Source organism: Triticum urartu, chromosome 3A (assembly GCF_056163025.1).
Source record: "Triticum urartu cultivar PI428250 chromosome 3A, HENAU_Tu73, whole genome shotgun sequence".
Lineage (NCBI taxonomy): Eukaryota > Viridiplantae > Streptophyta > Magnoliopsida > Poales > Poaceae > Triticum > Triticum urartu.
The window spans coordinates 15,897,834-15,969,922 of NC_141875.1; the positions used below are offsets into that span (position 1 = coordinate 15,897,834).

The 72,089-nt window shown below is 46.1% G+C and overlaps 1 protein-coding gene, 1 long non-coding RNA gene and 4 pseudogenes across 6 annotated transcripts; 3 read left to right on the forward strand and 3 right to left on the reverse strand.

Annotated features, from left to right (window-relative positions):
- Positions 1-7,794: 7,794 nt before the first annotated feature.
- On the reverse strand, positions 7,795-18,024 carry LOC147977852 (uncharacterized). Of its 5 annotated transcripts, none has more exons than XR_015617974.1 (7): positions 17,846-18,024; positions 16,877-17,011; positions 8,608-8,824; positions 8,456-8,530; positions 8,260-8,362; positions 8,097-8,171; positions 7,795-7,862 (listed from the first exon to the last, which is right to left on the reverse strand). It is a non-coding gene; the product is annotated as an uncharacterized LOC147977852 (long non-coding RNA). The 5 variants fall into 5 exon arrangements; XR_015617972.1 differs by having other exon boundaries at positions 7,948-8,171; XR_015617973.1 differs by having other exon boundaries at positions 7,795-8,171; positions 8,608-8,756.
- Positions 9,082-16,075, forward strand: LOC147977853 (uncharacterized; annotated as a pseudogene).
- Positions 18,025-21,744: 3,720 nt separating the features above from the next.
- Positions 21,745-23,095, forward strand: LOC147977854 (beta-1,2-xylosyltransferease XAX1 pseudogene; annotated as a pseudogene).
- Positions 23,096-27,873: 4,778 nt separating this feature from the next.
- On the reverse strand, positions 27,874-39,619 carry LOC147977855 (putative E3 ubiquitin-protein ligase SINA-like 6). Its single transcript, XM_087516470.1, has 4 exons — positions 39,559-39,619; positions 35,953-35,963; positions 28,645-28,722; positions 27,874-28,545 (listed from the first exon to the last, which is right to left on the reverse strand). The coding sequence occupies exons 1-4, from the start codon at positions 39,617-39,619 to the stop codon at positions 27,874-27,876; spliced, it is 822 nt and encodes a 273-aa protein (XP_087372596.1).
- Positions 39,620-48,343: 8,724 nt separating this feature from the next.
- LOC147977856 (uncharacterized) lies at positions 48,344-62,607 on the reverse strand (annotated as a pseudogene).
- Positions 62,608-63,921: 1,314 nt separating this feature from the next.
- On the forward strand, positions 63,922-65,881 carry LOC147977857 (putative E3 ubiquitin-protein ligase SINA-like 6; annotated as a pseudogene).
- Positions 65,882-72,089: the final 6,208 nt, after the last annotated feature.

Sequence of the window (72,089 nt, forward strand, 5' to 3'; positions counted from 1 at the left end):
GGGGGCGGATACCAAAACCATCGCACTATATAAGATGCAATAATAAATGTAAGAAAATGATACAAGTATCTATCTAAACATACAAGTAAGAATATTTTTCCTTTCAGAAAGAAGATAAGAACAAGAGGCTCACCATGGTGGTGTCGGTGATGAGATCGGCGCGGGTGATCGATGGCGGTGAAGACGGGGACGGGGCGTGACGGACCGCTAAATCTAGACAAATCTCGAGGAAAATGGAGCTTGGAGGTCGAGCTTCGAGAGGAGAAAGGTTAAGTAGTGTGGCTCGGGCATTCCATCGAACACCTCATGTGCATAGGAGGTGAGCTAGAGCACCACAAAGCCCTCTCCCCCTCAGCCAGAAAAACAGAGCACTGTGCTCTGTTCTTGCGCGAGGGGGTATATATAGGCACCTCATTGGTCCCGGTTGGTGGCATGAACCGGGACTAAAGGGGAGCCTTTGGTCCCGGTTCAAGCCACCAACCGGGACCAATGGTGGTGGGCCAGGAGCGAGGCCCATTGGTCCCGGTTCGTCCCACAAACCGGGACCAAAAGGTCCAGACGAACCGGGACCAATGGCCCACGTGGCCCGGCCGGTCCCTTGGGCTCACGAACCGGGACCAATGCCCACATTGGTCCCGGTTCTACATTGAACCGGGACTAATGGGCTGAGCCGGCCTGGACCATAGGCCTGTTTTCTACTAGTGACCCAATCGAATATCTGATAAATATGTACTACAATCCGCAACTCTATAGTCTATACACCTGTTAAAGTGAAGAAAAGAAAAAGGAGTCAATTGCATGTCACTGAATACATAAACTACATGCCCTCGCAAAATAAAAACACGTACTCCCTTCGTTTCTAAATATAAGTCTTTATAGATATTTCATTATGGACTACATATGAAGCAAAATATGTAAATCTACACTTTAAAATGCGTCTATATACATTCATATGTGATCTATAATGAAATATCTACAAAGACGTATATTTTAAAAACGAAGGGACTACATCATGCAGTCAATGGCAGACAGCGTAGAGGTTGTTTGGATAGGTGGAATATACAGAATCCATTCTCTATAAACTAGGAAAACGGTTTAACAGAACAAAATCCTGTTTGGCCACCATAACAAATTCCTGGATATAGGATACTTGTTTCCCGTAAACCCAGAATTCCGGGTTTATGGAAAAACATCTACTACTCGTTTTTCTAAAAACGCGATTTGCATATTCTCAATACTCATCCAAAGAGGAGCCGTCGCGCCGCCATGGAGTTCATCCTCCATTATCCTAGTTGTGCGACGACCTTGCGGACCAGGAGGAGCACTCGCCGACGGCCCTGCCCGGAGTCGTTGAAGCCGAAGGAGAGGCGAGATAATGCCGGGGACGACGACCTCGCGGCCACCAGGGGAAGCGCCCACCTGCAGCCGCACGTCGACTCATCGAGGCTCAAGGTCAGGCGAGATGTAATCCGGCCACCATGGGAACCTCTCGCCGGGGTCGCGCTCTCAATCATAGTGGCCGGAGGGAAGGCGGGCAGAGGAGTCAGACATGCTTGGGAAGACTGTCATGCGTGATATACGACAGGTTTCCAAACAAAGAATTAGAAAGGCCCAATTTATTACTTTCCCAACACAAACACGATTTCCCATAAACCTGTTATTCGTAAAAATGGTATTAAAACGGGTTTTGCAAAAAATCTGGTAAAAACTAGTTCTGTATATTCCCATGGCTAACGCCCGGTATCCAAACAACCCCGTAGTGTTTCTCCAATGTGAAAGCGAACCAGCTTCATCCGCCTCGGCTCCTCGGCACCATTTCCCCATTATTATCTCACACGCGGCCCATACATATTTGTGTATATATATCGGGCATTGCAGCTATCTCCTGTACGGTAAATTTCAAGATTTCCCATGATTACCGCATATTTCCGTCCCCCTCGGTATGTGCGTGTGGTATGCGCTATAGGTAGGCTGCACCGGCTGTTGGTCCCGATACGTTATATGGATGATCGGTGACGACACCGATTTTAGATATGAGGAGTTAGAGCACTCCACATTATCGAGTTTGTAGTCATGAGTGGTGGCTTCAGGTGGATTGATGTATGTTCTTGTCAGACCTTTGTGGAATAATTAATAAAGATGTTTCCATGCATCGATTGATTCAGAGGCCGGGGGTTTAACCTCCTTTTCTAAAAAAATGCCAAAGAGGTGCACAATTAAACATATTGATTGTGAGTTCTAGGGGAAACCTGTGTTACTTTTCCTTGAGTTCCCACTCATTTTCTGTCTCAAGCAACCTGATATCAATGGTAGACATAATTACATGATGTGTTAAAATCGATTGAGATTGTCTTAAAAGTTTTGAAAACACTAACGCCCATATGTGTGGACATCTGGCAACTCGTCCATACGCATGGATTCTCGTCCAACCAATTCTGCATGAATCTTGGCGCATTCTAGCAGTTTTTGTGTGCCCGTAGGACTAAGCTAGTGTGTGGGCATTCATTCGGTCGCCCACATGTCCTTTTTCACCACACAGGGGGCTGGTGTGTGGGCGTTTATCACTTCGCCCACATGCCCGTCTCCTCGCCCACACCCAAAGCTGGCAGTTGCCATGTGTTTCTGCAGGGTACATGGCAACTGCCCTAGCTTTGCTTGTAAGCAGATGGCAACTCTCTTTTACCCGAGTTGCCATGTGTTTTTGCATGGTACATGGCAACTGCCCTAGCGTGCACGTAAGCAGATGGCAACTCTTTCTCTTTACATGGCAACTGCCCTTGCGTGCTTGTGAGCACATGACAACTCTCTCTTTTACCTGAATATGATCTTTTGCCATGCCTTTTTGTAGTGCTACATGGCAACTGCCTAGTGTTAGTGGGTGGCAACTCCTAAAGTTTTGAAATCATGGCAACTGCAGTAGACCAGACTATACATGGCAAGTGCAGTTGAGCAACCATGGCAACTGTAGTTGTCCGACATGGCAACCGAAGTTCAGCGACATGGCAACTACAGTTAAACGAACATGGATGAGGGTCTAGACCATGGCAACTGCGGGACGCGCGGTGACTGTCACGCGGGGCGTGCGGGACCACGAGGTACGAGGCCTGACGTATGAGGCGTGTGGGCGTTATCTATTTCGCCCACGCGCACGCGTGTGAGAAGGATCGGGAGGGAAAAAAGAGGTGTGTGGACATTACTTATTTTGCCCACACGTAGGTGTGTGGGCTGTTCATTTTATACACCACACAAAATGTGTGGGCAGATCTCCTAACGCCCACATGTGTGACACTTATCGGCGTCCAAAAGTTTTAAGAACTAGGAGTTGCTTTCTGATTCTGATTCGGAAGATCAGTAAGAAATATTGGTGATACAAGGATATCAGACATGCGGCCTGACGATAGACCATACCACACGTATTGATGAGAAACACAACATCAGATTTGAGACCAACGAGAACATTGCACAAGAAAAATGTACATAGAACTGAAAGAGAATACTCACTCTCTAGTTGGTGGCTTCTTTACACGCATGCTTTTACCCTCTCACTTTTTACCTTCTCACTCTCTAGTTTACAAGGGAAATTAATTAAGTGAGAGAAGAATTTTGGTGGGTCATCCACAGATGTACTTCCCCTCATCCTAAATATAAGCCTTTTAGAGATTAAAATGAGGACTACATACGAAGCAAAGTGAGTGAATCTACTCTTTAAAATAGGTCTATATACATCCTTGTATAGTCCGTATTGAAATCTCTAAAAAGGTCTTATATTTTGAAACGGAGGGAGTAGATATTGTTTCAAGAGTTCCGTTTCAGAAAAGATAATGGCTCGTATTATTAAAATTGATTACAACCAAGAGGTAAGCTAGAGCAAAAAGATGTAGACAATGCCATGCAAACACATGATGCTTCTGGTTGATCTAGTTTATTAATTAATTGACATCTATTAATAATCTTTGCTGATATGCTTCTATCTACTTTTATCCAACTCTTTTATATATCGCGCCTTCAAATTAAATACTCCAACCAGTTCACAATACAGAAAGAGGATTCGGGGTATTATTTACTGGCAGAGATGAAATCCCCCAAATCCAAGTTACAAAAATGAAATCTACCGCCGTGCTGGTCGAGAGTCTTACCTGCATCTATGCACGTCCCGTCAAGGGGATCATAGACTTTCAGTCTCGTTGTTGTTGTTGTTTGAGTACATAAGCAGTAAAACAACAACTTGCCATCATGCATCACGGTCAATGGCATGGGGATATATTTGTACAGAAACGCCATTGGGATAGTGTATGCTTTGCCCCAGATGCTCTTGCCAGAGTCGGTCAGGCTCCATATGTGGGCGTATCCATGAGCAATGCTCAACATCTCTGATTGAACCAGGCATAACGTGCCAGCGAGCTCGCCAATCTGGTCGGACCACCCCAGATGAAATCCCACTTTCGGGAGGCTTCTGATCACCTTGTTCCACTCCTCGTTCTCAAGGTCAAAGCAGATAACCATGTCTGTGTTTTCACTTGCTGGTTGTGTTGATGATGCTAGAGCATATAATACGCCATCAATCACCACCGGACGGCGATACTGCCTGACACGAAGCGGGGGTGACTGTGTCATCCTCCACCTCGCGCCATCTTCTAAAGTGAGGATTTCACAACTCTCAGGTCCGACACAAACCGCCTTTTGTGCACCTGACAGGTTGGCGGGACCGAAGACGAGGATAAAATACCCTGTCGTGGCTGGTCTGAGGCAGGGGAAGACCAGCACCTTCCCCGTGGCAAGGTCCATCAATTTAGCATCCGTGTACCTGAAGTTGATCGTGAAGACTAGGCCGTGGCGGCTCGGGAGAAGACGGGAAAACCGATCAGCTGTGTTGAGCTCCCTTAGGACGTTTCCACCCATGTCCACCAGCTGCACACGCTGGTCGTCGTCGCAGCTGATGAGTAGCGGCTGCGACCGGGACTTGTGCGGGGCGAGGAACTCCGGGCCGCAGATGAGGGAGTCCCACCGTCTGGACACGCACCGTAGCCGGCAAACGTTCTTGACGGACAACCTCGAGAGGATGTCGAAGTTGACATCGTTTGGTACGGCGTCTCCTTCATCCGGTGCAGGGGCCATGGCGGATGCAGAGCCAGAGGGGATCGAGGGAGGCGGCGGCGGCGTGTCCATGGCGGCGTGACCTGGTTGAGTTTTTGTTTTGAAGAAAACCAGGTTGAGTTAGCGTGGAGATATTCTCGGATCCACTTGACCTCACGGGCCGTCTGAACAGTAGCGGCCTGAACTATAGGCACGGCCCATCGTGCTAGTGAGAGGATGGATGGTGCTCGTGCCATCCTACCTACCCCAATCGTGCCAACATATGGCAAACATGAAATAACCCTAAAAACCTGCAAACTCGAAAATAAATGTGATTTTCTTGAGAAGAAGCAAGACACATTAATCACGGAAGCCAGCGCTAGGCGGTCTCCTCGATCGACAACGAGCTGAGTGGCACCATTAGTGAGGTGTCTCTTACTCCTTGCTCGATTGAATACTGAACAATAAGCCATCTCACCAGTCGACACTACTAATCCAGTATCAGCCAAACAGAGGCACGAGATGGAGTAGGTCACCATCACCAAGGTCACAAAAGCGGGTCAGTATTATCACGGCGGCACCAGCTCCACCGCTCCCAAGGTGATGGCTGTCGACGTAGATCCGCAGCGACGCGCGAAGGCGTCCCTTGGGCGGCGCGTCCAGCCTTGCCGCGTGGAAGATGATGAAATGGCCGGTGTAGTCGACGCCGATGTCGGAGTAGAGGTGTGATGGTCGACGGCGGCGGCGGGCGACGCAAACCGATCTTAGATCGGAAAACCAAAAATTAAACGCCGATTAAACTGACTGACGAGAGAGAAAAAAACCCGGATCAAGAGATCGGAATTCTCTAGGGCATCCGGTCAACACGACCGGCAGACGAACCCTAGGTACGGGCGGCGCGGCCCCGGCGGCGGTCATGGAGGCCGACCACCCCGGGGGCGGCGCGCAGGCGGAAGCATCAGGCGATGGCTAGGTTTTGTATCGTTTAGGCTAATACCATGTTAGAAAGGATAAAGGGGATTAGTGAAATTGATGTTTATTGCCTGAGCCTCGTGGACATATATATAGGAGTACAATGATCAACTTGGAGTACAAGACAAGATAGAACAAATCCTAGTCTATCTCGTATTTCCTAACTAAACATAATACTCAACAAGTTAGAAGGGATAAAGGGGAATTGGTGGAATCGTTGATTATTGCTTGAGCCTCGTGGCCATATGTATATGAGTACAATGATCAACATGGTCAAAAAAGTTATGGTGAGATGTTTTATATTCTTTCATCTCTTTCTGGTCATAACCAAGTATGGTGAGATGTATAACATTGCGTGCTTTCTATTTTCTCTTAATAATGGGGAGTTTAGAAGTTACCCTTGAAGATGTTTTTCGGAGTGGAAATCCTCGCCGTCGGCTCCGCTGGAGTAATCCATGGACCAAGAGGGCCTGTCACGAACCTCCAATACAAGACGTAATCTGACGGGCGCATATCATTCCACGAGTCCGGCTGGCGGGAGTTCATCAAGGGAAAGAGAGAACTAAGAGTGGGCACCCTTGTGGTAATCACTATAAGAAAGAGCAACCGCAACGACTGACTATCAGATGATGACTGTTGTTGACCATGTTTAAAACTAAGTCATGAATATATCAGCAGGAGAACTGTTAGTTGATTAATTAGCTTGTATGTTAAGATGAATGTGATACATTGATGTTTGTTTCTTAAGTCGAACAACTTTCAAGTGTTACTGAATTATTTGAGGGTTTGGTTTCAAAATGAATTCATTCTGCTTCAGTTATATTGAGAATCATCCGTACTCATCCCTTTTGCGGGTAGAATATCTGAACAACAACCGCTATGGTGGCATAGTTTGGGCACTAGGCAACTCGCCGATTCCAATGCTGCGTACACCACGAATGAGATGCTAAACTCCAAAAATCCTCATACTGCATGCTAAGTCTGGTTTCCTCGAAGCGGCCACCAATCTTTTCACAAATTAATAACTGCATGCTGAGTTATGGCCATTGGATGTCCAAACAAAAAGACTCTCCAGCTTTCGGTAATCTGCCGAGTCGCTATATCTCTACTCCTAATGGACGAGTTGGTAGCCTGGTACGGTTTATTTTCGTCCCACCTCCCACCTTCTCAGGTTTTTTTCGTCCTCCTCCCACCCCGTATGGTTTTTTCAACTCCCCCTGTCCCACACAAAAAAAAAACGGACCAGAAGGCCAGCCCCCTCGCACAATTAGGCTGCCCTCGAAGTTTTCCTACGACGACGTGAACCACCCCAGCCGCCATCGATCCCTTCGCCGCCGCCACCGATCCCTTTTGTCGTCGATCCCGGCCTGGCCGCAGCCGATCTCATGGAGGCCGGCGCAGATCATGCACATAGGTGACAGTGCCGTGTCTCGCCCTCGCCGCACAATCCCACTGACGCCTCCGCCGCCGCCGATCCGTGGGAGCCCGCCGCACAACCCCACACACACATCTGCCAGTGAGGGTGCCGCCGATCTCACGAAGGCTGTGCCAGATCAGGTCCGCCTAAATCAGGTTCCCCTAAACCCTAAACCCTTCGTCCATTCAACAAGGCCCGATTTAATTATACAGCACATACATACAATAAGACACTTGAAGGTTTCCGGAATTTTACAGATCCGCCGGCAGCACATACATACAATTTGATGGTTCCGCCGGCAGCACATACATACAAGTTGATGCTTCTCTGAATTATACAAACAGCTGATTTACACCTTTTCTTTATAAATGTTCCCAGCTCGACCAGGTTTCAGTTTTTCCTGTAAGCACGTACCAAAGGAAGCTTTACAAAAGGAAGCACGAAAATCAGCAGGTTCAAAGGAAGCACATGCATAAATATTTTACCAGACATATACTAATTATCATCCGGTTTTGTCCTCCTGTACGTTGACATTGAAATTGACCTCTAACCCCTCTTGTTGATCTACATCCCCAACGAAGTATGGGAAATTGTAATAGCAAGGCACCGGAACAGAGAAAGGCATCGGATGTACCTCTACCCCATCTTGTTGATCTACATCCCCAACGAAGTCCAGGTATATCTCTGCCCCGTCTTGTTGACCTTTATTCTGATGTAAACACAACATGAGAAATCATTTTACAGGCCATATTGAGGGTAATTCCGTCGATGAATCCATCCCAGAAATCGTTCCGCACCAAGTCACAACATTGACGAGTACGACCCAATGACTCCAGGTTTGGGGCTTTTGTAAATAACTTGCATTATCAAATGGTTTTTATTTCATCTTCTCATGTTGACCTACAGTTGTGATAGGTCACTCATCACAACAAAAAGTAAGTATGGTAACTTCAAATAGCAAGGCACTGGAACAGATAAAGGCATCGGATGTACCTCTACCCCGTCTTGTTGATCTACATCCCCAAGGAAGTCCAGGTATACCTGTACCCCGTCTTGTTGACCTTCGTTCTTGTATAAACAAGACATTTCATATAACTACCGTGTTACAGGCCATAATGAGGGTAAAAATGTCGACGAATCCATACCAGAAATCGTTCCCGCACCGAGTCACAACATTTACGAGTATTACCCAATGACTCCAGGTATGTACCTTTTGTAAATAACATGCATTATCAAATGGTTTTTTTTCATTATCAATATTAGTCCCTCTGAACCTGGGCAAATCTCCATAAACCTGGGAATGCAACTCATATGGAGAAAATGCAAGTCATAAACCTGGGAACACAAATCTGAGCATGGCTCCTGCAGTCATATGGAGAAAATGCATGGCTGAAGTGACAATTATCAAGCAGATTACTAACAGGAATAAGCATCAGGGGTGTAAACTGAATTCCAGTAATAAAGAGCATCAATTGTAGTTGAAAAGCAGTAGTAAAGTAAAATTAAAGCTTGTGGCTGGGGTCATATATAAACATAATGCATGTTATATCAAATTTCTCATAACACGTTCTTTTATGGGCATACATGATGTTATTTAGTACTATTTTGTTCAAGGTGTGACTAATATTTTCTTCTCCAATATCAGAAATGTTTGGGTAGCCATGCCTGACAAAAAAACTAAACCATGCCACACTCATATTAAGAGTATCAATAGTATACTTTTGGATGGTAGTTTTCCTAAAAGTGCTATAATGATCGCCCTATATGTTGTAACTTATTATATCCATGATATTTTTGGCAGTTGAGTGGTTATGTTTCTTTTTGTATTGATGAAAGTTTGACAAACGATGAACTGGAGTCATTGGGTATTAGGAAATGTGACTGTGATTCAGTAGATTTCCCTTCTGCCATAATAGTGATTCAGCTGCAACTTTTCTTCATATAATCCCAACGCACAAACACATGTAGGACAACAATAATGACAACAATCATGGAAAAACATACCATTACCAAAAACAAAGGGACAAAATGATATAAGCTGGTTTACATGGTAATATAAAAGGATATAGGGAGGAGCCATTGCAAAGAGCTCAATCAGAAGACAAGAAAATATATGTGATGTTCATTGACTCTAAAAGAAACCAAATAAAGATTCATCTTAAACAAAAACATCCGATGGACAATGTCGCAATGGGACACACCTTCCCTTCTTGTGCTTATGGGTGTTCATATTCTTCTGTGAGCCTAACCACTAGCTTTTGTTCTGTTCCTGTAGGTCCAAAATCTCGGCAAAACGATGACTGCCCAAATTCCCATGGTCATGATGGTTTAGATTTTGCACCAGCGTCTACCCCAACTGGTTCCCAGACAACATCTCTACTCCTGAATGATGCCAAGCGGTCTACCAGAAAGCATCATAAAGAATGCAGTAATAACTTGACAGAAGACCAAAGGGAGCGGAGAAACGCACGAAGGCGAGAAAATTATCGGAAGAAAAAGGAAGAGAATACGATCAAGCTTCAAAGTGAAAACTACAATGTTTCTCGACCCCCTCTTGGCGATATCACTAATGTTCATCAGCCTTCGCATGAGATACCAGGTACGGATCTAGAATTTATTCTTGGTTAATTGTAGCGTAAATTAGGTAATGGTAGCTATGGTGCAACGCGATAAAGAAAGCAACAATAACTTCACAGGCGATAAAAAGAAGCAGAACAACACGCGGAGGCGAGCAGCTTATCCGAAGAAAAAAATATGAGGATATGACCAACCTCCAAGCAGAATTTCAGTGTGTTTCCCGACCCCCTCTTGGTGATATAACAAGTGTTGATCAATCTTCCCATAGCATATCAGGTACATGTGCTTAATTTTTCAGTTCATAAATTAAGTAATCATTGGATAGAATGACTTCATTCTGCAGCTTCGTGCTTGCTGAACATGGATGATATGGTTATGTTCCAATTTTATTGTTCAACCAGCCAACCCAACTAGCTCCAGCTATACATCCTTGTCACATGCTGATGCAACGTTGCCTACTTCGAGTACTCCCATTGATGGGTTCATTGATGACAATGTACTAGCTGGATGGCAACGTGAGAAAGAAGAACAAAGGGAGCAGAGAAACGCACGGAGACGAGCATCTTATCAGAAGAAAAAGGAAGAGGGTATGATCAACCTCCAAAAAAATAATCAAGTGCAGCGTGAGCGACGAAAGGAACAACGAAACTGCAGGACCCCTGATGAGCAGGGGGATTCAAGTGCGAATAGAAAGGTAGACTATGCTAGGAGGAAAAACACCCTTTGTGCTGAATCGATCGCAATGCCACGTCCAGATCTAGCTAGCGCATTGTCCAACTCTCACACTTTCAACCCTCACGCACATTGTCCGACTCTCACACTTCCAACCATCACACAACAATTCGACATTGAACAGATAGATCATGCCACAACCGACAAGTCGGCCCCCACATACATTCGCAACACCGAAACCGATGGTAGTTATCCCATCAATGATCATCTTTCATTTTGTAGTCATTCATCGGTTATTTATAATGATTCGATAATGTTGTAGGTGCATACCTAAGCAGAACCCTAGGTGATGGTGACGTAGATGGCAACCTCGACAAAATCAATGAGCACCTACCAAATGCCGACCAGCAAACCAGTGATCCGGTAACAAAAGCGGATTATGGCTCCCCCGAGCAGAGTCATGGGTCCAGAGCTCAGCATAGGACGAGAGAGCGAGCTTGCAAGGGAAGTATGGCGGCGAATAAGCGTCAGGACAAAATTAGCAAGCGAAAATCATGTTTGTAGGTGCCACGTGGTGAGAGGAAGGCTCTGCTAGATCATCGTAATGCAAGCTTTGCATGTAGGGCGAATACCCGAACTGTCAAGACCATCTCCACATCGGAGATTAACTCAACGGGACAACCTACCATAGTTGAAGCAAACGGTGCCTCAACATCATCTAGCACGCCAGAGTACATGATCAGAAATGAAGGTAACACCCCCATCCTTACTCTCCGATCGTCCCTTGAGACTGAACCCTCATTTGTGTTGTTTGGCACCTGGGCAGACGACATGGACGCTTACCTCAATGGTCTCATGAATGATAATGCCAATCCTGACGACCTCTTTGACGATGAATATTACCTGTTTGCTGGTGAAGGTATGTACACCCGCTTGAGCGTGATCCACATTGTTTGGGGTATCACACTTATTAGAAACATTGTTTGCAGGCTCAGATGCTGATGACATGGAGCACGACGAATTGGAAGACTCAAGTCACAATAACTATGTCGACCATGATCCACTGGACTATGTGTACTCAAACCTCCCAGACAACACACACATCCTAAAGCATGCCGCGAACTGCGCCCACTGCAAGGCCAAGAAATTTGAGTCCGAGGTCCCAGGATTCTGCTGTCGCAGTGGGCAGATCCAGCTGAAGCAACCGGAACCCATCCCGGAGCTCATGAGGCTTTGGTCTAGCAGTGGTGCGGACTCTAGGCATTTTCGGGAGAACATACGGTTATTCAACAGCCACTTCTCCTTCACAAACCTCGGCGTCAGCCTCGATGAAAGTTACACAAACATGAAGTCTGGGGTGTACACGTTCCGGGCACACGGCACCATCTACCACAACGTTCATTCCTTCGGGCCAACATCCCGTCCAGAGCATCTACAGTTGTACTTCTATGACGACGACCCAGGCCTAACCCATCGCAAGGCTGCCACCAAGCAATTAGACCAGGATGTCGTCAGAAAGTTAGTGGACATACTCAGGGAAAACCCATACTCACAGCAGTTTAGGAGTTTGGGTGCGCACAGGGACAACCTCGACGACTACAGGATAGACCTCAACACTGACCAGAGACTAGACCAACGGAAGTATAATAAACCTCTGTGATCTGAGGTCGCTGCAATTTGGGTGGAGGGCACTGACCTAGCGAAGAGGTTCGATCGTAGGATTACACTTTGCGGGAATGACAACCAGAGGAACAGTATACATGTTACGGCTGACTCGTATGACCCGCTCTCTTACTCACTCTTCTACCCAAGGGGGGAGCTCGGTTGGCACCCGAAACTACCTAAACGTGATGTCCCTTGGCCGGTTGTGCAACAACCAAGAGGTAGACATGATGATGATGATGATGATGATGATGATGAGGATGGAGGTAAGCCTTATGCGTATTCTGTCGTTTTGATGAATTGTATAGTTCTCATATGAATCTTAACTTATGCGTTACTCATACATGTGCAGAGGGGAATAGCAGGTTATGCGTCTCCGTGAGAGACTACTACTGTTACATGCTGCAGACACGACCTGGGATATTCAATCCCATACTCTGTGGAGCACGATTGCTCCAGCAATGGGGGGTGGACATGTACATCAAGATTGAGAGTTGTAGGTTGAAATGGTACAGGAAGAACCAGACAAAGATCTGTGCCGACCTGTATAAAGGAGTTGTTGATGCAATTACATTCGGGGAGACACGGGCAAGTGCTGTTGGAGTAAGGATAGTGCTCCCTGGAACGTACCCAGGTGGCGACCGCGACATGAAGCGGAGGCATATGGATGCCATGGCAATTGTCCATACATACGGGAAGCCTGACATCTTCTTGACCATGACCTGCAACCCTAACTGGGAAGAGATAACGAATGAGTTGTTTCCTGGTCAGACAGCGCAAGACCGACCTGATCTTGTGGCCCGTGTGTTCCATGGCAAGCTTGAGGCTATGAAAGAGATGTTGTTCAAGAAGAATATCCTGGGTGTTGTTGTCGCACATGTATATGTAGTCGAGTTCCAGAAGAGGGGCCTCCCCCACGCACACTTTTTGTTGATCATGGATTCTGCCTATAAGCTTGTCGTTCCAGAGCAGTACGACCGACTCATTTCTGCCGAGCTCCCAGACAAGCAGAAGTATCCAGAACTCCACGCCTTGGTGGTTAAACATATGATGCACGGACCATGCGGTGCTCTCAACCCCAAAAATGTGTGCATGCAACAGAATGAGTGCAAGTGCAGATACCCGCGGCCGTTCAATGAAAACACGGCACAGGGGAAGGACTCATACCCAGTTTATCGTCGTCGAGATAATGGCCGACAAGCTAAGGTCCGGGGTAAAATGTTGGACAACAGATGGGTTGTGCCGTATAACCCTTACCTTCTGTGGATGTTCAATTGCCACATCAACGTTGAGGTTTGCTCCAGCATAAAGGCCGTCAAATACCTTTACAAGTACATATACAAGGGCCATGATAGGGCTTCTTTCAGCATCGACCAGCCCGACGCCGATGGTAACATTGATGAGATCAAAAGATATGTAGACGCGAGGTGGGTTACTCCTCCAGAGGCGATGTGGAGGATATTTGGCTTCCCCTTGTGTGCCAATGACCCGCCTGTCCTACAGTTGCCTCTTCATCTCCCGAATATGCATAGGGTGGCATTCAATGAGCAAGCTCACTTGACCGATGTATTAGCCTCTGAGAATGCTTCCAAATCCATGTTGACAGAGTATTTCAAAGCTAACCAGAAACACCCGTGGGCTAGGAATATATTGTACAAGGATTTTCCTGGAAGGTTCACATGGCAGAAGGGTAAGAAGTATTGGAAAGAGCGGGTGGAGCATTATCAGATAGGTCGAATTGTGTCTGCCAATCCTGCCGAGGGGGAGCGATACTATCTGCGTGTGCTGCTAAACCACGTTGCTGGCAAGACATCCTATGAGGACCTGCTCACCGTGGACGGTAGGCTATGCGGGAGCTTTAGAGAGGCTGCTGAAAGGTTGGGACTCATCGAGGCAGATAACACGCTCGACGACTGTCTTACCAAGGCAGAGCAGTGGGCGATGCCAGGTTCGCTCAGGAGGCTCTTCGCAACAATTTTGGTGCACTGTGAGCCAAGCGACGTGCGTGGTTTATGGGATAGGCACTTCGAGCCTATGTCTGATGACTATCGGCGATCACACACGTGCCCGATTGAGGTGGAACAGATGGTGTTGCTTGACATTAGGGGTATGTTGCAATCCATGGGCAAAGACATAGCTAATTTCGCTCTTCCATGCATTGACGATGCATTCGACCCAACCGAGGGTGAGGCCAGAGAAGTGATCGAGGAATCCAACATCGATTTTGACATCAACGACACTAAATTGGCATCGTCGCTAAACTTGGAGCAGAGGGTTGCATACGATGAGATACTAGCTGCTGTTGAACACGGTAATGGGGGTGTGTTCTTTGTTGATGGCCCGGGAGGTACAGGGAAGACCTTCCTGTACAGGGCACTACTTGCCAAGGTTCGAAGCGAGGGAAACATCGCTATCGCTACTGCGACGTCGGGCGTCGCCGCTTCTATCATGCCTGGAGGTAGGACTGCCCACTCAAGGTTCAAGATCCCATTGAGCTTCGACCATGGCGCCTCATGCACCTTCACAAAGCAGAGTGGGACCGCCAAGCTACTGAGGATGGCCTCATTGATACTATGGGACGAGGCCACCATGACTAAGCGACAGGCGGTCGAGGCACTGGACAACAGCATGCGCGACATCATGGGAAGACGGGACCGACCATTTGGAGGAAAGACTGTTGTGTTTGGCGGGGACTTCAGGCAGGTGCTTCCGGTAGTCAGGAGGGGGTCCCGGGGTCAGATAATTGATGCAACCCTCTGAAGTTCACATCTCTGGAAGGGTATGCGCCAGCTAAGGCTCGTCACCAACATGAGGGCTCATAATGACACCTGGTTTGCGGATTACTTGCTTAGGATAGGCAATGGCACCGAGGTAGTTGACGATCAAGGAAACATACGACTCCCTAAAGATATTTGTGTGCCGTCTACAGGCGAGGGTGACGACCTGGAGAAGCTGATTGACCATGTGTTTCCGAGACTAGATGACAACATGTTTGATCCGAATTACATGACTTCTCGCGCAATCCTCTCCACCACGAACGACAACATTGACAAGATAAACATACGCATGGTAGAGCATTTTCGGGGAGAAGAATTAATCTACCATAGCTTTGACAGTGCAGAGGACGACCCATATGGCTACTACGCTCCTGAGTTCCTGAATGGATTGACTCCCAACGGTCTGCCTCCGCATGCACTCAAACTGAAGCTCAACTGCCCTGTGATACTTCTGAGGAACATTGATCCAGCTAATGGTCTGTGTAACGGGACGAGGCTCCTCGTCCGAGGTTTTGAGAGGAATGCCATTGACGCAGAAATCGTGATTGGACAACACGCGGGTAGGAGGGTCTTCCTTCCTCGAATACCCCTATGCCCGTCTGACAACGACATGTTTCCATTCAAGTTCAAGAGGAAGCAATTTCCTATAAGGCTTATCTTTGCTATGACGATTAACAAGGCTCAAGGGCAGACTATTCCGATTGTTGGCGTGTACCTACCTAATCCGGTGTTCTCTCATGGTCAACTCTATGTCGCGTTGTCTCGAGCCACTGCGAAGATGAACATAAAGATCCTCATTGAGAAGCAGAAGGAGAAGGATAATGGCAATAATCAAAGCAGTAAATCAAAGAAGCGAAAAAGACCTGCCTTGTCCTTACAGACCTCAATGAAGAACATCGTCTATAAGGAAGTCCTTACAGGCTGAAGTCCGCACTTAAGAAACTGGTGGTTTTTTTTTACTGAAATCTTATCTTTGGTTGTTAGCAACTGAGCTTTATTATGTTTATACAAAAAGTCAAATATTAATAATATTTCCTCGGAGTTGTGACTTTGCAAATTACCATTTTTTCCTGTATATGACAAACCTGGTACGTGCATCCTATGTGTTTAAACGTGCACGACCACTATGTTTTCCTGCACAGATATTGCACACTGCACGTGTCACTCAGATGCTCTGAAACTAGACTCCATTGGAGTGCTCTACTTTAGAGAAATATTATGATGCGGCCCCAAAGCAGGCACACAAAATGTCCCCAAAACAACATTTGCGGTATAGTTGTTTCTTAGTTTCATTTATTTTGTGTCTGTTTGCTCCTTTTACCTTTTTTAGGTAGCTGGAGCTAGACTCCAATTAGGTGAACTCCTATCTAATGTTTCAGAAATGGAAATAGCAGCAGCATCGTCGTTGTTGAGGTTTTCTTTTTTTCTCCTTGTTTCTGGCATAGCCATGGTCAACTCGTGGTACAGACTATTACTTGTAGTTTAGATTATTTTTCCTTTTGGTAGATTTCTTATGTATATTATTCTTTTCCTGGTTTGTAATCAATCATCTACTACATCTAAGTAAAACGTCGTTGCGGACATTTAACACACTGCAGTATTCATTCTTTGCTTAACATTAGCAGACAATGTAAATAACCAAGCTCACAGCATTCTGAAGCGATCTATTAGCTACTTCAGCAGACAACAGACATAGAGAAGGAAGCAATATTTGATTTGCTCATACCAGTGGAGCAGCGAATTCTGCCCAAGGTTTCTCGCAGCACTTGTGGTCGGCGGCCAGGATGTGCACCCACAACCGCTCCTTGTTGTTGGCCTCTGCGTCCTCCTCCCTCGACGCGAGTCTATGCGGGGAGTTGATCTAGAAAATCCTGTTGTTAGTTATAACAAATAGGTGACAAGAAGTAAACAAGAACTATGTAGTGCAATATATGTGTCACACAGTATACTTTGAAATGTGTAATATGAGATTCTGATATAATGGTTGGCCTGTAACACACCTTGAACATGCACTGAAGACCCTATTTTAAAAAGGATTTAATATAATTTGTAGTGATTCTTTTGTCAGATTGATAATATATTGCTTCTTATGCTTGATGGTTAATTTCTTGGCATCCTTTTTATCCCCTTATTATTCTGATTGGTCAAAACTATAGGTGCAAAGCATGCATACATCTCATACAGTTCAGTACAAGAAGAAATGTAGGCTCTGAAGGCTCAAAGCAGGCATACTCATGAAAAGGAGTTCTTTATTATCTTGCATGTAATTTCACCAGAACGATTATTTTGGTTATACCTCACTGAGCAATGATAAAAGATACTGAACATTGCAATAGTGTATTTTCCTTCTCCCTTTTATTAGGTTATAATATGTTCATGGACATAATTATGAGGATTATAAGATGGTATTTTTTCCCCATAATTCCCCAATACTTTGCCCATCTTATTTTTGCATAAGATTCCATTATTTCAACATTGTGGTCTACTATATCAAGTTCTATTATTGCCTTTTAAGATATATATTTTGTTTTCCACTAGGATCCAGAGTTTGCCACGAGCAGTGCGACTGTCTAATATCTGGTTTCCTCCACTCAGTTTTATACACTGTTAATATATATACTCATGTGTGTGTTCTGCTGCAGAATGATACAATGAAACAACATAAATGAATACAGGCTTTTCTTGCTATATTCACCTGCGAGCGCTTGTTCCGGATATACACATATAAATCAGGTCTGCACCGCCCTTTCTCTGAGCAGAAATGCTTGTAGCGTCTCTCCTTGTTTTATTAGGAGTAAAAAAATTAGAATAAGAAGGTGTGAACTCTTCTTGGGCTTGATATTGTAAACCTCCCCTGCCATCCCTTCTCCCCCTCCCTCCTCCCCCCTCGTCCATCACAGATCCATAACAGATAACCAAGGAACATCAAGAAGTGAACGAGCATCAAGGATAGTCAACAAGTAAAGCAAGTGCATCTAGGTGTGAACATCTGTGTATATTTCTCTTATCTACAAATGTGTAATAATTATCTTATGTGGAACAACCAAATTCATCAAACACAATGATATCATGCCAGCACTCCAGCTAAATTAAAGTAGTATATACTCATCTACTATTTCACATCGAGATCCATTGTGTCTAGCAAAATTCTGCCATAAATCCATCAGTTAACCACACACGGTTTTTAAGGCAAGCAGTGACAAGCAGTTTTTAGAGCAACCAGTAGACAAGCAGTTTGTAAGGCAAGCAATTTTACTCCTAAACTGTCAGATGTAGTTTTTGTACTCCATCTATACTCACTTAATCCCGTTATCATGTTCATAGTCACTTGGATTCTGTTTAATCATGTAAATTCACTTACCTACTGTATAGCATTTAATCATGTTTATACTCTATCTTTGCTGTACTACCTCGATGATATATACTCTCTGTTTAAGTAATAAAAAATACAGCAGTCCTGCATGTTATATACTCCCATTCGACCATCCCCTAAAAACTGAATCACAATGATGTCATTGTTCTGCTACAACAGAACAATTATTCCAACAGAAAAACTAATCTAACAGAACTTGTAATCAGGACGTTACAATACATAGGAATCAATTTACCATCATTTGTTCGGATGATGCAAAACATTGTGGGTATAGAAATATGCTACGTGCCATGTTACAAACAGAACAAAGTTAACATGAAGAGCCTCACCAAGGAGCGTGCGTGCAAGTGCCGACGGCAGAGACGATGGCAGGGGCAAGCTGGAGCTGGCAATGCCACGACGACGCCTTGTGGGCGACTTCTTGGACATGGAACAGCAGCACGCCATCGTTGACTACCTGTGCGGCAGCGGCGGCGGCTCACAGGATCCAAAATCGTCTTCCACGCCCACGGCTGTTGTATCCACGGGCGGCATCTCCTCAAGGACGGCGCTGCTGCATCATTTGCCCGCGTCCTTGCTTCCTTGGCCGGCTCTGCTTGCTGCTCGTGGACGCTGGTGTGCTTCCCTGATGCCGCCAGAATGGAGCCACCGCAGAGGCGACGCCATCAGGACTGCAGCAGCCGCCTCCTGGACCGAACCCCCACTGTCGCATACCAATGGTTGGAGCAGCACGTCGCGGACGAGACCGGAGCTGATGAGGGCAGCTGGGTACAGGGAAGACGGTGGGTGGCCTAGATCCGACCTCGGGGTGGGGAAGGTGGAGGCGGAGGGTGGAATGCGACAGGGCCGGCTGCGTGAGATGTAGATCTGCTGGTGGCGCGTGTTTAGGGAGGAGGAGAGGAGGAGGCGGTCGGCACGGTGGGGAGAGGAAGGGGAGATCGATGGACGCCATCGCCGGGGAGAGGAGGGGGAGAGAGTGAGCGGCTGCGAGGGGGAGAGAGTGGGTGGGGAGATGGTTTTTTTTCTGAGCATCGGCTGGGGAGGGGTGGCCCGTTTAACTCAGCCGGACCGTGCCGTGGCGGGCCGGCCCATTTGGCTAGGTCTGTCTGTGAGGAGGAGAGACTGGGTAGGGAGAGATCTGGATAAGGTTGTAGGGTGAAAAAAAACTGCAAATAAAAATATCTGTGTTAGTCCCACTTTTGGTTTTATTATATACTATACAAGTTTATTTATATATGCAGTATAAAATACTATTATATTTTATATGTTCCACCTTTGTTCAACATAGATAAGGAGTGATGGACCTGGATGATGTTTCAAGAAATCAACTGACATATGCACTGACGTAATGATGGCAGATCGGACTGAAACACCATGAGATCTATATATGTTATGCATGCTAGTACAAAGGGTGCATTATTTTATATATTTTTTTTCAGAATGTAGGAGACACAAATATGGATATTAAGCGGAGATGCACAAAAAAAAATCCATTGCCAGGGGCTCCGAAGCGACATCACTGCAAGGGGCCAACAATTCATCGTATTTTTTACAACATAATGATATGGAAGCGGTGATATCTCATAAAAAAAGATGTCAATTTAAAGTTTATCACACAAGGTATTCTTTTCAATGTTATCATCGATCTTTCCTTCGTCATATTGCCTTCCATGTTCACTTAATTAGGCATTTTTATACTAATTGGCTCATTTTTGCAATCATGCCGACAGACTATGTTTGTCCTCGTAGAGTTATTATAGTCATCGAATCAATCATGTCTGCCCCCAAGAAAACCAAATTCGTGGACATTTGAAGATGCCTTGTTATCAAAATATTTACCTTTATATAACTTCATCAAAATATTTGAGAAGCCCGTGGCAACGCACGGGGATTCTACTAGTATCAGTAGTACTCCATGATGAATTAACTCTGACAAATGTGACAGGAGGAGAAGAAGCGTTGCAAAGATGCAGGATGTCACCATGGTGGGGATGGAGGTCTTCAACTGCCTCGCCTGCTATCTACCCCTCAGACCTCCGATATACCAGGTAGGTAACCCAACGCATCACATCCACCATACGTATGTACTCTCACCAGATCAAGAAGTGAATCGGGTCATGATTGGTCGATGGCCATGTCCACGGATCGATCTAATTAATTCCATCCACAAATTAAGTGAGGCCAACGCGACTTCTGATTGGTTGTTTCCCATGTCACACGGATCGATGCTCCTCTTAAGCACATCCTAGCCGTTCGATCACATCCGACGATGAAAGAGACATCTCCCGTCTCATTATTTTTGTTTCATCGACTCACCAATCATGACCGCTTTGAAACGCTTTGTGCGGGAGTCGGACCCGAAATGTTTCGGCAGGAAATTCCAATGGAGAACAATGGTCGGGTCGCGTGGGGCCCGTCACGGCTACCTTGGATTGCGTTTTTCCCGTTTTCGTTTTTTGAATTCTAGATCCGGGAGCGAATCCGGAATAATTTGCTTCGTTACATGACGTGTAGTGTTTCCTCGCGCCCATATCGCTTCTCTTCGCCAGTTTGCTTTGTAGGCCTCACTTTGCATGGCTTCCACTCCTTCTCGTTCCAATTGCGGGACGGTCCATTTAGCTTAAGAATACGAAAGGTGCTCCGGTTTTCGGGGGTTTTCCGGTCCGGGGCGGCGCCCGTGTTGTTGTTGGTATGTTAAACCATGGGTAGACGGACCATGGGCGGCCTGCGGGCGGGCGGTGTCGTGTGCACGGTAGAGGTGTGGAACTGGGGTAGTGTTGTGTTGTTGAGATGTACTCCCTCCTTGCCATTATATTAGGCGCCTAAGTTTTTTGCACGAAAATTAGCGCGTGCACGATCTCCTCTAAGTCTCTAACTACCTGGTTGACCAATCCTATTCTTTGTATTATATTAGTGTGAAATTAAGGAATAGAAGCTTTGGTTTTGGAGATCCCCTCGTCAAATATAAAAAAACAAAAATCAAACCGATCAACGAAAAAAGGAAAGAAAATAAAAGAAATTTTTTTTTGAGACGAGACGAGACGAAGCAGACGGACTGTCGCGCGACCCTAAAATAAAATAAAAAAAGAAAGAAAAAAAGATGGACTGTCGCGCGGGAGGGGCGTTTTGTTTGCGTGCATGATATGCATGATATATGGCGACGAGATGTATAGGCAGGAGACCAAGAGAAGAGAGAGAAAAAAAAACTCATTGTAGCATGCATGCATACGCGCGCGTGGGAAGGACTTCCCAGTGAGGCCGCGCCACAGTGCACGAAGCAGCATCGCGTCCCTGCGGTGGTCTTCTCCATCGCCGGGTACACGGACAACTTCTTCCACGACAACACGGACGTGCTGATCCCACTGTTCTTCACCACGGCGCACCTGAAAGGCGAGGTGCAGCTGCTGATCACCAACTACAAGCCATGGTGGGTGCAGAAGTACACGCCGCTGCTGCGCAAGTTCTCCAACTACGACGTGATCAACTTTGACGCCGACGCCGACGTGCACTGCTTCTCCCGTCCCCGCGGGTACCTCGATCGGCCTGTACCTCATCATCGCCCCTCACCCGACCCGCAACCCGCGCAACTACGTACACCATGCTGGACTACACGCGCTTCCTCCGAGCCGCGCACGGGGCGGAGCCCGGGATGCTGCCCCGGATGCTGATCATCTCGTGCGCCGGCACGCGCAAGCTGCACAACCAGGACGAGGTGGCCGCCGCCGCGTCGGAGCTCGGGTTCAACGTGACCGTGGCCGAGGCCGGCGACGACGTGCCGGCGTTCGCGGCCCTGGTGAACTCCGCCGACGTGCTTCTGGCCGTGCACGGCGCCGGGCTGACCAACCAGATCTTCCTGCCGACCAACGGGGTGGTGCTGCAGATCGTGCCGTGGGGGAACATGGACTGGATGGCGACCAACTTCTACGGGCAGCCGGCGCGGGACATGCAGCTCCGGTACGTGGAGTACTACGTCGACGAGGAGGAGACGAGCCTCAAGGACAAGTACCCGAGGGATCACGTGGTGTTCAAGGACCCCAAGGCCCTCCACAAGCAGGGGTGGCAGGCGCTCGCCGACACCATCATGAAGCAGGACGTCAAGGTGAACATCACCAGGTTCCAGCCCTTCTTGCTCCAGGCCATGGACGAGCTACAGGAGTAGCTAGCAGGATCGTCTCCCCAGCCAGCCCAGGTAAACTCACATCACAGCCACCAAGCACTGCACAACAAGCAAACACAACAAGGAGAAATGCAGACTAATGTGATTCTAGGACTAGTTGCTACTGCTGCTGCTGGTGGTGGTGGAAAGGGTGATGATTTGAATCTGATCAAAAGTGGAGGCTTCAAAGTAGACGGTTGTTTCTGTCATGTTGAGGATTCAAAGAACCTGCCCTAGTGGATCGTCTTGTTGTGCACTTGTCCTTGCCACTGTAAATGGGAGGATCATCTATGCTTTCTCCAACACCCGGGAAAAAGACACTGCTGTGTTGCTAATGTCCTTGTCTCTATGAAAGAGTAGGAGCATCCTGTTTGGGATGTGCGTAGTCAATTTTGAGAACCACTGTTGTGTCGAAGGTGGAGTTTCACTGAAATTTGGACAGTGAAAGGAAAGAACCAATTGCGAGTGTGGCGAGAATGATGATGGTTTGCTGGTAGGCCGGACAGCTATGCCTTCTGTTAGTCCTCTATGTTTATTTTCATGTGAGGCTTTACCTTATCTGTTGTTGTTCAACTTTGTGGCTGTATGAACAAGGTCTTCTTCCCAAAAGGCTTAATGGCTTGTTATATATATGGTTTCTATGCAGATATGTTCTGTTACATTACATGCTATTAAAAGGGATGAGAAAAGTGGCCACAATATTTCCTGTCACTACAAAAATACTCTAGAACTGAAAAGATTTCCAGATTTCATATCCAATAGCGCTTGCTTTTTCTTTGTTAGTACGTACAACCATCAAAACCATGTGCTATTTTTTAGAAGAAAATTGGTATATAACTGTCAGTATCTACTAATACTAAATTTGATGAAATGGCACTTTTGTGAATCTGCAGTTGTGCCTCAGCTGTGTTGCAATTTCTTATTTCCGCATTTGAAATCTTATCTATTTGCATTACATCACTGTTAGTTTTTTCTGCTGGTTATCTTTCTTGTTAGGTACAAATTGCACTCGCAGTTATAAATGTTTGCAAATGCACAATCATGATAATCTAGACTTGGCACCATGCAAAATTTTCTTTTCAGAAATTTCCTTTTCTCCGCAATGTGTTTTCGCAGAAAGTACCTTCAGAAAACCACTGAAACTAGGATGCACATAAGGGTTGTGTGATGATCCTTATAAGTTCTGTAGTGACATGTTCTTTTAGAGGTAGTTTATGTTTAAGAATAAGATGTCTTTGGTGGTTGCACTTTGTATGCTCAGGGAGAAATGTTCGGATAAATGTTCAACTGTTTTCTTTTTTTGTGGTAGTTTGTGTATTTTCTTTTTTTAGATCAAGAGAACATTGGATACAACCAAACAATGGGCTGACTAAACCCGTAGACACAATAACTAATCATGATCATAAAATCATATGATGATACTCTAAATAAACCTATACAAATACAACGACAATAAGCTGCATTTTTAAAAATACAGGAAAATTTAACAGCAGCGCTTTTCAAAAGAAACGTTACTGCTACTTAATATTATCAGTAGCGCTTTCCCCTACAAAACGCTATTGCTAATTAGGTATAGCAGTAGTGTTTGCTTTCAAGCGCTACTGCCACTAATTAGTTATAGCGCCTTACTGGTAGAGCTTGTACAAGCGCTACTGCTAGCTATAAAACAAGCGCTACTAGTAGGGTTATCCCTGATAGTGAACGGCTAATATCTGGATGGCCCGTTTCGCGCCCTGGATCGGCGCGCCCCGTTTCGGCCTTTCATTAGAAATGGTAAATTATTTCTATATAACACCTGAACTAACTCTATAACAAACATTTACTCCTCAATATATTGCTCAAATTTAAATAAACTTGTAAACTAAAAAACACCAACATCTCTCTCAACGAAGGATGCATGAGCTCAAGAGTTCTCTCACTGACCCATTTTTCGGTGTTTGGTAGCCTGCACGGAGCCTCCTCAGCATGCACGAGCTCAGCTCAAATAGCCTCTTAACATGCACCAAGAGAGAACACCCCAACATGCGTTCACTGGTCAGCACGCATGCATGAGCGAAGCGAGCGATAATGTGTTTAAAAAATGTACTGAATTTGTAAAAAATATATTTAATTTTCAGAAAATGTTGAGAATACCAAAATTTTTCAAACTTTCGAAAAATGTCCAAAATTTAAAATTTTGTTAATTATTTAAAAAAAATCCAATATTTCAATTTTTTAAATATTTTCAAAAAATGTTCAGAATTTTAAATTTTGTTAGATTGTTTTAAAATTTGGATTTTAGAAAAAAATGATTTTCAAAATAATATCAGATTTTCAATTTTTGTTTAGATGTTTAAAAAAACAGAAAGTCAATTTTTAATTTTTTTTAGTAAAAACTTTAGAATTTTTAAAAAATGTTTAAATATTCAAACATTTTTTTCCATGTTTCAAAAATTTGATCACATTTTTGAAATGTTTTGCTCACTTATATGAAAATACCGGTTGCTACAGTGTCGATCGACATGTCTAAACAGATGCAAGCTGCCAAACAGAGTCTCAGCTTACCATATCTTGGCACATACACCGCTACCAAATAACAACAAATGCATGTACTCAACATGTCTACACTGAGCATGTATGAATGGAGAACAGCCATGCTAGGCTAGGAATGCTACCAAACACAAGCATTTTGATTTAAAATATTCAGAAAATTATAAGTATAAGAAATATTCTTTGTCTCTTGCACACCTACAAAACTAACCGTGTAAACTTAAATAACATACAACAAATTTTCAATTCCCATGGTCTCCAGGTCCCTGGAATTCCCAAAAAGACCTGACATTTGAAAATATATCCAATTTTACCTTTACATCTACATATTGTAATATTAATTACTACATTGCTAATTTCTGCTCCTCTACATCTATCAAACATACATCACCTTTTCTCTCCAAAGCCAGCTATGTAGCTAATCAAAGCCTTTGTTTCACTATCATCATTATCAGTATCAGAACGAACACTATATGATCCTTTTCTGCGAGTGGCTCTAAAAGTAGAGCCCTCCAGCTTTGTTTCCCCACCCATAGAAGTCATCTCGGAATTGTTTTTAATTGCTACTAATAAGCAAACTAAGTGGTATTAACTTTGAGTTTTGGCGGCAAAGGATGGCAGTAGCTCCAACAAGGGACGAAGCTCAACCAGAGGGAATGTCACGATCTGGTTGGAGATCCTCGACTGTTCCGTCTGCTCTGAGCCCCTCAGAACAGCAATATTTAAGGTAAATATGCTACGTCCATGGATATGTTTACTTTTCCTCAGACTCCAGCCTCCGGTAAGCTTGGGATAATATCTGAATTTTGATGAATCTATAGTTGGGTATGGCGCTAGTTGTCAAGAAAGTGCTTCTTATTATAAACATAATTAGTAACGATAGAAAAAAATAAATAATTATGAAATATAATTGCAATTGAAATATGATTTTTGTGAAGATGCTTGTTACATTTATTAAAAAATTTAGTGAAACTGATTTTAAGGCTTTTGAGAAAACTGATGTCTGTTATTTCAAGAAACTAGTTTCCTCATTTCAGAAAACAATTGTGAATATAGACGTTTCTATCCACGTATTTCCCGCAATATATTTCTGTGTGTGACAGTATTATTTGGAAACTGATTTTTGGAAATGAGTGAGTTATTTTTTAAACAAGTTCAATCAGTTAATTTAAATAAGTTTTTTAACAAGTTAAATCATTTTGTGAAAGTGATTATTTTAAACATTTGAAAATTATAGTTTTCAAAAAAGTATATTTCAGTGTTTTATTCCTAAGAGAACTTTCGCCCCCATTGGTTGCATGTAAACGATTAGGGCTCCTTTGATTCAAAGGAATTCTATAGGATTTCTGGAGGATTGAAATCCTTAAGAATTTTTCCTATGTTGGTCTTTTGATTCATAGGATTGGATCCCATAGGAATTTTTCCTATGAAATCTTTTGTACTACATTTCATAGGAAATCTAACATCCACTCCAACCTCCTTTTACAATTCTTTGCTTTTCCTGTGCCATCAAACACTCCATGCTAATCCTGTAGGATTCATGTGTGCATGCCACTCTAACCCTATACTTTTCCTATTCCTACGATTTGAAAATCCTGCGAATCAAAGAGGGCCTAATGCGGAGGACTATTCCTTGGAGCATTCAGGTTCTCCAGGGCCCACGGTATCAGGAAGGCAAATAGTTGAAAAATATATCTTGTATAGCATGCATTGCCAGGATTCAAACCGAGTATATACACGTACACACACAACGGAAATCCCTGTGTTTAAATGTTGATACTTCTACTTCTCACGAAGCCATCAGTTTTCCGGGGGCAGGGTAGACCCTCGAAATATGCGCAAAAGGTTCGGACCAACTCGTCTAAGCGCCGCAAGCCATCCAATGCAGCACCTTAATCGCTCCACGGACGCGTCCACTTGTCCAAAATATGGCAAACGGGATGCAAACTAGGAGCAGGTATGCGGGAGTCACTCCACACCGAAAACCCACTGGAAAATCCTCTCCGTGCAAAATGGTTGCCACACATTTATGCCGATCAAGCTGCTACAAAGTAGATACGACTCCATGACACTGATGCCGGTGAAAGCGACGCGACCGGACGAGACGATAGGCAGCACCAGTTCAATGCAATGCCGGCGAGGCAACTGACAAGCCTACTCCAATGGAACTCAGTGAATACTCGATATTGCTGAGTTTCTTCCTTTCACCGAGTCCCTTTTCGCTGGCACTAGGCAAACGATGAAGTTTGCCAAGTTGCATTGTGTTGTATTGTACCCGTTCGTGTCAATCAATTAGCAGCTAGCTCTACCCTTTTAGTTTTCGTAGACTGTTTTCACCTCTAGTCCTGGTACTACAACTGTTATAAAAGTTCTAAATAGTGGATTATGTCATTTACGCTACTACTAGAATCTGGGATTTTGAGTTCTGTGGTGGTTTCAGTGAGATCAATCATCAATTCATCGGGAGCTTGGCAACGTAATGTGTCTGTCCAGTTTGCTTATAGTTGGACTCCGCACTGGCACTGTAAAGCATAAACTACTTAATCAAACGGCAGAAGCAACTTCAGTAAATAGTAGGAGATCATTAGTTGCGTACATAACTCAACACACATCCTGCAACCGAAACCTTGTGCATCCATCTTCCCGTAGACATTGAGATGATGCGTCAATCATCATCGTCGTCGTCATGGTTCCACTCTTGGTCATCGTCCTCCTCCTTCTCCTCCTCTTCCTTCAGCTCATCGTTGTCATAGTACACCATGCATATCTCGATGGCAACCTCAAGCACTTCATTAGTTTCTCCATCGGTAGGCACGATACACAAGCACTCCCTTGGTACCTCGTCTGGTTTGATTTCCAGCTTCGAGGCATGATAGTGTCCATCGAAGAGTGAAAATTGCACAGAAACACTAACCGTGGCTCGTGTAATCTCTGGCTGGACGCAAACGATGGAGACCGCAATGCCCTTAGGCTTGAGCGGTTCCATGTCGAGCAGGAAGAGGCGACCGTGTTTGCTGCGAAGAACTTGAGAGCCAGGCTTGAGCGGGAGGTAGGAAGGTATGAATAAGTCGATCGGTGTTGCTGGCAACTTGTGAAGGGTTGTGAGATGATCGAGAAGGACCACAGTTGGCGCGACGAAGCCGCAGCCCGCGACGGGGCACTCCCTCTCATGTGTGTCATGTCTGTAGCAGGCGATCTTCCTGTTGCATCCATGCTTGCAGGGAACGAGGGCGTTGTCGACAATCCGCTCCATGAAGTGGAGGCGCTGGGTGGTGGCACGGTCCGTTTCAGGGAGCTTGTCGTGGCAAGGCGAGCAGATAGGATTCCCCTTAGAACACTGAAATGCATGCAGAATTTTCTGATAAATTTGTTGGTTCATCTGATGGTGAATTCACGATGTGCACAGCAAACCAGCGAATGAAGTGGATTTAAATACATGGAAAATGGGAGGCCGCAGGGGTTTGCCGCAGACGGCGCAGTCAAATACATCCATCGCCATGGTCACGTCCTGCCGCTTGAGAGCATCTTCAGCCGTTGGCCCCCCTAGAACGCATAAAAATCGTCCCCTGGGGGCGAGCCGGCGATGCACTCGGCGCTGGGGGCGGTTTTGCGCCCAGTCGTCGCCCCCAGGCGCCGAAATTGGCCCACTTTGCAGCCCAATTTCGGCGAATAAACGGTCCATATGGGCGAGAATAGGCCCATATTCGGCGTGGTTTCGCCGTCTCGGCGTTCAATTATCAACACAATTATTTCTTATCACATATTTCATCACAGAAAAATCAAATACTTCAACAAAATACTACAACAACAAATAGTTCAATACAAATTATATTGTTCAACAAATAAAAACTCGTATTTCATCACGTGGCGTCCCCCTTGAGCCTCCATAGGTGCTCAATCAGATCTTTCTGCAGTTGATGATGCACCTGTGGGTCTCGGATCTCCTGACGCATACTGAGATAGTGTTGGGGAACATTGCAGAAAACAAAAAATTTCCTACTCGTTTCACCAAGATCCATCTAGGAGTTCATCTAGCAACGAGTAATCAGATGCATCTACATACCTTTGTAGATCGCGTGCGGAAGCGTTCAAAGAATGGTGATGATGTAGTCGAACACGACGTGATCCAAATCACCGATGACCAAGCGCCAAACGTACGGCACCTCCGCGTTCAACACACGTACGGAACGGGAGACGTCTCCTCCTTCTTGATCCAGCAAGGGGGAAGGAGAGGTTGATGAAGATACAACAGCACGACGGCGTGGTGGTGGATGCAGGGCGTCACAGTAGCAGGGCTTCGCCTATACTACGAGAGAGAGACGTAACGGGGGGAGAGGGAGGCGCCAAGGCTAAGGTATGAAGTCCTCCCCTCTCCTCAACTATATATAGGGGTGCCAAGGGGGGTGGCTGGCCCTAGGAGATGGGATCTCCTAGGGGGGCGGCGGCCAAGGGGTGGGGGGCTTGCCCCCCAAGCAAGGGGGCGCCCCCCTTAGGGTTCCCCCCCAACCCTAGGCGCATGGGCCCTTGGGGGGGGGGGGTGGCGCCCCAGCCCACTTTGGGCTGGGTTCCCTCCCACTTCAGCCCATGGGGCCCCCCGGGATAGGTGGCCCCACCCAGTGGACCCCCGGGACCCTCCCAGTGGTCCTGGTACAATACCGGTGACCCCGAAACTTGTCCCGATGGCCGAAACAGCACTTCCTATATATAATTCTTTACCTCCAGACCATTCCGGAACTCCTCGTGACGTCCGGGATCTCATCCGGGACTCCGAACAACATTCGGGTTACTGCATATACATATCTTCACAACCCTAGCGTCACCGAACCTTAAGTGTGTAGACCCTACGGGTTCGGGAGACATGCAGACATGACCGAGACGACTCTCCGGTCAATAACCAACAGCGGGATCTGGATACCCATGTTGGCTCCCACATGCTCCACGATGATCTCATCGGATGAACCACGATGTCGAGGATTCAATCAACCCCGTATGCAATTCCCTTTGTCAATCGATATGTTACTTGCCCGAGATTCGATCGTCGGTATCCCAATACCTCGTTCAATCTCGTTACCGGCAAGTCACTTTACTCGTTCTGTAATGCATGATCCCGTGACCAGACACTTGGTCACTTTGAGCTCATTATGATGATGCATTACCGAGTGGGCCCGGTGATACCTCTCCGTCATACGGAGTGACAAATCCCAGTCTTGATCCATGTCAACCCAACAGACACTTTCGGAGATACCCGTAGTCTACCTTTATAGTCACCCAGTTACGTTGTGACGTTTGGTATACCCAAAGCACTCCTACGGTATCCGGGAGTTACATGATCTCATGGTCTAAGGAAAAGATACTTGACATTGGAAAACTCTAGCAAACGAACTATACGATCTTGTGCTATGTTTAGGAACGGGTCTTGTCCATCACATCATTCTCCTAATGATGTGATCTCGTTATCAATGACATCCAATGTCCATAGTCAGGAAACCATGACTATCTGTTGATCAACGAGCTAGTCAACTAGAGGCTCACTAGGGACACACTGTGGTCTATGTATTCACACATGTATTACGATTTCTGGATAATACAATTAAAGCATGAATAATAGACAATTATCATGAACAAGGAAATATAATAATCATTTTATTATTGCCTCTAGGGCATATTTCCAACAGTCTCCCACTTGCACTAGAGTCAATAATCTAGTTACATTGTGATGAATCGAACACCCATGGAATTCTGGTGTTGATCATGTTTTGCTCTAGGGAGAGGTTTAGTCAACGGATCTGCTACATTCAGGTCCGTATGTACTTTACAAATATCTATGTCTCCATCTTGAACATTTTCACGAATGGAGTTGAAGCGACGCTTGATGTGCCTTGTCTTCTTGTGAAACCTGGGCTCCTTGGCAAGTGCAATAGCTCCAGTGTTGTCACAAAAGAGTTTGATTGGCCCCGACGCATTGGGTATGACTCCTAGGTCGGTGATGAACTCCTTCATCCATATTGCTTCATGTGCTGCCTCCGAGGCTGCCATGTACTCCGCTTCACATGTAGATCCCGCCACGACGCTTTGCTTGCAACTGCACCAGCTTACTGCCCCACCATTCAAAATATACACTATCCGGTTTGTGACTTAGAGTCATCCAGATCTGTGTCGAAGCTAGCGTCGACGTAACCCTTTACGACGAGCTCTTCGTCACCTCTATAAACGAGAAACATTTCCTTAGTCCTTTTCAGGTACTTCAGGATATTCTTGACCGCTGTCCAGTGTTCCTCGCCGGGATTACTTTGGTACCTACCTACCAAACTTACGGCAAGGTTTACATCAGGTCTGGTACACAGCATGGCATACATGATAGAACCTATGGCTGATGCATAGGGGATGACGCTCATCTCTTCTATATCTTCTGCCGTGGTCGGACATTGAGCTGAGCTCAATTTCATACCTTGTAACACAGGCAAGAACCCCTTCTTAGATTGATCCATATTGAACTTCTTCAATATTTTATCAAGGTATGTGCTTTGTGAAAGACCTATGAGGCGTCTCGATCTATCTCTATAGATTTTGATGCCTAATATATAAGCAGCTTCTCCAAGGTCCTTCATTGAAAAACTCTTATTCAAGTAGGCCTTGATGCTGTCCTAGAGTTCTATATCATTTCCCATCAAAAGTATGTCATCTACATATAATATGAGAAATGCTACAGAGCTCCCACTCAATTTCTTGTAAACGCAGGCTTCTCCATAAGTCTGTGTAAACCCAAACACTTTGATCATCTCATCAAAGCGAATGTTCCAACTCCGAGATGCTTGCACCAGCCCATAAATCGAGCGTTGGAGCTTGCACACCTTGTCAGCATTCTTAGGATCGACAAAACCTTCCGGCTGCATCATATACAGTTCTTCCTTAAGGAAACCATTAAGGAATGCCGTTTTGACGTCCATTTGCCATATATCACAATCGTAGAATGCGGCAATTGCTAACATGATTCGGACGGACTTTAGCTTCGCTACCGGTGAGAAAGTCTCATCGTAGTCAACCCCTTGAACTTGTCGATAACCCTTAGCGACAAGCCGAGCTTTATAGATGGTCACATTACCATCCGCGTCTGTCTTCTTCTTAAAGATCCATTTATTTTCTATGGCTCGCCGTTCAATGGGCAAGTCAGTCAAAGTCCATACTTCATTTTCATACATGGATCCTATCTCGGATTTCATGGCTTCTAGCCATTTGTCAGAATCCGGGCCCGCCATCGCTTCTTCATAGTTCGAAGGTTCACTGTTGTCTAACAACATGATTTCCAAGACAGGGTTGCCGTACCACTCTGGTGCGGAACGTGTCCTTGTGGACCTTCGAATTTCAGTAGGAGCTTGATCAGAAGTATCTTGATCATTATCATTAACTTCCTCTCTAGTCGGTGCAGGCACCTCAGGAACATTTTCTTGAGTTGCGCCATTTTCCGGTTCAAGAGGTAATACTTCATCAAGCTCTACTTTCCTCCCACTTAATTCTTTCGAGAGAAACTCTTTCTCTAGAAAGGACCCATTCTTGGCAACAAAGATCTTGCCTTCGGATCTGAGGTAGAAGGTGTACCCAATAGTTTCTTTTGGGTATCCTATGAAGACGCATTTTTCCGACTTGGGTTCGAGCTTTTCAGGTTGAAGTTTCTTGACATAAGCATCGCATCCCCAAACTTTTAGAAACGACAGCTTAGGTTTCTTCCCAAACCATAATTCATACGGTGTCGTCTCAACGGATTTCGACGGAGCCCTATTTAAAGTGAATGCAGCAGTCTCTAAAGCATAGCCCCAAAAAGATAGCGGTAAATCGGTAAGAGACATCATAGATCGCACCATATCTAATAGAGTGCGATTACGACGTTCGGGCACACCGTTACGCTGAGGTGTTCCAGGCGGCGTGAGTTGTGAAACTATTCCACATTTTCTTAAGTGTGTGCCAAATTCGTGACTCAAGTATTCTCCTCCACGATCTGATCATAGAAACTTGATTTTCCTGTCACGTTGATTTTCAACCTCACTCTGAAATTCCTTGAACTTTTCAAAGGTTTCAGACTTGTGTTTCATTAAGTAGATATACCCATATCTACTCAAGTCATCAGTGAGGGTGAGAACATAACGATAGCCATCGCGAGCCTCAACACTCATTGGACCGCATACATCAGTATGTATGATTTCCAATAAGTTGGTTGCTCGCTCCATTGTTCCTGAGAACGGAGTCTTGGTCATCTTACCCATGAGGCATGGTTCGCACGTGTCAAATGATTCATAATCAAGAGACTCTAAAAGTCCATCTGCATGGAGCTTCTTCATGCGTTTGACACCTATATGACCAAGGCGGCAGTGCCACAAGTATGTGGGACTATCATTATCAACCTTACATCTTTTGGTACTCACATTATGAACATGTGTAGTATCACGTTCGAGATTCATAAAGAATAAACCATTCACCATAGGAGCATGACCATAAAACATATCTCTCATATAAATAGAACAACCATTATTCTCGGATTTAAATGAGTAGCCATCTCGGATTAAACGAGATCCCGATACAATGTTCATGCTCAAAGCTGGCACTAAATAACAATTATTAAGGTTTAAAACTAATCCCGAAGGTAGATATAGAGGCAGCGTGCCGACGGCGATCACATTGACCTTGGAACCATTCCCGACGCGCATCGTCACCTCGTCCTTTGCCAGTTTCCGCTTATTCCGCAGCCCCTGCTTTGAGTTACAAATGTGAGCAACTGCACCGGTATCAAATACCCAGGAGCTACTACGGACACTAGTAAGGTACACATCAATTACATGTATATCACATATACCTTTTGTTTTGCCGGCCTTCTTATCTGCTAAGTATTTAGGGCAGTTCCGCTTCCAGTGACCGCTTCCCTTGCAATAAAAGCACTCAGTCTCGGGCTTGGGTCCATTCTTTGGCTTCTTCCCGGCAGCTTGCTTGCCGGGCGTGGCAACCTCCTTGCCGTCCTTCTTGAAGTTCTTTTTACCCTTGCCCTTCTTGAACTTAGTGGTTTTATTGACCATCAACACTTGATGTTCCTTCTTGACTTCTACCTCTGCTGATTTCAGCATTGCAAACAACTCAGGAATGGTCTTTTGCATCCCCTGCATGTTGAAGTTCATCACAAAGCTCTTGTAGCTTGGTGGAAGCGACTGGAGGATTCTGTCAATGACCGCATCATCCGGGAGATTAACTCCCAGCTGAGACAAGCGATTATGCAACCCAGACATAGTGAGTATGTGCTCACTGACAGAACTATTTTCCTCCATCTTACAGCTGAAGAACTTATCGAAGACTTCATATCTCTCGATCCAGGCATGAGCTTGAAAAACCATTTTCAGCTCTTCGAACATCTCATATGCTCCATGTCTCTCAAAACGCTTTTGGAGCCCCGGCTCTAAGCTGTAAAGCATGCCGCACTGAACGAGGGAGTAGTCATCAGCACGTGTCTGCCAAGCGTTCATAACGTCTTGGTTCTGTGGGACGGGTGGATCACCTAGCGGTGCTTGTAGGACATAATCTTTCTTGGCAGCTATGAGGATGATCCTCGGGTTCCGGACCCAGTCCGTATAGTTGCTGCCATCGTCTTTCAGCTTGGTTTTCTCTAGGAACGCGTTGAAGTTGAGGACTACGTTGGCCATTTGATCTACAAGACATATTGTAAAGATTTTAGACTAAGTTCATGATAATTAAGTTCATCTAATCAAATTATTGAATGAACTCCCACTTAGATTATACATCCCTCTAGTCATCTAAGTATTACATGATCCGAGTTAACTAGGCCGTGTCCGATCATCACGTGAGACGGACTAGTCAACATCGGTGAACATCTTCATGTTGATCGTATCTTCTATACGACTCATGCTCGACCTTTCGGTCTTCTGTGTTCCGAGGCCATGTCTGTACATGCTAGGCTCGTCAAGTCAACCTAAGTGTTTGCATGTGTAAATCTGTCTTACACCCGTTGTATGTGAACGTCTGAATAAAACACCCGATCATCACGTGGTGTTTTGAAACAGCGAACTGTCGCAACGGTGCACAGTTAGGGGGAACACTTCTTGAAATTAGTATGAGGGATCATCTTATTTACTACCGTCATTCTAAGAAACAAGATGCAAAACATGATAAACATCACATGCAATCAAATAATAAACGTGACATGATATGGCCAATATCACATAGCTCCTTTGATCTCCATCTTGGGGCTCCATGATCATCTTGTCACCGGCTTGACACCATGATCTCCATCATCGTGTCTCCATGAAGTTGCTCGCCAACTATTACTTCTACTACTATGGCTAACGCGTTTAGCAATAAAGTAAAGTAATTTACATGGTGTTTCTCAATGACACGCAGGTCATATAAAAGAATAAAGACAACTCCTATGGCTCCTGCCGGTTGTCATACTCATCGACATGCAAGTCGTGATTCCTATTACAATAGCATGAACATCTCATACATCACATATAGATCATTCATCATTCATCACAACTTTGGCCATATCATATCACAAACCACTTGCTGCAAAAACAAGTTAGACGTCCTCTAATTGTTGTTGCAAGTTTTACGTGGCCGAATTAGGGTTCTAGCAAGAACGTCTTCTTACCTACGTTAAAGCCACAACGTGATTTGTCAACTTCTATTTACCCTTCATAAGGACCCTGTTCATCTAATCCGCTCCAACTTAAGTGGGAGAGACAGACACCCGCCAGCCACCTTATGCAACTAGTGCATGTTAGTCGGTGGAACCGGTCTCACGTAAGCGTACGTGTAAGGTTGGTCCGGGCCGCTTCATCCCACAATGCCGCTGAAGCAAGAAAAGACTAGTAGCGGCAAGAAAGTTGACAAATCTACGCCCACAACAAATTGTGTTCTACTCGCACAAGAAGAACTACGCATAGACCTAGCTCATGATGCCACTGTTGGGGAACGTTGCAGAAAACAAAAATTTTCCTACTCGTTTCACCAAGATCCATCTAGGAGTTCATCTAGCAACGAGTAATCAGATGCATCTACATACCTTTGTAGATCGCGTGCGGAAGCGTTCAAAGAACGGTGATGATGTAGTCGAACACGACGTGATCCAAATCACCGATGACCAAGCGCCGAACGTACGGCACCTCCGCGTTCAACACACGTACGGGACGGGAGACGTCTCTTCCTTCTTGATCCAGCAAGGGGGAAGGAGAGGTTGATGAAGATCCAACAGCACGACGGCGTGGTGGTGGATGCAGGGCGTCACAGTAGCAGGGCTTCGCCTATACTACGAGAGAGAGACGTAACGGGGGGAGAGGGAGGCGCCAAGGCTGAGGTATGAAGTCCTCCCCTCTCCTCAACTATATATAGGGGTTCCAAGGGGGGTGGCCGGCCCTAGGAGATGGGATCTCCTAGGGGGGCGGCGGCCAAGGGGTGGGGGGCTTGCCCCCCAAGCAAGGGGGCGCCCCCCTTAGGGTTCCCCCCCAACCCTAGGCGCATGGGCCCTTGGGGGGGTGCCGCCCCAGCCCACTTTGGGCTGGGTTCCCTCCCACTTCAGCCCATGGGGCCCCCCGGGATAGGTGGCCCCACCCGGTGGACCCCCGGGACCCTCCCGGTGGTCCCGGTACAATACCGGTGACCCCGAAACTTGTCCCGATGGCCGAAACAGCACTTCCTATATATAATTCTTTACCTCCGGACCATTCCGGAACGACTCGTGACGTCCGGGATCTCATCCGGGACTCCGAACAATATTCGGGTTACTGCATATACATATCTTCACAACCCTAGCGTCACCGAACCTTAAGTGTGTAGACCCTACGGGTTCGGGAGACATGCAGACATGACCGAGATGACTCTCCGGTCAATAACCAACAGCGGGATCTGGATACCCATGTTGGCTCCCACATGCTCCACGATGATCTCATCGGATGAACCACGATGTCGAGGATTCAATCAACCCCGTATGCAATTCCCTTTGTCAATCGATATGTTACTTGCCCAAGATTCGATCGTCGGTATCCCAATACCTCGTTCAATCTCGTTACCGGCAAGTCACTTTACTCGTTCCGTAATGCATGATCCCATGACCAGACACTTGGTCACTTTGAGCTCATTATGATGATGCATTACCGAGTGGGCCCGGTGATACCTCTCCGTCATACGGAGTGACAAATCCCAGTCTTGATCCATGTCAACCCAACAGACACTTTCGGAGATACCCGTAGTCTACCTTTATAGTCACCCAGTTACGTTGTGACGTTTGGTATACCCAAAGCACTCCTACGGTATCCGGGAGTTACATGATCTCATGGTCTAAGGAAAAGATACTTGACATTGGAAAACTCTAGCAAACGAACTATACGATCTTGTGCTATGTTTAGGAATGGGTCTTGTCCATCACATCATTCTCCTAATGATGTGATCTCGTTATCAATGACATCCAATGTCCATAGTCAGGAAACCATGACTATCTGTTGATCAACGAGCTAGTCAACTAGAGGCTTACTAGGGACATGTTGGTGTCTGTTATTCACACATGTATTACGATTTCCAGATAACACAATTATAGCATGAATAAAGACAATTATCATGAACAAGGAAATATAATAATAATGCTTTTATTATTGCCTCTAGGGCATATTTCCAACAGATAGGCAGTCCAAGTTGCCGGTAGCTGGTGATCAACTTCGGCTAGAGGACCCTGCCTGTAGTATGGTTCAGTGTCAAACACTGGGTCTTCTTGCTCGCTCTCGATGATCATGTTGTGCAAGATGACACAGCAAGTCATGATCTCCCACATTTGATCTTTTGACCAGGTCTGAGCGGGGTACCGAACAACAGCGAATCGAGATTGGAGCACACCAAATGCCCGCTCGACATCCTTCCGGCAAGCCTCCTGAACTTTCGCAAACCAGGCGTTCTTGCCTGCTGGCACAGGGTTTGAGATCGCCTTCACAAATGTCGACCATCTTGGATAGATGCCGTCAGCTAGATAGTACCCCTTGTTGTATTGGTGCCCATTGATCTCGAAGTTCACCGAAGGAGAATGGCCCTCAACGATCTTGGCAAAAACAGGAGAGCACTGCAGCACGATGATGTCATTGTGAGTTCCTGGCATACCAAAGAAGGAGTGCCAAATCCAGAGGTCCTGTGTGGCTACCGCCTCAAGCACCACACTGCAACCACCTTTGGCGCCTTTGTACATCCCCTGCCAACCAAATGGGCAGTTCTTCCATTTCCAATGCATGCAGTCGATGCTTCCAAGCATCCCAGGAAATCCTCTTGCTGCATTCTGGGCTAGGATCCGAGCAGTGTCTTCCGCATTGAGTGTTCTCGAGTATTGTGGCCCAAACACTGCCACCACTGCCCGACAGAACTTGTAGAAACACTCTATGCTGGTGGACTCGGCCATGCGCCCATAGTCGTCGAGTGAATCACTTGGAGCTCCATATGCAAGCATCCTCATCGCTGTCGTGCACTTCTGGATGGAGGTGAATCCAAAAGCGCCAGTGCAATCCATCTTGCACTTGAAGTAGTTATCGAACTCCCGGATGGAATTCACAATCCTGACAAAGAGTTTTCGGCTCATCCGATAACGGCGCCGAAATGTTCTCTCGCCATGAAGTGGAGCATCGGCGAAGTAGTCGGAGTAGAGCATGCAGTAGCCTTGCAGACGATGCCGGTTCTTTGCTTTCACCCGCCCCGGCGCCGAGCCACCTCGCCGCGGCTTTTCACTGCTCGCCAGCAGCTGGGCGAGGGCGGCGAGCACCATGAGATGCTCTTCTTCCTGGACGTCGGCCGCGGCTTCCTCCTCCAGCAGCGCGGCGAGCTCTTCCTCCTCATCCGAGTCCATCGCCGAGACGGGCAAATCGCCGAACACCTTGCGCTCGGTTGCCGTGAACCCGCCGTCAAACCGCGCCTCCACGGCCGGAAACTGCGACCGAAAACGCCCAGCTGTTGCGGGAGGGGCTGTCGCGGCGAAGCGCTGCTATTTTCCGGCGGGGAATGGCTATCTACTGGAGTCGGGCGGCGGCCGTCGCCGGGATACAGCTAGTGGTGGCCGAGGGCGCGGGGGGTGCGAGGCGAGTCGGGGAAGAAAACCTTGACTTTTCCCCTGGCGGTGTGGGCCGGGCGTGCTTTTCCCTAGCGCCGGCGCCCCCAACGGCTCCCCAGCGCGCCGGGTTCGGCCTGTGACCGCCGGGCGGGAAAAAGGTCCGAACCGGCGATTTTCAGCGTCCTGGGGGCGCGACTGGGCCGTTTTTTCGGCGTCGGTGCCGAAAAAGTGGCCTGGGGGGGCCTGTTGGGGGCGCGGCTGGAGATTCCCTGACACCGCTCTTTCTTCCCTCCTGCTCGCCATCTCCTTTCCTCTTGCTGGAGTTGCTTGATCCCTCCATCGCCAGCAAAGCTCCTTTGATCCGTTCAAAGCGAACTACTACTTGTCGAGTACTACTACCTGCAATGTCGATCCGCATATATATGCTGAGAAGTAGCACTGCGGAAGCTGGAGGGGGAGGGGAGACCTTTTGTTTCAACTTCCCGTATAGGAGGAATAGCCATAACTCAGCCAACGGTACCAAGGCGAGGAAGCAGCTGTCATTCCTCTCTCGATCGCTGTTTTGAGGAAGCTAGATTTTAAGACTGGTTGTAATGGTAGTATCATAGTCAGTATCATGCATGCCAACTAGACAATTTTGATGAGGTGTCATAGAATTAAATGAAAAAAGAGAGCGTTGAGTATCATATCATGATACCGTATCATAATAAATGCTATGCTACTATGTGTCTTGCATGGCAATAAATAAAGTACTACATGATATTAATATATGATACTATGCATTAGAAAGATAGTATCATGTACTAGTATCATATGCATAATACTAGTACATGATACTCTGCATTACAACCAGCCTAATATCTGGCGACCCAGCTACGCATGCATGCAGTGCAGCAGTAGTGTGTGGAATGTGGACGTGTAAACCTAACTTTCTTTTGAGATAAAATTGTAGTAACTATTTGAGGAGAATATATTGTGGTACATCCTGCACTGTTAGCGGGGCCACGGTCTCAGGAAAGATAATAGTTTTTCTACAATGAGGAAATTTGCTTTGAAGGAATTTCATAGGAATTCTAGACGATATGATTCTTATAGGATTGTTTTCTTTAGAGCCCTTTGGTTCATAGGAATGGATTCCTACTCCTACATAGGATTGGTTCCTATCCTCCACATTTTATAGGAAAATAAGAATGAGAGAAGACTCAATGATTTTTTTTGATGTAAATCAAATGACATCTCGTTTCCTATTCCTACTCATAGGATTTGAGATACATGTCATCTCATTTCCTACAAATTTCCTATTCCTATGATAGTCCTGTCATATGAACCAAAAGGTGTCTGAAGTTAATAGACGCGACCTCTATACAACCGGTTTGTGTAATCGACCATGGAGTGCTTTTTATCGGGGGGCTAGGCAAAGTAATGTTAGAAGGGATAGAGACGGATTGTGGTGGAATAGATGGATGTATTATTGAGTCTCGAGGGCGAGTATATATTGAGCACAAGACTTGGAGGACACGAAGCTTCTCCTGGAGATAAGGTAGGAGACGGATTGTGGCGGAATAAATGGATGTATTATTGAGTCTCGAGGGCGAGTATATATTGAGCACAAGACTTGGAGGACATGAAGCTTCTCCTGGAGATAAGGTAGGAGACGGATTGTGGCGGAATAAATGGATGTATTATTGAGTCTCGAGGGTGAGTATATATTGAGCACAAGACTTGGAGGACACGAAGCTTCTCCTGGAGATAAGGTAGGAGACGGATTACAAATCCTAGACTATCAAATACAAGTAACCCAAATATATCTCTAACATCCCCCGACCTCCACCGATCGAGCAACAGGCTGCCGATGCGTCGCCCCGTCGGGCTGTAGCGCAACCGCCCCGTGGTTCTCTTTGCAGCTGCATCGACTCGCGCGTCGTCACTGCATAGCCCCTTTAGGTCGTAGTGCCGCAATATACGGTCTCCACCGCTGCCCCGAGGCCGTCCCTGCGGTTGCACTGACCCGCGTTCCGCCGTTGCGCCTCCCCGAGGTCTTCCTGCCGTAGCCCCGACTTGCCCGCTACCGCTGCGTCGCCCCTTCAGGCCGTAGCACCACGACCAGCGGTCCATCGCCGTCCCCACGCGTCGAACTCTCGTTGTATGCACCGTGCTGCCTTCCTTGGGGCGGGACCGCCACCGTCCGCGCCGGTCTCCGTCACGCTGTCAGGTTTCTCGCCTACTTTGAGCACCGCCGCCGCGCTCCTAACCAAGCCGCCGCCGCCGCTCTTCTTTGGCCGTAGCCACTACTACCGCCGTAGCCGCCGCCCGTCCACCCCCTTCATCTTCGTCCAGCACCAGCCCGTCGCCAGCGTCGCCGTCATTGACCCCGACCACTTTGTCTACTCCGATCACCATTGGTGACATCGGCCCCGCGCCGATGGGCGCTGCAATCGTTGTCAAGTTCTTCTCTACAACCCCCTCTGACTTGTCTGACATGGTGTACAGCTCGTGCAGGTCCCTCGTCTACGCATGGCGGTACTAGCAACACCGGTGCGTGACTTCATCCTCGAGGTGTCCCCGGGCCTGGAAAGCCTGGAGCGGTGCTTCGTCAACTTCGTCATCGTCCGTCTATGCATGTCCGGTGCTGGCAACACCGACGCGTGCCTTCGTCCACGACGTGTTCCTGGGTTTGGCAAACTTGCCGCGACGCTTCGTCAACACCGTCTACCTCCCGACGCACCCCTACTTTGACATCATTGCACCCATGCTACTCGGCGCCTCCTTGCGTCCGCGGCTCCGCGATGTTTTCCTCGATAGTGGCTATCCCGACTCGACATCAACCACAACATTCTTTCGCATGGCCACCTCGACCACGGCTACACCACGCTACGCTCTCGGCTACCTCGACATCGGCACAAAGGGCTATCATCCGCTTGAGAACCTCGTCGGCTTCCTGTACAGTCAATGCATCTGTGACGTGACACCGTCCATGATGCTCCCATTGGTAGAAAAAGGGCCTGTTGTCCCGGTCCTGGAACCGGGACTAAAGGGTCGGTACTAATGCCCTGTCCCTTTAGTCCCGGTTCAATCCAGAACCGGGACAGATGGGCCTCCACGTGGCCTGTGCGCGGAGCCCAGGCAGGAGGCCCTTTGGTCCCGGTTGGTGGCACCAACCGGGACCAATAGGCATCCACGCTTCAGCATTTCTGTGGCTGGGGTTTTTGTTTTTTTTTGAAGGGGGGGGGTTGGGGGGTTTTGGGGGGTTAATTTGGGTGTTTCATATATTGTGTTAGCTAGCTATAATTAATAGAGAGAAGTGTCCTCTCTTATGTCCGTGCTTGGTCGACGCTACGTACTATACATACGTATAGAGAGGACTACACACGCTAGCTAGCTAGTAAGCAAATGAAGGAAACAGAAGATCGTCATGAACATATATGCATACAGAGAGAAGTGATATCGACCACCTCTCCTTCTCCGAGAGATTGGTCGAACAACAAGTTCTCGTATATCTATCCGACACTACCGGCTACATATATACAATAATTATCTCTTACAAATATAATCATACGGACTCAGGGTCCACATAGTATTCTCCGTCTTCAGGGATCACGTGGTCAAAAAAGAATGCCGCCAATTCCTCTTGAATTGCTCGCATGCGAGCTGGTGCTAGGAGTTCATCCCACTTCCGAAACATCTAATTTAAAGAAGGGGGTCAATACATATATATATATATGAATCAATGAAACTCAACACAAATGATGGTAATAAAATAAAATTGTGAATGTTGTTATTTACGTACTTCATATTGTTCGTCAGTGTAGCCCCGCTCACAGGTCGTGTGGCAGATGGACTCGCAAACGTAGTATCCACAGAAATCATTCCCTTGTTCCTGCCACAACCACTTTACAAGAAATAGAGGTCAATCAAACTGATAAGCAAGAATGCCAAATGGTATTGATGAAACTAGCGCTTGAATGACTAGTAGATGCGCGGAACATGCTACTATAGTACTTACTTTCGGGTGTCTAAATTGCAGCTCCTTCGGCAGTCCCGGAGCTTTTCTGGTGAATTTTCTCCAAACCCTGCCGGACAAAGAAAACAATTACTTGATATATCAGGAAATGAACAAAGTTGCTGATATGGTGAATAATGATCGATTTAACTTACTTCTCGAGTATTTGAGTCATGTCTGCATAGTCTTGGGGATCTTTTCGTCTTGAGTCTAAGACGGTTACTAGTCCCTGCTCAAGCTTAATCTCTAGGAGAATATAGTGGAAACTTCACACGCATGCATAACTCATCAATTACATTACTATAACCTTGACTAATATATAAGGGAAACCGAATACGCACAAGACAGTAACACTCACTTGAAGTTGTAAGGAAAGAGTATTATATCTTTGTTTTCATTTATTACCAACGATCGTAGCAAGTTGGCCTCGGTAGCTGCGGCATGAAATTTAACCTGAGTTGCATCTATGAGATATGTGTTAATGAACCCAATATCACCGACTTGTCTTTTCTTCAATTCGGCGATCTTCAATCTGCATAATATAGTGAGGATGATTATAAATACATGCAATGAAAGAGCTGAGCTATATAGAGAGACTTAATGATAGAAGTAGTACTACTTATAGACAGTAGCAGGCGACCGTTGTTTTATCGAGGGCCAATTGATTGAAAAACTGATAGAACTCCTCAAATGGAACAGGCAACAGTTCAATTCCAACGAGGTCATGCTCCTTTTTAACTTTCACATACAAAGTACTCCTCCCCCAGAGTCTCTGTAGATTTTCAAGTACCAATCATGCAATCTTCGCATCATCATTGATAGAGATCTTTCATCTTTGACGAGAGGCTTCCCGTACTGGTATCTTTGTATCTGCACCTCCATGGGTTCATAATGTACATCGTCGGGCAAGTAGTCTGTAAGATTGCTATAACCGGACACCATCCTCGGATCATTAGCGACGTTGTGGCTAGGCACCTTGAGCGGGGGGCACGATTGCTTCGCTTGTTCGCCGAGCTGGGCAATTTGTTTCCCATCTCGTCGTTCTTTCATCCTTTGATCACTGGCAGTACTTCCCGACCGCTCCGCTTCGGCAAATTCCTTTCCAATAATGCGCTCATAGTTTCCTTTCGGCGGAGACTTGGGTGGTTTTGTCAGGGCAGCCAGAGTGCGCTTCGCTTTCACCGGATCTACCTTCTTCTCCGGAAGTGGATGTCTCTTTGCTTTCAATCCTTGAAACCAGTCATCCACTTCGGTTCGTGCGATCTTGGCGTTCTCCTCCGGGGTCCTCTCGTATGGTAACTTCTCTGGAGTCTTCAGAGAAGGACCGAATATGTATGTCCTCCCGCCTCTGGCTGTACTGCTAGACGCCGGCCGAGCAGACGGAGCGGTTGTCTTCTTTACTTGCTTACGAGGCGGAGGAGAAGGACTACGACGCGCCGGAGCAGCCAGAGCGGCGGCAGGTCTCTTTCGCCCTTGCTGACGAGGCGGAGAAGGAGGAGGCTGGCTGCTCGGGCGCGTCGGCGCAGGCGGAGAAGGAGGCGGAGTGCTGCCACGCGCTGGAGAAGGAGCCGGTCGAGTTCCCTGATCGTCACTCGCCGGAGAAGGAGGCGGAGTGCCCTGACTCGCCGGAGGAGGAGGCGGTGGAGGAGGCGGAGTGCCCTGACTTGCCGGAGGAGAAGGAGGAGGCGGAGGCGTCCAGTTCGGAAGGTTGATGAGCTCCTTCCGCCATAGGCATGGAGTCTTCAGAGCAGACCCCAGCCTAGTCTCCCCTTCACCGGTAGGGTGGTCAAGCTGGAGGTCCTCAAATCCCTCCGTTATTTCATCCACCATCACCCTAGCATATCCTTCTAGAATCGGCCGGCAGTGAAAAGTTGCGTCGGGTTCAGTAGGATAAACAGAGCCAACAGCCGCCTTGACCTTCAAATTCATCCATTGCATCATAAGGTGGCAATTTTGAGACTCCGTGATAGCATCCACGGGATAGCTGGCAGGAGCCGTCAAGGCATGCTCCGGCTGAAGCAGCTCGGTGGAAGCCACGCTACTTCTCCGCTGAGATGGCGGGGTAGCTTCGGGGGAAGCTTCGGCAGTACGTTTGCTGCGATTTGCTTCTCGTTCCTCTATCGCTTGTACCCTTGCTTGCAGCGCCTGCATTTGGGTCTGCTGCACTTTTTTCCTCCTCTCATGGGATTTGTAACCGCCAGCGTCCGGAAACCCAACCTTCCACGTAATGGAGCCTAGCGTGCCTCGTGTCCGTCCAGGGTGCTCAGGATTCCCGAGGGCCATTGTTAGCTCGTCGTTCTCTATGTCTGGAAAGAACGTCCCTTGCTGCGCTGCTTTGATATACTGCTGAAGCTTCCTGACTGGTATGTCCAGTTGATCGTTCGTCCAAATGCACTTCCCTGTTACAGGGTCCAAGGTTCCGCCAGCCCCGAAGAACCAAGTCCGGCAACGGTCTGGCCAGTTAATTTTCTCTGGTTTGATCCCTTTATCAATCAGATCATTCTCAGTCTTGGCCCACTTAGGCTAGGCTACTAGGTAGCCACCTGACCCCGTGCGATGGTGATGCTTCTTCTTCGCAGCATTTTGCTTGTTTGTCACCGACATCTTCTTACTCTTTTCCGATGTCTTGTGGGCCACAAATGCGGGCCAGTGATCTCTGATCTTCTCATATCTGCCCTTGAATTCTGGTGTCTCATTATTTTCGACAAACTTATTCAGCTCTTTCTTCCACCTCTTGAATAGTTCTGCCATCCTCTTAAGAGCAAAAGACTTGATTAATTGCTCTTTAACTGGCTTCTCTGGATTATCCTCTGGCGGTAGGGTGAAATTTGACTTCAGCTCAGTCCAAAGATCATTTTTCTGCATATCATTGACATAAGACACCTCAGGGTCTTCTGTAGCCGGCTTAAACCATTGCTAGATGCTGATCGGGATCTTGTCCCTAACCAAAACCCCGCACTGAGCAACAAATGCGCTCTTTGCCCGGAGGGGTTCAATCGGTTGGCCATCGGGCGCGATTGCTATGATCTCAAACTTTTCATCCGAGCTCAACTTTTTCTTCGGGCCTTGTCTCTTTACCGAAGTTGTGCTTGATCCGGAGGGCTAGAAACAAGAACAAAGACTTAATTAATATGTGTACATACCAAAACAATGAATGCATCAATTAGCAAGTCAGAAGAAGCTTAACTAATATATATACCTGGCCGGACTCGGTTCGGTCACCGGAGACGTCATCACGGTCTCCTTCTTGCACCGGCATTGGGTCACCGGAGCCGTCCTCATGTTCTTCTTCTTGCACTGGCATTAGGTCACCGTAGCCAGCTTCTTCACCCTCTCCTTCCAGACCATCGGTGTCGTTGAGAAACAACGAGACGACATCACTTCCTTCTGCGATTATGTCCCTCAACAACGCTTCTTTTGCTTCGTCTCGGGCGGTGTCCATAGTTTCTACAAATATTTACAACATGGCAATTATTATTCCAACATGACAGATGGATATATTAGTGGCAAACGTAGAACTAGCTACCTAATCATAGTAAGGAATCATATATATTAATTAGTGGCCTCGACACTGCTTCTCTAGGGTTTGGGGTGGCCTCGACAACGCTTCAAGGATAAAAAAAGAAGAGGAAGAAGAAGAAAAAAAGAGGAGCTCTTTTTTTTCTTCTTCCTCTTTTTTTATCGGGAACGAGGGTCGTCGAGGGTCACCGAGCGATAGAGGAAACCCTAAATAGAAAGTATCGTGGGTGTGAGATACATGTGGCCGTCGGTGTCGGACACTACATCCACGTCCACAAGTGACGTGGGCGTCGAAGCCGGCGCCACTTGTGGGACGTGGATGTAGTGTCCGACACCGACGGTACATGTATCTCACACCGACGATACTTTCTATTTAGGGTTTCTCCTCTACCGCTCGGCGACCCTCGACGACCCTCGTTCCCGATAAAAAAAAGAGGAAGAAGAAGAAAAAAAAAGAGGAGAAGAAAGAATAGAGGAGAAGAAGATCTCCTCTATTCTTTCTTCTCCTCTTTTTTTTCTTCTTCCTCTTCTTTTTTTATCCTCTTCTTTCTCTCATGTTCGAGAGGACCGCCGAGGGGTCGGGAGGTTGCCTAGTGTCAAAGGATTCAACAAAACCATGTCTTCATCATTAGGCGAAAGTAACAGGTGCATGATGGTACGAAGCTCTCCAAAGTTATTTTGGAACGGAGTCCCAGATAAGATAATTCGCTTTTTGGTACAAAGTTCAGCAAGAACCTTCCAAATATCGTTATTTGGAAGGCCTTTGCTGAAATTCATACAAAAAGGCAAATTATCCTATCCGGGACACCATTTCAAAATAACTTTGGAGGACTTCGTCATGCCCTGGTTACTTCCGGCTAATGATGAGGCCATGGATTTCTTCAATACTTTGATACTAGGAAACCTCTCTCGACCCCTCGGCGATCCTCGACCCCTCGAACCCTCGACGACCCTAGAACCCTTGACCCCTAGACGACCCTTGATCCCTCGACCCTATAGAACCCTCGAAGAAAGGAATAGCTAGAGGAGAAGATTGAAGAAAAAAAAGAAGAAAAAAAGAGGAGAAGAAGAAAGGAATAGTGGAGAAGAAGAGAAAATAGAATATTCTATTTTCTCTTCTTCTCCACTATTCATTTCTTCTTCTCCTCTTCTTTTCCTTCTTTTTTCTTCTTCTTATTTATTTCTCCTCTTCTTTTCCTCTCCTCTTCTTCTTTCTTTCCTCTTCTTATTTTCTTTTTTCCTATCCTTCTTTTTCTAAAATTGTAACTTTTGCATATATAAAACTTTTCTAAAATTGTAACTTTCTATATATGAACAAAAAACTTTCTATGAACAAAAAAACATTTTTAACATATATATTTAGCAAATTCTAGCCACATACATCACATACACATATACATTATAGCCACATACACATATACATCACATATGAACAAAAAAATAAACTAATAAAAATAAAAAAAACATATTGCAACATATGAACAAAAACATATAGCCACATACATACACATACATCATATATATATATATATATATGAAAAAAAATTAAGGCAGGGGCGCGGGAGTGGTGGCGCCGGCGGGGCAGAGGGGCATGGCGGCAGCGGTGGCGTCGGCGGGGCAGGGCAGGGCAGGGGCGCGGGGGGCGGCGTCGGCCTGACAGGGCAGTGGCGGCTGCGCGGCGCGCGGCGCCAGCGCAGGGCAGGGGCGACGCACGGCAGCCGCGCAGGGCTGGGGCGGCGGCGCGGCGGCCACACAGGACAGGGGCGCAGGGGGCGCGGGACGGGAGGTGCTGTGCTCACAGGGGGCGGCGGCGACGGCGAAGGCGATCAGCCTGACGGCGTCGGTGGCGGCAGTGACGGCGAAGGCGAGCAGCCTGACGGCGTCGGTGGCGATGGCGATGAGGAGGAGCAGGGGCGTCGGGCGGCGACGGCGACGAGGAGGAGCAGGGGGCGTCGGGGGAGAAGTGGGTGATTTGGTCGAAAACTGCTAAGTGTTGTATATATAGCAAGAGCATTGGTCCCGGTTGGTGCCACGAACCGTGACCAATGCCCCTCTTTAGTCCCGGTTGGTGCCACCAACCGGGACCAAAGGCCAATTTTCAGCAGCCCAAAGGGCGGGAAGCGGCAGTCACGGTTCGTAGCACCAACCGTGACCAATGCCCCCTTTAGTCCCGGTTGGTGCCACAAACCAGGACCAAAGGCCTTGTGCTGCCCCGCGTCCAAATATTTAGTCCCATCTCGCTAGTTGAGAGGGAGCCGCACCTGTTTATAAGATGCGGTGCGCCTGCCCTCTCGAGCTCCTCTCTAAAGCAGGCTTTCGGGCCTAACCGTGCAATCTGTGCCTGTGAGCCTACTGGGCCTCCCGCGGGCCTGAATCCTGGCCCATGGTAGGGTTTCTAGTCGTATTCAGGCCGTGGGTGCCCAGTAGGTGGCACTTTTTTTGTTTTTTTTGTTTCTACTTACAACAAAATACTTATTGTTGCTTCCAGTTTTTTTGTTTTGTTTCTGTATTATTTATTTTCTTTTGTTTTTTGCTTTTTTTTAATTTTTTTTGCTTTTAGTTTTAGAAAAATTATAAACTTTCTGTTAGTGCCATTAGTTTTCAAATTTGAAAACACTTTTTTTTGTTTTCTTTGTTGCTTTATTTATTTTATTTTGTTTCTACTTACAACAAAATACTTATTGTTGCTATTTTATTTTTTTTTCAGTTTTTTTGTTTTGTTTTCTGTATTATTTATTTTCTTTTGTTTTTGCTTTATTTTTTAATTCTATTTGCTTTTAGGTTAGCAAAATTATAAACTTTCTGTTGCTTTATTTATTTTATTTTATTTCTACTTACAACAAAATACTTATTGTTGCTATTTTTTTCCAGTTTTTTTGTTTTGTTTTCTGCATTATTTATTTTCTTTTGTTTTTTGATTTATTTTTTTATTCTTTTTGCTTTTAGTTTTAGAAAAATTATGAACTTTCTGTTAGTGCCATTATAAACTTTTTGCTTTTAATTTGAATTCTTTGAAAATTGTTTGAATCACAAGTTTGTGATTAACTTAGTAAAAAAATGAGAATAGATGTGCTTATAGAGAAAATCAACCTAAATTCCTAGTAAATTTCTATGAATTTTAAAGAAATTCACTATGAATTTAGGTTAAACTTTTCTCTATTAGGGCATCTATTTTCACTTTGAGAGGAGCTCAACAAGGCAGAGAGGGAAGGGCTTATAAACCGGTGTGAGCCCCCTTCGGTTGGCGAGGTGGGACTAAACTCTGCCCGCAACGAGGACCAACCCTTTAGTCCCGGTTTGGGGCACAAACCGGGACTAATGGTCATGGGCCAGGGGCGAGGAGCAAAATTATAAACTTTCTGTTAGTGCCATTACTTTTAGAAAGTTGAAAGTTGAAAGTTGGCATGGGCCAGGGACTAATGGTCATGGTATTACGAGGGCCGAACCATAAGACATGAAAGCATTTCAAATGAACTCTGAAAAAGTTGAAAGTTGGGATGGTATCATAATTTCACCCACATAGCATGTGCATGTACAAAACGGACAATGGTAGCATGTTCGTGTGTTACAAAGTTGGCATGGTATCATCATAATAGTTGCGGGAGAAAGTCTTCACTTTTTCTTCGCTTGTGTCATTTGCTTATTGCGCCGTAACCATGGATAATCTTCATTGTTTATCAGGATGCTTGGGTCAGCCTTGACATTCAAGGGAGGAATTTCATGAAACTTTTCATAATCTTCAGACATGTCTGTCTTGCCGTCCACTCCCAGGATGTCCCTTTCTCCTGAAAGAACTATGCGGCACTTTGGCTTATCGTATGATGTATTCGCTTCCTTATCTTTTCTTTTTCTCGGTTTGGTAGACATGTCCTTCACATAGATAACCTGTGCCACATCATTGGCTAGGACGAACGGTTCGTCAGTGTACCCAAGATTTTTCAGATCCACTGTTGTCATTCCGTACTATGGGTCTACCTGTACCCCCCCGCCTAACAGATTGACCCATTTGCACTTAAACAAAGGGACCTTAAAATCAGGTCCGTAGTCAAGTTCCCATATGTCCACTATGTAACCATAATATGTGTCCTTTCCGCTCTCGGTTGCTGCATCAAAGCGGACACCATTGTTTTGGTTGGTGCTCTTTTGATCTTGGGCGATCGTGTAAAATGTATTCCCATTTATCTCATATCCTTTGTAAGTCAATATAGTCAAAGATGCCCCCCTGGACAACAAGTACAACTCATCACAAACAGTGTTGTCACCTCTGAGACGTGTTTCCAACCAACTGCTAAAAGTCCTGATGTGTTCGCATGTAATCCAGTCGTCGCACTGCTCCGGGTGTTTGGAGCGCATACTGTTCTTGTGTTCATCGACATACGGGGTCACCAAGGTAAAGTTCTGTAGAACCGTGTAGTGTGCTTGAGACCAAGAATATCCGTCCGTGCATATTATTGAGTCTCTTCCAAGAGTGCCTTTTCCAGTCAGTCTCCCCTCATACCGCGATTTAGGGAGACCTATCTTCTTAAGGCCAGGAATGAAGTCAACACAAAACCCGATAACATCCTCTGTTTGATGGCCCATGGAGATGCTTCCTTCTGGCCTAGCGCGGTTACGGATATATTTCTTTAGGACTCCCATGAACCTCTCAAAGGGGAACATATTGTGTAGAAATACGGGCCCCAGGATGACAATCTCGTCGACTAGATGAACTAGGACGTGAGTCATGATATTGAAGAAGGATGGTGGGAACACCAGCTCGAAACTGACAAGACATTACGCCACATCACTCCTTAGCCTTGGTACGATTTCCGGATCTATCACCTTCTGAGAGATTGCATTGAGGAATGCACATAGCTTCACAATGGCTAATCGGACGTTTTCCGGTAGAAGCCCCCTCAATGCAACCAGAAGCAGTTGCGTCATAATCACATGGCAGTCATGAGACTTTAGGTTCTGAAACTTTTTCTCTGGCATATTTATTATTCCCTTTATATTCGACGAGAAGCCAGTCGTGACCTTCATACTGAGCAGGCATTCAAAGAAGATTTCTTTCTCTTCTTTCGTAAGAGCGTAGCTGGCAGGACCTTTATACTGCTTTGGAGGCATGCCATCTTTTTCGTGCAAACGTTGCAGGTCCTCCCATGCCTCAGGTGTATCTTTTGTCTTCCCATACACGCCCAAGAAGCCTAGCAGGTTCACGCAAAGGTTCTTCGTCACGTGCATCACGTCGATTGAGGAGCGGACCTCTAGGTCTTTCCAGTAGGGTAGGTCCCAAAATATAGATTTCTTCTTCCACATGGGTGCGTGTCCCTCAGCGTCATTCGGAACAGCTAGTCCACCGGGACCCTTTCCAAAGATTACGTAGTGTAAATCATTGACCATAGCAAGCACGTGATCATCGGTGCGCATGGCGGGCTTCTTCCGGTGATCTGCCTCGCCTTTGAAATGCTTTCCTTTCTTTCGACATCGATGGTTGGTCGGAAGAAATCGACGATGGCCTAGGTACACATTCTTCCTGCATTTGTCCAGGTATATACTTTTAGTGTCATCTAAACAGTGCATGCATGCGTGGTATCCTTTGTTTGTCTATCCTGAAAGGTTACTGAGAGCGGGCCAATCGTTGATGGTCACGAACAGCAACGCCTTAAGATTAAATTCCTCCTGTCTGTGCTCATTACACGTACGTACACCGTTTCCATTCCACAGTTGTAAAAGTTCTTCAACTAATGGCCTTAGGTACACATCAATTTCGTTGCCGGGTTGCTTAGGGCCTTGGATGAGAACTGGCATCATAATGAACTTCCGTTTCATGCACATCCAAGGACGAAGGTTATACATACATAGAGTCACGGGCCAGGTGCTGTGATTGCTGCTCTGCTCCCCGAAAGGATTAATGCCATCCGCGCTTAAAGCAAACCATACATTCCTTGGGTCCTTTGCAAACTCATCCCAGTACTTTCTCTCGATTTTTCTCCACTGCGACCCGTCAGCGGGTGCTCTCAACTTCCCATCTTTCTTTTGGTTCTCACTGTGCCATCGCATCAACTTGGCATGCTCTTCGTTTCTGAACAGACGTTTCAACCGTGGTATTATAGGAGCATACCACATCACCTTCGCAGGAACCCTCTTCCTGGGGGGCTCGCCGTCAACATCACCAGTGTCATTTCGTCTGATCTTATACCGTAATGCACCGCATACCGGGCATGCGTTCAGATCCTTGTATGCACCGCGGTAGAGGATGCAGTCATTAGGGCATGCATGTATCTTCTCCACTTCCAATCCTAGAGGGCATACGACCTTCTTTGTTGCGTATGTACTGTCGGGCAATTCGTTATCCTTTGGAAGCTTCTTCTTCAATATTTTCAGTAGCTTCTCAAATCCTTTGTCAGCCACAGCATTCTCTGCCTTCCACTGCAGAAATTCCAGTACGGTACCGAGCTTTGTGTTGCCATCTTCGCAATTGGGGTATAACCCTTTTTTTTATCCTCTAACATGCGATCGAACTTCAGCTTCTCCTTTTGACTTTCGCATTGCGTCCTTGCATCGACAATGACCTGGCGGAGATCATCATCATCGGGCACATCATCTGGTTCCTCTTGATCTTCAGCAGCTTCACCCGTTGCAGCATCATTGGGCACATCGTCTGGTTCCTCTTGATCTTCACCAGCTCCCCTCGTTGCAGCATCACCGTATTCAGGGGGCACATAGTTGTCATCGTACTCTTCTTCTTCGCCGTCTTCCATCATAACCCCTATTTCTCCGTGCCTCGTCCAAACATTATAGTGTGGCATGAAACCCTTGTAAAGCAGGTGGGAGTGAAGGATTTTCCGGTTAGAGTAAGACCTCGTATTCCCACATTCAGTGCATGGACAACACATAAAACCATTCTGCTTGTTTGCCTCAGCCGCATCGAGAAACTCATGCACGCCCTTAATGTACTCGCGGGTGTGTCTGTCACCGTACATCCATTGTCGGTTCATCTACGTGCATTATATATAATTAAGTGTCTTAATAGAAGTTCATCATCACATTAAAACCAAAGTGCATACATAGTTCTCATCTAACAACATATAGCTCTCCAGAAGTAAGAATATTTTTCCTTTCAGAAAGAAGATAAGAACAAGAGGCTCACCACGGTGGTGCCGGCGATGAGCTCGGCGCAGGTGATCGACGGCGGTGAAGATGGGGACGGGGCGTGACGGACCGCTAAACCTAGACAAATATTATGGAAAATGGAGCTTGGAGGTCGAGCTTGGAGAGGAGAAAGCTTAAGTAGTGTGGCTCAGGCATTCCATTGAACACCTTGTGTGCATAGGAGGTGAGCTAGAGCACCACCAAGCCCTCTCCCCCTCGGTCAGAGAAAAACAGAGCACTGGGGTGCTCTGCTCGCGAGCGAGGGGTATATATAGGCACCTCATTGGTCCCGGTTGGTGACATGAGCCGGGACTAAAGGGGAGCCTTTGGTCCCGGTTCAAGACACCAACCGGGACCAATGGTGGTGGGCCAGGAGCGAGGCCCATTGGTCCTGGTTCATCCCACCAACCGGGACTAAAAGGTCCAGATGAACCGGGACCAATGTCCCACGTGGCCCGGCCGGCCCCCTGGGCTCACGAACCGGGACCAATGCCCACATTGGTCCCGGTTCTGGACTAAACCGGGACTAATGGGCTGACCCGGCCTGGACCAAAGCCCTGTTTTCTACTAGTGTCCCGCTACGACTGCCGGGGGGGGGGGGGAGATGTTAGAGATATATTTGGGTTACTTGTATTTGGTAGTCTAGGTTTTGTAATCCATCTCCTACCTATGAAGGTGCAAGGTTCAATGCGGACTTATAGTTCTTCAGGGCTTTCACTGTTTCTAGTTCTGGTGAACTGCATTCTGCTTTAGACTTTAGTGTACGTCAGTTCATGCTTCAATATGCGAGCTTTAAGGGGGAGAAGGAACGGTTTCCTGGTTCGGGAGTTGCCGGACTAGATGCTTGACGTTGTGGAAATTATGAAATCATATCTAAAATGCATGTGCATTTCTAAATGAGCATTTTGTTTTGCTGAAAGATGAAACCTCTGTTGTTTGATGCTCGGAAGTTTCTGTCATTGGCCAAACTGCTCATGGGAACATAAATCTAGGACTTTAGTGCATTTTTACACTCAAAGATCGAGCTATATGTAAGTATATTGCAAGGTAAAGCTTAATAGTGTGTCATTGTTTTGTCCTTAACCACCGATCCGTAATAAGTTTCACAGTTTTGAGTTACTCCCTCCATGACAGTTTAAAGGGCGCACCTCACATCTCTCTGGGCCCAAGGTTGCTAGCGATTGGCAGGAATAACTAATGCACTAGAGCTGTCGTAGTTAAGGATATGCGCCTAATTAATCGCCAAACAAACGCATAGTAACCTCCCCGTCCAGTAAAAGAAGGAAACCATCGCATGCATTGGTGGAGTAATTTCAGTTCACACCATGCATGCGCACCAGGAAGGCAAGAAGAAGGAGCTACTTCCTCCCAAAACGATGCAGTTAATAGGCTAATTAATGACCCGCGCCCTATTTCCCTCTAATTGTGAAAAATTCTGGTTTTGAAGATACGCCCTTTAAACTGTGATGGAGGGAGTAAGGTTGAACTAACCTTGGTTCAAAACCGTGACACTTATTTTGGATTGTAGGGAGTACCTATTAAACTTTGAAACCATAAGATATATTATACTTGCTTATTTTCAAATTTTGTTACTTGGATACAATGTCGTATTTTTTGTTCCTTAGTGTTTAAAGATGAAAATTGTAACCAGTCGTTTAGGGTTCTCTCGCCTCCTGCCGATCTGCCTCCTCTCATTTGGCCTTAGGCCAATGGAGGCGTGGTGGATCTCGACTCTTGCTGGCTGTAAGGCTCATACTTCCTTTTTAGGTGTTTTTTAGTATGCTTAGGGTTTGTGTCCTGTTTAGGAAGGCAAGGCGGCGGCTCCTCAAAGGTGGAATAAGGTTCTCCCCGCATAGCCCCATCCCGGTGGTGCATCTCGCATCGTCGGAGGGCGTGTGGAGGTGTGTCTCTAGCTGATCTCGTGGGATTCGTTCGATATTTTACGTTGGTGTATCCGAATGGATCCGATATTCGTTCATATTTATTCGTGTGTCTACATGTTGGCCCTTCCGATCTGTGCTTCTCATCATCAGTGGTACATGGGGCCTTAGAGCATCTCCGGCCACGCCCCCAACAGCCCCCAGGCCATTTTTGAGCGCCGGCGCCGATTTTTCGGCCCAGTCGGGCCTCAGGAGCCCTTTTTCGCTGTTTGGGCTGAAACTGGCATCGGCCGAACCCGACGCATTGAGGGCGAACGGGAATGGGCCCGCTGAGTCAACGACACGTCACTTCGTCGTCCTCATCGTCTCGGTTCCCGCGGGAATCAATGCCAAGGCTGTCGCGCTGCTGTGCTGCCGCGCCGGTCAGTCTTCCATTGATGCCTCACGGGCGGTGCAGTGAAGACGCCGCGACGCATGTCCCGCCCGCTCCCGCAACGCGGCACTCGTCGGCCAGCTTCTCACCGCCCCGCTTCGCCGGGACGCGGGGTGGCGGCGGCGGGTCGGTGGCGACGACGACGGCGGCATCGACTACACCCAGTTCTACAGGCTCCTCGGCACGTAGAAGGTGGGCGACGACAGTGATGTAGGCTAGGCGTAGTTTGTTTTCTGTTTTTTTGTAAAAAATTGAATGAAATCGCCGAGTTTGTACCGTGTTTGTACAAATTTGAATCAAATCGCCGAGTTTGCGCGCCGATTTGGGGGCGACCTGAGGGCGGCGACTTTGAACACAATCGCCACCATGCCTAGATTAAACACCGGTTTGGCGTCCTGGGGGCCGAACGGCTGGAGATGCTCTTAGACTAGCCACAATGGATAGTAACATATGTGTGTTAACATGCAACACTTCATTTATTAGGCTATAGACTCATTTTGTCTTGATATGTGTGATGTTACTCATACTACTAGTAACTAGCTATGTTACCACATGCCTCTCTTTTTTCATTTATTGTTTGCCACATCATCTATTTTATCTAGATATATGTGATGTTACTATCTATGTTACTTTCATTGGGGTAGTCTTAGCACAACGATTTGTTGATTGTCTACTACAATAAGGTTTGTTCTGTTCTAGTGAAGGAGGGGCAATGATGGTGGCACACGTTTGACTTGCTTTAATGTTTGTAGTCGTCGCTAGGTGTTTACGAATCTAAATGTTTTTTTGTTACGTTTGGTGTTCTTTGTACCACCTTGATTAAGGACCCTGATAAGTGCTACACACGTGACACGAACAAATGACAACCTAAACATTTTTTATGGCAAATTTAGTGACGTGAACGTGGCAACTTTTAGTTGGCAGCTTTCTTTTCGAATGGCAAATTTCAGTTTTTTTGGGTTTGTTTTTCTTTTTAATGGCAACTTTAGCTTAAAAAACGTCAGTGCAAGAGTGCCACATAGTGTGCCACTTATCATCATCATCTGGGTAGATTATTAAAAGTTTATAAAAAAAGTACCGGATTGCACGCCCTCGGAGTAGATTACATGCATGCTATCAAACGGGCGGCCAAGGGCACAGTCAACAAGAGGTAATATCACTGGTAGTCACTAAATTTGTGTTGGATGTGCAGTTTAGTGCTACAACTTTAAAAATAAGCATTTCCGATCAGTTAACTTGCGTTTAGGTTCATATACGGTCACTCTCGTTGACTGCCCGCGTATTTGCCGATGACATGGCATGCCACACAAGCAGAGGCCCACTATCAGTGACACATGCCGTTTCAAGCAGTCGCATGCGTGGTGTTTTTGCACAGACCTCCCTGCACTTATTTTCTTTTGCACAAAAATGTCCTTGCTGACAGTGGCCCCACCAAAACCCGGTCACCAGCGTGTTTATATAGCGTGCGTCGAGGGCGGGAAATAACACTGTGGCGAGCGGGCTAATGGCGGGAAATGGCTTTGGAAGAAGTACTGGATGACGGGAATGAGCTTGCGAAAGCGGGAGTAGTCACGGGTGTCACTGGCGCGTATCTCTTACATCTGTCAGACGTATGGGCGGCGGAGCAAAGGAAAGAGATGGTACAAATAGTTGGTACAAAAGACTTGAGTACACGTAACAGAACAAATTAGTCTCACTGCCCGAGTGGCTAGATGGTGTGGGTTGTTGCTAGCACGGTCTGGGTTTGAATCCCAGGCCACTCATTTTTTTGGTTTATGACTGTGAACATATCTGCAGAATGTATTTGAGCATAAAAATGTCAGTAAAACAATGAAAAAAGCAGGCCACTTTTTTGGGCATATGACAGTAAGCATATGTGCAGACTCAGTTTAGCTTATGGCTATGAACATATCTGCAGAATGTATTTGAGCATAAAAATCTCAGTAAAACAATTCAAAAAGCAGGCCACAGACCACTTTTTTGGGCATATGACAGTAAGCATATGTGCAGACTCAGTTTAGCTTATGGCTATGAACATATCTGCAGAATGTATTTGAGCATAAAAATCTCAGTAAAACAATTCAAAAAGCAGGCCACTTTTTTGGGCATATAACAGAAAACATATGTGCAGACTCAATTTAGCTTATGGCTGTGAACATATCTGCAGAATGTATTTGAGCATAAAAATCTCAGTAAAACAATTCAAAAAGCAGGCCACTCTTTTTGGGCATATGACAGAAAACATATGTGCAGACTGATTTTGGGCATATGACAGTAAACATATGTGCAAACTGATTTTGGGCATATGACAGTAAACATATGTCATAGCTCCAAACTGGGAGAAGTAGCGAACAAAATCCATACTAAACAGGGAAATTAGTACTGACAAAAGCATGATTCATTTGTCATGTAAACCTAAGCAGAACAAGGTCTTTTTTCCTGATTTACCCCAACAAAAGGAGCAGTTCATTCATGAACTATTCTACACAAAAGTTCATTCATGAACTTCATCACTTGGTCATCCAACTACAGAGATAGGAAATCATGCATGTCCTGAGGCCAGCCATCTCCAAACATGCCATCTTGGGGTGCATTTTGGCTCACAAGTACCTCTTCTTCTCCCTGCATAAAAAGTGGCAGTTGCTGGCTGCTTTGTCCATCATTTCCAAAAAGCAAGTTGTAGAATCCTGGAGCAGCAGCCCTTGCTCCTCTGGGAGGATTACTTCCACTTGGGTAATTGCCACCTCTAGTTGCACTTGGAGCAGTTCCTCCCCTTGTTGCATTGCTTACTATTCTGCCTCCCTTTGTTGCATTGCTTGCACTTCTTCCTCCCCTTCTTGCATTGGTACCACTTCTACCACCCCTTGTTGCATTTCTTGCACTTCTTCCTCCTCTTGTTGCATTGCTTCCACTTGTTCCTCCTCTCACCCTGCCCCTGGACATGGCTGTTGTCACCTGCCTATAGGGATTGTGTCCCTAGCATTAGCAATAAAGCTAGACTCAGGCAGGGGACCAAAGTCCATAGGTGCAGGGTATGTAAATTTTTCCTGCCAATATAGTTAACAGATAACATATCATATGAGCAATTGTTAATTCAGAAAAATATATATTCCAAAAAGAACCAACATTGCATATTTTACCCTTTCCTGCATCTTGTAAACCATACAATCTGGAGTTTGTGTTGGATCAAACTGTGGGTAAACTCTGTGTGGCATAATGTTCTACAGAAGTACAAGTAATATATCAATGCACAGAAGTACAAGTAATATATCAATGTACAAGAAAAGATGTAAGAAACTTATAGCAATTATGCTTGGATCATCGTATTCTTCTTCTGATTCCCCAGGTGCTTCCTCGGTAGGTGGTTGATTCACGTGTTTGTAATGCCCTTTCTTGTTATGATCAGCGCCCCCACAAACAGAGCAATGCATGCTAACACCATGCTTGGTCAACTTCCTAACTCCTTTCTTATCCTTCTTCTCCTCTGGATCTTTTTTCCTACTTTTCTTGGGCCTGCCCATTACTTTGGTGTATATGGGTGGAAAAACAGGATTGCCATGCATCTTTTCCCATTCCTCTGGATCCCTCATTGGCCTCATATTGAAGCCATAACACTTCTTGTACTCCTCAACAGTGTAGCATGAATGGACCATGCTCTCAGGCTCAATTCTCTCATGCCTAAAACAAGCAATTGCATGATGACAAGGTATACCAGACAATTCCCACCTTTTGCAGTTACAGCTCAACATGTTCAGATCAACAATATAAGTGTTGTTTAATGAGATAACCTGGAATACACCTCTTACTCCCTCACCCTGCAATTTTTTGCCCACTCAACATACTTGTCCAGCTTCTTCTGTATCTTGGGGAAAAGCCTGCCTGTCCACTTTTCTGCCTCCCTTTGCTTACCAACCATCCTATTTGAAATCTTCCAGAAGATGTAATCCAGCATTGATTTAATTGGCAACTCTCTACCATCCAAAATGTAGCTGCAAATTTGCACAAATATGTGTTCACACAATCAATGAAAGCAAATGCAACAGAAATCAAGCAATACATCATACTTGCAAACAATGAAACTAACCTGTTAAACACCTCACACATGTTATTCAGCAATATATCACACTTGCAGAAAGGGTCAAAGAAAGCTTTGATCCAAGTTCTTGGGGACAAGTTCTCAACCCAATTGAATGCTGCAAAGCTGTGATCTCTCATCTTATCCATGTTTCTGGTGTAGGCAGCTTCATTAGTGGATCTTGCTATGGCCCAGAGGTCATTCTTCAGTTGTTCACCCTTGTGTACTTTGTGGAAATTTTGGTAAATGTGCCTAACACAGTTCCTATGTTCTGAATCAGGGAAAACTTTCTTCACAGCATTCGTCAAACCCTACAACAACATAAACATCACTTAACATATAATGATATTCTGTCGAGCTATCGAGCTAAAATCGAGCGAGCCAACATTGGCTCAAGATCGGCTTGTTTCTTGGTCGAGCTACATAAAGTGTTCAAACTCAGCTCGTTTCTTTTCGAGTCGATCTCGAGCGGTTCACGAGCCTCGAGCTTTTCTTGCATCCTAGTTCCAGAACTTTGGAATAGAACATTTTACAAATAAAAGAACAAAAAAACTATGACTCACCTTCTGTCTGTCACTCATAATGGTGAATGTTGATGTATTGATTATATTCAGGTCATCCTTCAAAGAGGCTAGAAACCACTCCCAACTGTGTGTTGACTCCACTTCACATATGCCAAATGCTATAGGGAAGATACAATCATTTGGATCAATCCCAACTACTGTCAATATATTCCCCTTATATCTTGTTTTGATGTGACAACCATCAAGGAAAATTATTGGTCTGCAGCCCTTCAAAAAACCCCTCTTACATGCATCATAAGACCAGTACAATGTTGAGAAGTGGTCCTTTGTGACCTTGGCCTTGTCATCAAACACTTCCTTTGTGCACAAGAAAAATAGACTCCCTGGATTGCTCCTTCTCAACTCCTGCCCATAGTCCCATAAAGTGTTGTATTGATCATCATCTTCTCCCCTGATTTCTTTAACGGCTGCTCTTCTTGCCCTTCCCAACTTACTCCTGTGAGAAACTAAGTTAAATTCTTGTTCCACCTTCTCTGAAAATTTCAGTAAGGGCATTTTCTCATTGCCTCTGAACTCTTCTCTGAACTGTTTAGTAAGAAAGGGAGCAGTAAGCACTTTCAGATCCCAAGCTTTGGTGCAAGTATGTTTGTCAGTATACTTCTTGATCTGAATGCTGCTGGATCTGTTGTCCTTGCCTGCCTTCAAGTACCAAGTACAATCATCCTTGCATACTGCCTCTAATGACCTGTTAGTATTCCTGAGCTTCCTCACCTTCACTCTATTTCTGACACTGTATGCATTGAGAGCATGTCTCAGCTCTATCATGTCTGCAAATACCATACCTAGCTTAAACACCGGTGCATTCAGGTCTGTGGTAGGGTTGAAACACTGAATTTATGCTTCAACTTCTCTTTCTCTTCTCTTGACATATTCAAATGACTGTCCTCCAGTGCATCTTCTGGGAGTTCTGCTTCATAGTCAGAAAATTCAGTCTTCTCTCTGTGGTCATCTACATTTTTGTCAACATGTGCATCAAACAGGTCATCGTCACCATCTTGCACATCAAAGTCACTCTCATAAAAATCCTCATCTGTTAACTCATCTTGAACATCACCCTCTTCTTCACTGCTCTGACCATGCTCCTCTCCTTGCTTTTCCTCCACTGCAGCTGTAAACCCAGAACTAGATCCTTCACCATATGACATCCTCCTCTTTGTTTTCCTTGATACATTCTGTCTTGGACTCTTTCCTTTCGCTGAGCAGCTAACATTTTCTTTTCCATTGGGTTTTGTGGGAGTAATGACCTTAGGCAGTTCTGTCACTCCAGTAATCAAAACATCATCATCTGATGACTGCAAAGTTTCACCATCATCTACTACAAGCAGTAGGTTCTTGTGCTCTGTTGTTGCAATAATCATAAGAACAATATCTGCATCACATTGCATAAGCTTAAGCCCATCAGCAACGGTCTTCCCTGGTTGGCACCAATACACATCTAATTTGGAGGCTTCCATGTCATGTCCCAGTTGTGAAAGAAAATCCTTGATCCATAACATTGACCATGTGTCACTCTCACACATGTCAAACCAGTCAACCTCATAATCCATGTAAGTCTTGTTGCTCTCACTCCCACAGAACAAACCCTTGTGGTGGATCTGAACACTAAACAAGCCATCAAAATCACCTGCATTGTGAAAATAAAAAAATTCAGTAAGTAGGGTACGTCGAATTTACTGAAGAAAAATTCAGTTAACAAGTAAATAAGTACAACACAAGTTCAACAGCTAATTATCCATTACAGTACACATTTTGAGTACATTTTCAGTACACGCATTCAGCAGCTAATTATCCATTACAGTACCAATAGAGCACACAATCTTAAAAAAAACAGAGTACACGCATTCAATGTCAAAAAAATTCAGTTAACTGCATGCAGTTTCTGAAATTCAGAGTACACACATTTAGTGTCAAAAAATTCAGTTAACTGCATGCAGTTTCTGAAATTCAGAGTAAACACATTTAGTGTCAAAAATTTCAGTAACTGCATGCACTTTCTGAAATTCAGAAGTTCAGTTAACTTCTTGCCCTTCCCAGTACAAACATCAGACAGTTTTCAACTATATAATCTAACCAAACAGGGGACCTAGACCTTCCCGAACCCTAGTTCGATTTGCAAACAGCGGGCCTGGACCTTCAAAATCCAATCCGTCCTTTCAAGATCGGTTAAGAACAGCGCGTCCATACGAGAAACTATCAAAGATAATGGCCATAACACATGAACCCTAGATACGCGAAACGGGGCAGGAAGAAGACGACCAGGAGCAGATGAGAGAAACTAGACGGAGGAGAGCAGGGAGGGGTGGGGGTGGGGGGGGGGGGCAGACGTACCATACGACGGTGCAGCTTCGCCCGGACGTCGACGACGCGGTTCATTCATCGCCTCTGACGACGGACGCCGTCAAGCACCGCCTCCTCCGCCTCCGCCTCTGTTTGATCGGGAAACGAAGCGGTGGGGAGTTAGAATGAATGGCCAGAGATATTGGGGTACCGCTCCGCAAATATGCACGGTTGGCTTGCTCCCGCCCTTGCAGGGACATTTTTGCGCAAAAGAAAATAAGTGCAGGGGGTCTGTACAAAAACACCACGCACGTGACTCCTTGAAACGGCCTGTGTCACTGACAGTGGGCCTCTGCTTGCGTGGCATGCCATGTCATCGGCGAATACGTGGGCAGTCAACGAGAGTGACCGTATATGAACCTAAACACAAGTTAACTGACCAAAAATCCGTATTTTTAAAGTTATAGCACTAAACTGCACATCCAACGCAAGTTTAGTGACTAACAGTGATATTACATCCAGTCAACAACGACCTCAACCTGGTTTTCTCTCCAACCTTACGTGGAAGCGAACCAGTTTCCTCCTCGGCACCATTCCCCAATTATCATCTCGGAATGCGGATGGGCTCTCGTCTCTTCAGCTTCCACGCCACATCTGATCTGCCTATAAATAATTAGGTTCCGAACCACGGCAGTACTATCCCACAAGCTTAGTGAGAGGAGAAGCGAGTTTTGGCGGCGATGGATGGTGGCACCTCGAGCAAGAGACGAGTAGAAGCCCCAAGAGAAGGACATAATGTCAGCATGGGGATGGACGCCCTCGACTGCCCCGTCTGCTTTCATCCCCTCAGGCCTCCTATATACCAGGTACATACATGTGCATATATTTTACCTGTCTCTCAAAGTTCAGATGAAATATAAAAATTATGGTTAAATAACCGTTGGATATAATGCTACTACTTACTAAAAACAGTTTCTTGTGAAAGCACGGAATGGAGTAGCTATAGTCGCTGAAATTTGGTTTTTGTAGAGAATTTGTTAGGACACTGATAGTTTGATCCTAGTCCACATCTGTTCCCTAGTAGGCTGATATATATTCCTCTGCAAACAAATTTAAGATGTTTTAGATCACTAAAGTAGTGATCTTAAACGTCTTATATTTAGTACGTGTATATATATCTCTAATAGGAGTAGCAATGTGTTTGCTCTGCCCCCCTTCGGAGTTGTATACCGAACTACTGATGACAATTTCAAACTTTCAGACTAGCATGTTGCATGTACCAACACTAATCCCTACATGAATGGTTGCAGAATTTTGTGTGCTACTGACTTATCATGTTGCTCTGTAGTAATTTAACTTGAATTTCTGTTTAAAAAGTTTCTCTCACATGAGGACCCGGCTAATCCTTCCTGTTTGTTCCACAGTGTTCTGTGGGGCACTTCATATGCTCATCTTGCCGTCCGAAGCTCGGGCGCAACAAGTGCCACTTATGCTCTGCTGAAACTACCTTCCAGCGCTGTTTAGGGATGGAACGTCTCATGGAGTCGGTCAAGGTTCCTTGCTCCAATGCCAAATATGGATGCGCTGAGAAGCTCACTTACTACCAGAAAGATGAACATGAAAAGGAATGCCCGGACGCTCACCTCTTTCTCGATTGTCCGTTGGCTAAGATTCTGTGGCGATCGATTCATATTGTGTTTAATATTAATCAGCCCACCTCTATCAACATGTTATTTGGAACATGGCTTGATGGGGTTGATTCTGATACTGCAAGACACATTCGGGTTGGCGTTTGTGCTTTATTTTGGGCAGTATGGAATTGCAGAAATGATTTAGTCTTTAACAGATCAACAAACATTCACTTTTTGCAGGTTATCTTCAGGGCCACGGCGTTCATCCGTATGTGGTCGCTACTCACTCCAACGGAGGCCAGGGAGCGTTTGGTTACTGCGTCTACCCGATGGGAGATGGTAACTCGGGATATTTTCAACCGGTTTGGATGGTGGTCATGTAATAGGATAGGCATGTAGTGCTCCTATTGTATTTTGCCAGCCGGTTGTGATTTTGGGTCTTACCTCTTTTGAACTTTTGTTTATGTTTGCACTACAACCTTTCGAGACTTTGTTACTGGATTATCCTTTTAATAATATGAGCCGTATGCATCTTTCTGATGCAGAGGCTGGGATACATCCCCTTTTCGAAAAAAAAATGTTTCTGCCCAGAGTCCAGCTGCAGCTTTGCAGGGGCAACAGATGCCCTCCTTGACCATTTCTCCTCCCAGCACAAGTGGCCGTCTACAACCATCAAATACTCTGAAGATGTAATGTTCCGCCTAGAACCAGGCTTACACTTCCTTCCTGCGTAGCAAAGACAGACAAATTTTCCTTCGCAACGTGGTACTAGAGCCAGTTGGGCATGCCATCTCTGTCGTCAGCATAGAACCTAAACCTACAAACTCCAAGTTCATGTGTAATATGTCCTATGGTTCCTCTATCTCTGACAGTCTATTTTCAGAGCTCAACTTACTTACGAAGCTCATCGTTGTCTGATGGGCTACCCAAGGGATATAATTTAATTGTGCCCAAGGATGAGATAGCTGATGATGGAAAGGCTACCTTTCTTACGTTCTCCATTGTTGATCCTAATCCTAAAGTAAAGGCGCGTGAGCCCATATGTCTGAAACCAGTACGCGGTGTATGATTGAAGTGGCAAGGTTCAGCGTGGACCTTCGTGGCCTTCACTGTCTGCGTTTCACGACTTGTATATGCTAAGAGGCTTTATGATCCCAGACTCTGCTTCGTAGTTGTTTCGATGAAGTGCACTCTGTTTTGGTGTTCCAGTTCATGTAAGGAATGTTTTCCTGATTTGGGAGGCGCCGGATCATATGTTCGATGCTGTGAAAATTGTGACACCACCGTCCACCATGAAACCGCGTCTGAAGTACTAAGTGACCATTTGGTTCTGTTGGCTGATCCAATCTTTGTTATTTGCTGCTTTAAAGTCGTGCCATGGACCAAACTGCTCAGGGAACATAAATTGCTGTGTCCAGTTGAAACGAGTGAAATGGGTTACATTGATCATGTAAGTGTACTTAGGCATACATTTTAAATGCTCATTGTTGGATACGCTGTCATCTTTTTGGTTGGTGTTCAAAGATAAAACTTGTCAATTTTTTGAACCAAATTTTATGTTAAATTCATATAAAAGAAGAGTAGTTGAATAATGAGTTTGTCTGAAATACACAATCAATTTGAGTGTATGCTGTGGCAATCTTAGAAACATAAAACACAAATAAGATTTGATTGGAAAATTTGAACTAACTTCCAAGTAGATTCTTTGCCAGAAATAGCAAAAAAGGCTCAAATTATGAAAAGGAAAAAATTATCCAACCCCCCCCCCCCCCCCCCCCCCCCCCCGCTTTCTTCAGCACGTACTCCAAAGTCGGGTCAGCAGTCCCCTCTCACTTGGGAAATTTAAATATTTCATGCTGATCATCTAGCTTTGCAACATTGGCACCTTTAAGATAGACTTCTGAGGAGGAGTTGTCGTCGGTTGGCAAGAGTTCCTCTAAACTATTGGCTGACAGGCGAACGCTGCGGTGCTATGCGGTAGCTATTTATCAAGATGTCCATTTTCAGAGAGGATGTGCATGTGCTTTTTCATTAGAGAAAATAATTGTGTTACATTCATGCCAAGTAGTGATATTGCTGTAGATATCTCTTTTCCCATTCAACCATAGCACCACAAAGAACTTTATACCGCGAACCAACCTGTGGTTGGGTGGTTAGGAGGACAATGGCAACTCCAGCCCACCGAGGTGCTCATAAGGGTAGAGTGTACGTGTGTGCATTCATAGGATGAGTGTATGCACGCATATATGAGTGTTTGCGTCTGTACTGTGTTAAAAAAACTTTCTACCGGTTCCGCCACCTAGCGCCAGCGGAACCCGTCATCATTCACCTTTTTGGTGACTTGGATTTAGAGAACTTCCATTGGCTCAACCATGTTGATATTGCTCTTCTGCCCAAGAAAGATGAGGCTATCAAAAAGGGCATTGTTCATGTGTTTTGGGCCCGGAGAATGCCAGGTTTAATCAGAAACTTCGATGTTCTAAAAAAAGTCAGAAACTTTGCCCGTCGTCTCTAGAAAAAGAAAAAGGCAGCCTTGCTTTTCATGATGGGCATTCGCAAGGCTTTTGATTCAGTTAGATGAGACTACATCTTTGATCTCCTGTAGAGAAGGGGGTTCCCGAGTCGGTTTAGGGATTGGATGGCCGGCTTGCTAAGATCTCGAGAGAGAATTGCAATGTTAATTGAGAAACTGTCTGCCACCCCACCCACCTTGGGGTCTCATTGTGACCCATCTCAAAAAATTCACGAGGGCATTGCGGTTGCGTTGGCCATGGCTTGAGTGGACCGACCCGAGCAAGTCGTGGGTTGGCATGGGTAACCTTTGTGATGTCGCGGACACGAAGCTCTTCTTCACCTGTACCCGCATCACCATCGACAGTGAGACCGAAAGACATTGCACCCCTCCAAGAGGAAGAAGTGGATGGTTCGCCAGGCCTTTGTTGAGAATGCGTGGACCTCGAGCCTTTATTCAAGTACGTTGAGCTTTGGATGAATGTGGAGATTTTTCCTTCTAGCCTATATTCAAGTACATTGAGCTTTGGACCTCGCAAAAAAGTAGGAACATTCTCGCATATATGTCCAGATCAAAGATGAATGTGGAGGATGCCATTTCTTGGAAGTTCACACAAGTGGTATCTACTCGGCCAAGTCGGTGAACAAGGCACAATTCCACGGTGCCACACTAACATAAATCTTAATATGTGAAATAAGTCTACCGGACAAAGTGAAATTCATTCTTACAAATAACTGAATCTGTTTTCTGGAAGACAAATCAGTTTTTGGAATTACCAAAATCGATTTTATCGAAACATGTGAATTAGTTTTATTTTAAATGAGTAAAAATAGATTTTTAATTAATTGAAATATGGTTTTTTAAAGAGTTGAAATCAAGTTTGTAGAACTATTGAGATCAATTTATTGAAATGCATGCACTTATAGTTTTTAAAAAATGAATGAAGCTAGTTTATTGAAATGATTGAAATCTTTTTTTCGAAAGCACTGAAATTAGTTTATCGAAGAGAGTGAAATGAGTCTTTTGAAATTACACTTGAAGCCTGTTTTGTGAAAGAATTGAAACAACTTTTGGAATGGATGAAATTAGTTCTTTTTGAAACAAATGAAATCAGTTTATTGAAAAGATTTGAAATTCGATTTTAAAATTACTGAAATATGTAAAGTAAAAAAACTTCCTGTCCGATTCCGGACGGGGACTCGGATCGAAACTGGCGTCGACCGCCTTCGATTCTGCTCCGGTACCGCATGGAACTGGAGGACCGGCCTTTATATACCTTCCCCGGCCTCCGATGATCTACCTACTATTTTTGCACCATCTTTCTTGAGGCTGCACCATCTTTCTCCGATGACGACCACGACGGGATTCCAGCTCCAGCACAGCTTCCGCACCATCATCGATCCATCGCTGTTGCCGCCGAAGAAGAGGGCCTCAGCGGCATCTCCATCTCCAGCGACGACGACGCGCTTGGGCTTGCAGCTCCAGCTAGCCGCCGGGTGCAGCCTCCCCACCAGCATCCAGATCCAGGAGTCGCTGTTGCCGCCGAAGAAGAGGCCGACGAGCACCACCAGCGCCTCCTCCTCCTCCTCCTCATCTCTTGTGCTGAAGGCTTCTCCGAGGAAGAGACGGATGGATTACTACGTCGTCCTCGACACCGGCGCGAAGATGGCGGCCGCTCTGCAGCAGGCCGGACCGGCGGCGGCGTGCGGCGCCATGGCCTCGAAACGCGCTAGGAAGGCCAGCTCCAGATACAGCGCGGACGTGTGGACGCAGTGATGATCGAGCAGACTTCATTCAGCAGCTGCTTGATGGCTTCGATCGAGCTGGCGGACAGATTAATTCCAAGGCTGCGTTACCGTCAACGTACTAGTTTCTGGAACTGAATATTGTCTGCTTTATTTCAGTGGTTAATGTTGGTAGTCTGCACTCCGATCTCCAAACTCTTGTGTAATGAACCCGTGATTATAACTAGCAATCCGGCCCCCAATGTGTGCGGCTACTCTTCTACATGTATGAATTTGTGTGAAATGAAGTGAAATATGTTCAGATTGCTGTACTGGAAATTAACCAAATATGTTCAGATCCGAATTAAGCTTTCAGATACAGGCGGTGAACTTCTAAACTACATATACTACCTTTGTATCATAATATAAGACATTTTTCGACACTGTCATAGTAAAATAGCAAAAATGCAAGGAAGTGACACCAACAAACCTGAGATACCAGCGCAATGACTGGTTTTGCTTTTTAGCTAACTATATATTCTCTCAACTCTCAACTAAGTCCAAGTAGATGCTTAATGATTGCTAGTGAGGTCATGACTTTCCTTTCATGGTAAAACACACACAGTAAACGCAATTCTCATTAATATAGAAACAACCCTCACTCTAAGGTATACAAGAGTCATGTCATTTATAAGGGATGAAAGTATAGATTGCAACCTGTGAGCGAAAAAGTTGCCATAACACTACAGGAAGGAAAATATACGAAAAACTATGGAAAATACTAGAATTTCTCCACCAAGATACCGAGATCTGAAGCTTCAGTAACCTTAGTGCCTCTGCTTAAATAAGGTGGCACCATCAGTCCATTACATTACTGCGCCGGAAATTACCTGTAGAGAGCTAGCGACCCTGCAAATATATATGATAGTATAGATTGCACACTTGTGCGCATCTGGGTGGTCTCCTCTAGTATTTCTTTCTTCCAGTATTTTTATTTATTTCAAAATAATTTTCCATTAAATTTTGGCTTATTTGGAGATGTGCAGAATAGGTATCTCTGACATAGCTTTTTTCAGGTCTAGAATTCCAGCCGTCGACAATCTCCCTCTTCATGTAAATCTTGCAAATTAAGAGAGAAAAGACATTAGAATTGCTCCACGAAAGGTTATATTGATTAAAAACATTATAAATGACAGTAGGAAAAAATGATGCAAAATGGACGTATTAGGGCATCTCCAGCCGCGCCCCCAAGAAGGCCCCCAGGCGTTTTTTCGTCCGCCGGCGCCAAAAAATCGGCCCAGTCGCGCCCCCAAGAGCCCAGTTTTCGCCGGCTCGGGCCGAAATTGGCGCCGGCGGACCCAACCCGAACCCGGCGCGCTGGGAGTCGCTCGGGGGCGCCGGGCGAATTGTTTTTGGCGCGAAGAGCCGCGGGCCCGCCGCGTCAGCGACTCTACTCTCTTCTCGCCCCTTCGTCGTCCTCATCGCCTCGTTTCCCGCAGCAAATCAATGCCAAAGCTGGCGCGCGCTGCCGCGCCGGTCAGCCTCCATTGATGCCTCACGGGCGGAGCAGTGAAGGCTGGGCGACGCGTCCCTCGGCCGCCACGCAATCACACCACGCGTAGCGCGCCGGGCAAGCCTATCACGCGGCGTCTCCGCCTATAAAAGCCGACTGCAAGCGCGCCGGAGAGACTTACCCCGATCATCCACCGACGACGCGCTCATTTCTTCCCCTTTCCTCCTCTCGTCGTCACCAGCTGAGAAAGCATGGCCGAGCGTTTCCCAGGCGACGGCGCGGCGGCGAACGGATTCGGGCGCCGTCATCTGCACGAGGACGAGGCTCGCCTCCTTTTCGAGGCCGAGTACCCGGTCCCGCCGGACATGCGGGTGCCCGGGGCGTGGAGGATCAGCGCCGGCGGCGTGCCGGTGCCCCCGGTGTCGTGGTTCTAAGTCTGACAGTAATGTAGGGGGTAAGTATGGAGAGGCGAGGTCTTAGCTATGGAGAGGTTGTAAGGACGCAAGGTTTACGAGTTCAGGCCCTTCTCGGAGGAAGTAAAAGCCCTACATCTCGGAGCCCGGAGGCGGTCGACTGGATTATGTGTGTATGAGTTACAGAGGTGCGAACCCTTGTCTCGGAGGAGGGGGGTGGCTTATATAGAGTGCGCCAGGACCCCGGCCAGCCCACGTTACGAAGGGTTCAATGTACATTAAGGCAGGGCGTTACTGATAACGCTAGTAATAAAGTGCTATGATGACCATAAAGGTTACTTAATGACCGACCGTTAGCGTGCGGAGTGACTTTAGGTCTCCTGGCCGTCGAGTGGTTGGATCTTGGTCGAGTAATTGCTTATTGGTCGAATGTCTTCGAGTATGTCGAGTGGAACACCTCCAAGTCGATTGAAAGGTGTTTTATTCTAAAGGTGTCCTTGGGTAGGGCAGTTAGGACAGGTCCGTGACCCTACCCTAGGTACATTCCTTCATCATTAGCCCCCGAATGGATCGAGGTTTGAGTGGGGAAGGAGTTGAGGACTTCTCCGACTCGGTTTCTATGCCGTGAGCATATCTTGTTTCGGATCAACGGACCTGAGTGATGACAGCAACTCCCTTTTTAGTCGCCTTGATCCATTCTTAATTCTTCGCCGAGTGAGTTTCTTTACTTGTAAGGCTCCAAGTGACGGCGCAGAGGAGATCTTTGGTCTGACAAGTTATTTGCTGCTCGCGGATTTAGTGGGATCCGAATTTTGGGGAGCGCGCGGGACGGGGGAGGCCGCAGTAATCGGACGAGATAGAGCGGAGCCACCTCGATCCCCGCACCACCTTTTTCGCCACGTATCGCTCGTGCGATCGTTACGGGATTTGACAGAGCCATCTGGGCCTACCTGTCAGCCACTCGGAAGCGGCCTCATATAAGGCGTTGGACCGGAGTCTCCCGAACAGTGCGCCCCATTATCTCTTCTCCTCCTCACGCCTCTCCTCTGTGCTCGCTCTCGCTCCAGCGCCACCGCGCCACACGCGCCTCGTCGGCGACAATGGTGAAGGAGAAG

Bases quoted from the DNA above. Each gene is read 5' to 3' on its own strand.
- LOC147977855 (XM_087516470.1), bottom strand. From the start codon at position 39,619: ATGGAGGGATCAAGCAACTCCAGCAAGAGGAAAGGAGATGGCGAGCAG. The intron at 28,546-28,644 runs GTATTTAAATCC...CATGCATTTCAG, and splicing joins TGCGGCCTCCCATTTTCCAT to TGTTCTAAGGGGAATCCTAT.